The sequence below is a fragment of the Ambystoma mexicanum genome, chromosome 5p (assembly GCF_040938575.1).
Source record: "Ambystoma mexicanum isolate Mex_15411 chromosome 5p, UKY_AmexF1_1, whole genome shotgun sequence".
Classification (NCBI taxonomy): domain Eukaryota; kingdom Metazoa; phylum Chordata; class Amphibia; order Caudata; family Ambystomatidae; genus Ambystoma; species Ambystoma mexicanum.
The window spans coordinates 1,228,124,779-1,228,196,867 of NC_090930.1; positions in this window are offsets into that span (position 1 = coordinate 1,228,124,779).

The window sequence follows — 72,089 nt, forward strand, 5'->3', positions numbered from 1 at the left end:
CATAAGTGAAGTTAGATTGAGGAGAGGACATTGTGTGATACCTCCGCTAGCGATCCGGCAGACTCTTTTGGAGCTGGCCCATGAGGGCCACCCAGGGGAAAGTGCAATGAAGAGGAAACTCAGGCAGAATTTCTGGTGGCCACGTATAGATAAAATGGCAGAGGGGTGGGTGAAGGACTGCATGGAGTGCCAATTGAGTGACAAAACCAAGGTGACGAGAGAAACACTGTTGAGCTTTAACACGGTGCCAGAGCAACCGTGGTCTAAGGTTGCGGTGGACATTGTGGGACCCATAATGGGATTAGGTGATGGATTGGAATTTTTATTTGTGTTGGTGGATTTCCACATGAAATGTATTGAATGGGAAGCAGTAAGAGAGGTCACGGCTAGAGAGCTAATTGTGTTCCTAGAGAAAATTTTCCTAAGAGAGGGTGTGCCCACTGAACTGGTTTCAGATAACGGAGTTCAGTTTGTCTCGGTGGCAATGAAAAAATACCTCAGCAGCTATGGCATTAGACATGTTAGAACTGCGTTATACCACCCAAGGGCCAATGGCCTGGTGGAGAGAGTAAACCGTCTTTTGAAAGAAGGTTTGCAGTTAGCCATGAAGGCAAGGCAGCCATGGAAGCAGATGTTAGAGATAATGACATGGAATTATCTCACTACCCCACATTCATTGACAAAGGTATCGCCATTTGTTTCTCTTAAAGGAAGGGAACCTGGAACTAAACTGTGTCCAGGTTGGTTGGGAGTAGCGGGAGTAGTTCATGTAGATACAAAACAGATAATGAAATGTATCAGGGAGAGCCAAGAAAGAAACAAAATGCGTTTTGATGCACGGAAGAAAGTGAAAGCGTGAGTGGAAAGTAGGGGATATAATATACTTAAAGAATCCCAGACTAGTGAACAAATGTTTGGACAGCAAGTTTATGGGTCCAAAAAGGATCTCTGCAGTAAAGAAGAGTGTGGTTATATTGGAAGGAGGAGAGGTCTGATCCAAAGGGAGAATTGCAAAAGCATATTGTGAGGATAAGAGAGTGGAAAATAATTAATCTAATAATGACAGCTCTGATGGAAGTGTTCAAGTTGAGAACGAGAATGTGGTTGATAGAAATATTGATGGCAGTTCTGGTAGTTATCAGAGTTCCAGGTCAAAACCTGTGTGGATGAAAGACTATGCATCATATTGAGATAGGGTGCGTCATTCGTGTTTGAATTGTAATTTGTAGTGTTGACAGATTTTATTTAAATTAACATTATAAAAGCTTAAGAGTCATATTTGCTCAAATGTTTCTATGCAAAATTTTATATATATCACTTTTAAATGGAAATGTTACATTTAGTCTTTCAAATTTTAATTTGTTTGTTCTGTAAGGAGGGATGTGTGTAGAGACGGTCCTGTTTGGAATACGGGGCACGCAAACCATTCTCCTTGTAATACTACGGAGCTTGGTTCGCGTGACACAAAGACCGTTGGAGGCGTAAAGGAGTGGACGGGCACGGCGGGCCCCTTTTTAGTAATAAACTTTACCTGTGTTCTCCATCTCCTCGCCTCCGCACCATTCTTTCACTCTGGATAATTCTGCCTTTGTACATTCTTGAATTTCATACCAAAATGGATGCAATAACTACCTATTAGAGGCACACGTGAAAAGCACAAAGGGATAATTTCCGATTGTTACATAGAGCAAGTTATTCCCTCCATGAGTATTGGTTGCTAAATAAGCTTGTCGTCATGGCACCTTTTGCTGTAGAAAATCCTTTTTTTGAAGTAATCAATCTCAGAAGTTTATTATCTTGCTCAGCCCATTCTGTATTTCTCATGCCCCAAACCATATCCTATTAACTTTATGTGTGAAGTATTGCTGAATATTGATAGATCTTTATGTCCTGCAGATTGAATCACTTCTTCCAGAGGATGAGTTTGGCCAATTAAATCATTGTCCTTTATTTATTGCCCTACAGAGCTGGGTTGGACTGGGACAAGAAATAGGCCCGGGCACCCAAAAAAAGTGGCCCGACCCTTGCTTCAAAAAAGTGACCCACCCCGCTCCCCAAAATTAGTGGCCCACCCCGCATCTCAAAAAAAGTGGCTCTCAAACCATCATTCGTGAATCTGGTCAATTCACAGCTTTACAGAAAATGCTACTTATGGAGGGTTCACGTGTCTGTTACATTACAACACAACTCATAAAATAACATAACTTTGCATACAGTTCTGTGACAGGGCCCACAGCTCCCTGAGCCTCCATCCAGGGCCATAATGAAAAGAAGACCTGGGGCTACAGCCTCCCCATCCCCGTCAGCAACGCCCCAGCTCATGGGAACTCCCCGAGCTCACCCCAACCAGGCCCCATATACAAACCTTGCACCCGAAGTGCCCCCGCCAGCTTGATCCTCAAAGCCGCCCTGTGAGAGCCAATAGCTCAATCGAAGTTGCAAACTGCTACTGGTGCAATAAAAAATGTCTTGACCAGGTCATCCGAAAGCCACTCGACCCATAGGCATTCTGTGTGACCTGCTCTGAAGTCCTGTCAAAAACAAACACTGGCAAAGCTAACAGCTCTGACCTGTGCACAAAGGGCATTTCTCAGGCACTGCTATTATATTCCCAGGTACTTGCTTGTACCATTTTGCACCTGCTATCATGAATGGGCCGTTAATGCCACTATGACCGCGCCTGGCAAGTGCCTTGGTCATGCCTACACAAAAGCCCAAACTGCTGGCATTGGCAATGTCTAACACTTGCATACAGAATGCGGGCCAGGACTACTCCCATCCTTCAAAAGGCCTTTGACCATTTCACTCAAATTCAAGACTTGTTACTTTACTGACTGAAACTCTTATGAATGAGATTGGCAACGGCATAAAACAACGTTAAAAATGTAAAGAAGCATCACCCCATGAGCTACAACCTAATTACTTGTGAAATACCCATTGTTCAAAAGATGACAAGAAAAGTGAATTTTTTTCCACTCAATCATCTTAATTTGCAGAGATTGGAGAGATTCCGCATGAATCATATTTTTAGTCTGAGTCGTTGTTTAGTGTGGGTTCAAGGCTGCATACAAGGTTTAAGCTGTGCCCATAGTTTTCAATCTAAATTCACAAAAGTTTCCATTATGTTTTATTTTGATGAAATGATGTTTAAGGATGTTCGTTCCCTTGCAAGGTTATTTCAGAAACCACCTATGTGTGGCTCTGAAACATGCCTGCAGGATGCAGATATACCGATAGCACTCAACACGGCCTGCAGAATGCACACCACCTCGGAAAGCTGTCACACTGATGCAGTTCTCTAGACTAGAATCGGAAAAGGTTGTTTTGTTTTAAATGTGTCTCTAACAAATATTTGGGCAAAGTAAGCCTGTCAAATCTGTTTCAAAATCCTCACTACAGACAGGATAGAAATGTGGTCCTTTCCTGATTTGTGGAATTCCATTTTAAATATATTTTTTTGTCACATCTGCTCTATTGTATTACTCACATTTTGCCATAACACACACAACAAGATCTCTCACCAAAGGCAAGGAGGTAATCGTGCATTGAGGGTACGAGCCAGTTAAAGTAGATAGTTCAAAATTAAATAAGACAAATGTCTTTTTTAAACGCTGATACGAGTGAAAGCCAGGTAGTGGGTAGGCATGCAGTGGAGCCCAGTGTCGTTTTGGTGAATTCGAGGTGCCACATGGCCAGAACCTCCCCTAGCAGGGGTTCTGCAACTTGTGTGGCACGCTCGGGAAATTCCCCTGCCCTGTCCCCCAGCGGTGCAAAAGGAAGTGATGCAATTTGCAACTTAAATTGTAAATGCGCACCTCCACGGCCACTTGAATTCCTTGGGAGTGCGGGCTGAGGCAGCTGCCCTGCCCAGTCCGGCCGCTCCCAGTATTTTGTCAAATTAAATAAACACTGCTGGCGCAGCTGCTCCGTGGTGTCCGTCAGTTGGCTCAGGGGCTGATCACTGCCAGGCCAGCACGCCCACATGATGCATTCATCAAAGAAAGGTAACACAAACTTTAATGAATGTATCCGCTGTGCGTCGTGAGGCACGAGCTGGCTGGTGAGCAGGCAAGCCAGCCAGCCCTCAGCACACTGGCGCACTTATAGTAGACCGGCCCTCCGGTCATTGGTTTGAGCTGTTCTATCTTACATTTGATTCTTATATTTCAACAAATGTATCAGCAAGGTGCTTCATTGCATCAATACATATAAGTGACGACAGCGAGAAGCCCATTTTATATCTGTCTCCACTTTGAACAGTGCCATACTGTCCACAGTTACACATGCCCCACCGTATGTATATGGAGGCTAGACCTATTTTATGAACCCTTTCCTGAAATGATAAGCTGTTCGTGCTTCAAACATGAATTAAGAGTTTGCACCTTCCCAGGATCAAGTAAAATAGCAGCAGTAGGATCAAGTAAAAGGTCAGTTTTTGAAGATTAAAAAGAAGCCAAATGTTAAATCCCTTCTCTCCCTTTTACAAAGGCCACTTTGACAACATTTTCCCAGTATATTGGCAACGATGTTGATGTATATCGTAGTGTCCAAAATCATCAGGTCAGTAGCTCCTCTAGTCACCCTCTTGTTTTATTTGCTGTTCCTACTGTATTAACAGGAATTGTCATAGGTCTGGGAAGGGAGCTAATTTGTAACATGCATCACATATGTTCAAGGTTGTATCTCTGGCTGGTTCAAAAATGTCTTGTACAACAACACAGGAAAGTCAGCTTGTCCTCGACTTGGTGCACTTTGAGTGCAAGCGAGTCATCCAGGTAACAAAATAGAATGAAAAATAGTAATTATATTGAAAATAACTTTGCATTTAATGTATTATATCCATATATCTGGCTTTCCACTGAAAAGGCCAAATCTGAAAGTTCTAGTGAAGGTTGGAGGAATGCTGCACAAAGGCGGCCAAAGAGACAAGCACAGTTAATTCCAAATCCATCTGTTATCATCCAGTTCACCATATGCCCTGACAAAGTATCCAGCATATGTATGGGACTTGTGGTTGGTTGACTCATATGATCCTCTTTTCACCCTACCTTATCCCCCTTCACATGACAGTGGTCATTCAAAGAAAGAAACTGTAAGCTCTCCAACTGCATACTAGAGAGAGAAACTCGCCCTAGGCAGATCCAAAGCCCCCGAGAACAAACACAATTACTTAGCCTGCGACATAGAAACCCATCAGATCACAATTGTGTCTGTTGCTGAGGACCCAGAAGTATAGGAAACCTTACTTCAAAAGCCCAGAAAAGTTCCCTCTGAAGCTCATGTACCACAAGTGATACAAGATTGGCAGTTCACTGTTTACCAGTGTCTTCTGTACCAGTGAAAATTACAATCTTTTATATCCTTTGTCTACTGGCAAACTTTCCACTATTGAGTAAAATAAAGTAGCAATTTTACTGAGGACAAGCTTTCCTTTCACATAAATAGGGATTATAAATACATTTGAAGTATGTAGCAGCATCAGCTTCACTTGTCAGAAAGTAGAGGAGCTGTCTCCTTCCGATGCAATGCTATGCAGTAACAGGAGCGGGGGAGTGTTTTCCACCATGCAAGACAGAGCAAACAAAGACTTAGTCCAGTCCAGGCCCTAAACCTCTGAGAAATCACAGGTGAGCCCATTTGGAGTAGACAATCCCAGTCACTTCAATTCAAGATGTCACCAGTGATGTAATCTGTGATGTCATCATTGTAGTCATAGGCTGTGCAACAGGTGGCATGAAGTTAAGGTGGCTTTAGCTGAATTTCCAGGGTTTTGTTGCATTAAGTGCTTACTTTGACGTCCCTGCGTCTAAGTTTTTTCCTTGATTTTCAAGGCTTTTTTAACAATGTATTGCTTACCTTAAAGCAATGGTCGAAATGGGTGGGAGCGGTTGGGAGCGGTGCTCCTCTACTTCTTTTAATTAGGTTTTACCATTCCTATACTTTTATTTTAAAAAGAAACCGTTCCAGAACGGTTTCTTTTTAAAATAAAGGTGTAGGAAGAAGTTGAAAGTTGCACTTTCAGTGCACTGCTCTGGACTTTCCCTTAAACATCATCTACATGTGTTTTGGGGTTTGTATTGTGCATGGGAGGGGGTGCGTCAATGGGGTTTGTGGGAAGCGGTGCAGGCCAGTAGGGAACATAGTTCCACTACTTCTTTTTGTACACTTCAACCACTGCCTTAAAGTCCCTGCAACAAAAGATTTTTCCTTGAATTTCAATGGTATGTTTTTCCATAAATTGTTTCTGCACATGGCCAGTGGCCAGGGCCTACGGCCATGCCCACTGTTTATTTTAGAACACTACCAGACCGCTAGCCATGGCCTTCAGCCGTGGCCAGTAAGCACGGCCTTCGGTCATGCCCACTGTCCATTTTAAAACACTACCAGACCCCTAATGCCACTCGTCTTTGGCCATGGCCATTGGACACGGCCACTATATATTTCAATACACTTGCAACCTATCACTTGAAGACGTTCATCAATCCCAAACTGATTTTGACCTGTTTTGACAGTGGTATTGTTATGTATAAAAGATTTCAGGCTTTCAGAACTGACTGTGTTTTTAGTCAGTGCCCAGAGAGATTACATTATTTGCAGAGGATCACAAACTTTGGTTAAGCAGTGTGCTACAAACCCCTTGTTTCGTGGCTGGTCACTTAGTGACTTTTGTGATACATCGCACTACCCCAACTAACTGCATTGAAGCGGCATGGAAAATAGAAGAAATTAACCCGCTGCAACAATAACATATGCCCAGGTAATTTTGCCCCATAGCGAAAATCAAACGCTGGCACCCATGAATATACGCACAATAAATGAACATTTATTTTTAAGTGAAATATACAAAACAGGGTCATCCCTGTTCCTCTAAAACCATCAAGCACCACATTGACACCCTTGGTCCGGCCCTTGCTGATTTTTGCAACCACTCCTTTGCCTCGGGATCCTTCCGCTCACCTCTGAAACACTCCTTTGTGCATCCTCTTCTCAAGAAACCCACATCTGATCCTTCTTGTCCAGCGAATTATCGCCCAATTTCCATTACTCCCTTTCTTGGCAAACTCCTGGAAATGTTGGCCATCTCTCAGCTTAACCTTCATTCCAATTCTGTTGGCTGTCTCCATGACCACCCTTCAGAGCTGCCAGAAGTACAAGAACTTCTCTCCTGAACATCCGTGAAGATCTGCTCTCCAACTTTGACTCTAACATTCCCTCTGTCCTCATCGTCCTTGATCTCTCTTCTGCCTTCGACATGGTCAACCATAACATGCTGCTCAACCGTCTCTGTAAAACCCTGGGTAGCACTGATCAGGCTCTGGCCTGGCTGACCTCTTTCCTCTCAGATCGACCCTCCCAGGTCCAATTTGGATCCTTCCTTTCATCTATCTTCCTCTCTACCTGTGGTGTTCTCCAGCGGTCTAACCTCTCGCCCTGGATTTTCAACCAATACCTGGCAGCTCTCGCCCACTGCATTGTCACTTCTGCTCACATTTCCAGTGCTACGCTGACGACACTCAACTCATTTTCAGGCTGCCCTCTGTCACCTCCTCTCCCTCTATCATCTCTGATTGCCTAACTGCCATTCAAGATTGGTGTTCCGCCAATGATCTTTGTCTGAATGCCAGCAATATGGAGATCCTCCTCATTGGCACACCTTCACCATCCTTTCCCCTCACTCTCAGGCTGGCCTCCCTTGGCCCTCCTCCTACCCCCACCTGCGAGGCTAAGAACCTCGGGGTCATCTTTGACTCCACCCTTTCCTTCTCCGCCCACATCTCTGAGGTCTCTAAAAAGTCAAATTTCCCACTGCACCTCCTCAGAGGTACTCTGCCTTTCCTCTCCTTCCCCCAGAAGCTCATGGTATCCCAAGCTCTGGTTCTCTCTAGTTTGGACTATTGTAACAGCCTCCTTCTAAATCTACCTGCTTCTACTCTCTACCCTCTGTAACTAATCCAGAACAGGACTGCGAGACTTGTCATTATCCTCAAGCCCTGGGATTGTATCTCTCCAGCTCTGAAATCTCTCTACTGGCTCCCAGCGGATGCAAGGATTAAATTCAAAACCCTCTGTAATGTCCACAAGGCTTTCTGGGGCCTGGATTCAAAATACCTTCAGCTATCCCTCCGCAAATACCTCCCCTCTCGAGCTCTTCGCTCCTCTACCTCCAACTCCTTCAGGGTAAGTCATTTTTCAAAGAAACGAGCTGGGGGTAGATCTCTGTCTTTGACTGGGGACTCCCTCTGGAACAGCCTCCTTGCCACTCTTAAACTTGAGGAGAACCTTCTCCGGAAGCACCTCAAGATCTTCCTCTTTTCTTCTTGCCTTTGCTCCCCTTCTCTCCTGCTGATCTGTTCTCTCTTGGCACTGTGCACCTGGCCACCCTCTGTCCTTCGGGCCCAGGTACCTGCTCACCCTGCCACCCTCCCACACTGCCTCCGGGCCACCCCTTGCACTGGGGTCTGTATCTGTACCCATACAGCCACCCCTTTTTCTTCCTGCACTTATCAGACCTACCCTGTCTGCTGCCTTAAACCTAGCACTTGCAAATTGCTGGCTGCATTACCACTGTTTGTTGCCTTTATTATTTATTTATTGCTATTTATCTGTTTCTCCTCTGCTTCGCACTTTCCACTTCTCCTTCCTTCCATGCACTTTTCCCCTCCCGCTCTCCCATGCACTTGCACGTTCTCAATGTCACTGGGCCTAGTAAGATCGCTGTTTTGTTCTCCCCTGTTCCCCTCCCTTTGCTTGTCGCGCTCTGAAACACTTGTGTATGAGCGCAATAGAAATAAAATATCAATCAATCAAATGTAGTTCAATTTAACTTCTACTTGGAAGAAAGTATGCAAGACAATATAGCATTGGACTTTAAAAAAAAGTTAAACACCAGAAAAATAACCAGAGAGAGGAAATCTTCAAATAAATACGCTGGCAATGTATAACAGGTGCTCACCTTTTAAACCCAGCAATCTGTCATGAAATAGTCCCTAGAAAACAAAGTCCCAATACAAAATAAGTGCTTGTGGTCTTGCAGTTAAGGGTCTGCAATGGAAACATGACAACCTTTGAAAAATCTGGGTAGCCAAACACTTAAGCAAGCTTGTCAACCTCAAAAAAACTCAAGCAGTTGCATCCGCCCGTTGAAAAAAAGGTTACACTCTTCACCCACATGTGTCCTTTACTTGTGCCCTGAAAAGCATCCACAATCGGGATAACTGCACCAGTGACCAGGATTGCAAACTCTCTTGCCACGCCATGGGCAAATACTCATGACTTACTTGCCCTCTCATTAGTTCCCCTCCTTGCCCTCATGTCTGGCTTTCAACAATACTCTGCTTTATAAGGATAACTTGAAATGTATGCATGCCATAGTGTCACTCAAATATACGAATCCTTCAGAACTATGTTACGCAAAAAGTGTCCAATTGTGGCATTATTCCCCTCATCTTGACGGTGAGATTACAAAAACCAGATTGCAATTCAGCAAAAGGCAAAACAAAAGGTCTTTTTGTGAAAAATACTCAAGGACTGACAGTAGCACGGTTTTTTAAAAAAAGAATGCCGATGCTGTGTGTTATGAGATATTTAAATGTAAGAAAACACACAGCATTCAGGACTGTGGACTGTCTCCCACCCATTTATCAGTTTGCTCGCAAGACTAACAGACAGCATGCAAGCCATTTACCCATTCCTAACCAACTACCCTGCCCACCCTCCATATCTGCAAGTTACATATTGTTCACTGCACGTGACCCTTGAAGTTTCTAGAAACACTTAACAGGGCTTCCAGCAAGCTATTCCTAACTTCCATCTAAACGATGCAACAATTTTTCCTAAAACATAGTCCAACGTCAATGTTTGTGCTGAGTGACAACACATGATGATCCACTTCTGGTTAAACATGGCTACTCAGGTCTTCTTCTGGCCTCGTCCTCCTAAGGCAAGGGACATAGGGCATCGATCCTCATTATGCCTTCTGCATCTGATAATGGGTTTATTGTGCCAGCCAATGCATATCCATGGACTCAGTTCTACATCCTTCTCCCAAAGGCCTTGGCAGGGTAAAAAGCTGATAGTCATTGGAAATTGTGCACATTCACGATTCAGTTCACAATGGACAAGTGTTAACTAGCGCCAACATGAACAAAGGGTTGATCTAACCAAAATCTGCTAGCAGGAAACAGAAAATAATAAACACTATGGTCATGAACATAGGATGATGTCATGATGTGAAGGTACATGTTTCACATAAAAAGAAAAGCCCTAAGCCACACCACTACTTTCATTGTGCTTCGTGACCCTGATCAGTATTTTCATGTATTTATTTTATTAACTCCGGTCTGCGTTCTTCCTCAAACTGTGCACAAACAAAATACTAAGAGTGTGTGGATGTAGTTTCAATGTCAAGGTTGGTAAAAGTCTTCCATCCTTAATGTTTGGATTCAGGCAAAGGGGCACCCTAAAGAAAACATCCAAAGAACAGGTATTTCCCTCTTATGTGAAAGGGTTTCTGCACTGCAGGTTTCAGTTTCAAAACATCCCACACAATTCTCAATAGCCTTGGACATGTACAACTCCAAGGTTCACCAAATTGATCTACCTGTGTCCAAAGAAAAGTGTCTTACACCGGTTTTTAAGGAGGATTCATCTTCTGTATTGTATCCATAGGGTGAGTGGTGTGGGCCTTTTGCTGTCTCCTTGTGCAGGAATAGGTCTGTGCTGCGGCTCCATGACTCTGGCACAGAGAGATGTTTCTGCAGTCTGAAAAAGCCTTTGACCGTTAGCTGTCTTTCACTGCCTTTGCTTAGGTACTGCTTTAGCTCTTTTTACGCTTCCCACTCTTTCCCACCTGTCTGCCAGTGGGGTGTAACCATTTTAAACCTCTTCCCACTATCACATTCTCCTCTGGACCAACATGATCCCCAGAAACCTCCCTATTCATCCCTGTATTTGCCTTTCCTCTTCACTTAGGGGGTGGTATTAAACCCCTCTTAAAGTTGTCCACCTTACTTTGTGTTCTTCCAACAACATACAGTGCCTTGATGCCCCTGTGTTTAGTGTGCTTTAGAAATGAAAAAAATAAATACATACATAAATAACTTTGCTAATTCTGAGTTTATTCTCCTTCCAGATAATCTATCACAGTCTTTTCATATCTCCAAAAATCTCCTGCTGAATGGGCTCTCTCTAGTAGCCTATTTTTTATATGTGGCATCCTTAGACTTTTCTCTGCCTTCTTTTGCTGTTTCTCAGGTGTGATTTTAGTCTCTTCCATGTTTCCTTTTCCTCCTTTTCAGCTCGTACCCCACAATTCCTTCTCCAAGGTCAAACCCCTTGCATGTTATTTCTTCTTTCTCTGTGAACAAAAACACTGTTGTTGCTCCTCGTGCACTCTTTATTGAATGTGACTTTACATGTTTCCTTATGCTATACTTAAGTACCCAAGTCTGATACAATTAGCCAAACCCTATATAGGTCCAAGTGCAAACTTGTACTTTGCGTATTACAGCATTGTCACCAAAAGGCAGCAGTTTTTATTGTGTCTGGGTTATGAACATGTTCTCCCAGATATTTCGGGGCCGATTCATGGAACAAACGTGCGCCGAAAATCTTTGCGCAAGCAGGCGCAAGCAGGCGCAAACGGGAAAAAACAGGCACACGCACACGCGTGCGATTCATGGAAGTCCCTGCGCGTGTACACCCCGGGATGTGCGCCAAACCCGTGCATGGCGCACAAGTCACTGCAACATCCCGAAAGGCGTGCGCGACGCGCACAGTGAAAGCGCACAACCTCGGCGCATACACCAGAAAGTGGGCGGGACACGGGGCGTAACGCGCGGAATGGGGAACAAAGCGCGAAAATAAGGGGCGTAACTGGGGATGTACTGCAGGGAAGCAGACGGAACGCCCACACGCACTCGAACCACACGTATTCATGGAATCAAATAGGGCAAAGCCACGCACAGCCAAAGACACGCAAAAGCCGAAACACGTCCGCCACACGAAGGCAGGCGATAGCGTCCCTGCGCATTACAAAAGTGGCAACATACAGCAATTGGGCCTGTGCGAGCGGGCTACGTGTATTTCAGGGGTTCACGTGAAGTTTCTCACGCGAACGGGCCTGGGGGAGCGGGCTACGTGTATTTCAGGGGTGCGCGTGAAGTTTCTCACGCGATCGGGCCTGGGGGAGCGGGCTACGTGTATTTCAGGGGTGCGCATGAACTTTTTCACGCGATCGGGCCTGGGGGAGCGGGCTACGTGTATTTCAGGGGTGCGCGTGAACTTTTTCACGCGATCGGGCCTCGGGGAGCGGGCTACGTGTATTTCAGGGGTTCGCGTGAAGTTTTTAACGCGATCGGGCCTGGGGGAGCGGGCTACGTGTATTGCGGGGGTGCGCGGGGAGCAGCACACGTGAATTGCACGTGTGGGTCCTCCCAGGTGTTCCCTCTACACCCTCCCCGGCCCCTGCAGGTGGCTCACACCACAGGGGCCTACCCAGCACATGTTATGCAGGCACCCCATCCACCATGGCCATGCCCACCAGCCAACCCACATGTCAACTTGCACTACTGCCCACCAACGCATGTCCCCCTGCACCCCCAGCCACCAGGGGCAGCCTCCACCAGGCCCCCACCCATGTCTCACACCACCCCCACCCCCCAGCACTGTGGGGCACCTGCCAGCAGGCCCCCACCCATGTCCAACTCATGTTCCCCACCACCCCCACACCCCAGAAGTGCAGGAGCAGCCTCTACCAGGCCCCCACCCATGTCTCCCACTCCCCCACCCCCCAGCCACCAGGGGCACCCACAACCAGGCCCCCACCCATGTCTCCCACCACCCCCACCCCCCAGCAGTGCAGGGGCAGTCTCCACCAGGCCCCCACCCATGTCTCCCATCACCCCCACCCCCCAGTCACAAGGGGCAGCCTCCACCAGGCCCCCACCCATGTCTCCCACCACCCCCACCCCCCAGCAGTGCAGGGGCAGCCTCCACCAGGCCCCCGCCCATGTCTCCCACCACCCCCACCCCCCAGCACTGTGGGGCACCTGCCAGCAGGCCCCCACCCATGTCCAACTCATGTTCCCCACCACCCCCACCCCCCAGCACCGTGGGGCACCTGCCAGCAGGCCCCCACCCATGTCCAACTCATGTTCCCCACCACCCCCAACCCCCAGCCACCAGGGGCAGCCTCCACCAGGCCCCCACCCATGTCTCCCACCACCCCCACCCCCCAGCAGTGCAGGAGCAGCCTCTACCAGGCCCCCACCCATGTCTCCCACCCCCCCGCCCCTCAGCCACCAGGGGCACCCACCACCAGGACCCCACCCATGTCTCCCACCACCCCCACCCCCCACTCACCAGGGGCAGCCTCCACCAGGCCCCCACCCATGTCTCCCACCACCCCCACCCCCCAGCAGTGCAGGGGCAGCCTCCACCAGGCGCCCACCCATGTCTCCCACCACCCCCACCCCCCAGTCACCAGGGGCAGCCTCCACCAGGCCCACACCCATGTCTCCCACCACCCCCACCCCCCAGCACTGTGGGGCACCTGCCAGCAGGCCCCCACCCATGTCCAACTCATGTTCCCCACCACCCCCACCCCCCAGCAGTGCAGGGGCACCCTCCACCAGGCCCCCGCCCATGTCTCCCACCACCCCCACCCCCCAGCACTGTGGGGCACCTGCCAGCAGGCCCCCACCCATGTCCAACTCATGTTCCCCACCACCCCCACCCCCAGCACCGTGGGGCACCTGCCAGCAGGCCCCCACCCATGTCCAACTCATATTCCCCACCACCCCCACCCCCCAGCCACCAGGGGCAGCCTCCACCAGGCCCCCACCCATGTCTCCCACCACCCCCACCCCCCAGCAGTGCAGGAGCAGCCTCTACCAGGCCCCCACCCATGTCTCCCACCCCCCCACCCCCCAGCCAACAGGGGCACCCACCACCAGGAACCCACCCATGTCTCCCACCACCCCACCCCCCAGTCACCAGGGGCAGCCTCCACTAGGCCCCCACCCATGTCTCCCACCACCCCCACCCCCCAGCAGTGCAGGGGCAGCCTCCACCAGGCCCCCACCCATGTCTCCCACCACCCCCACCCCCCAGTCACCAGGGGCAGCCTCTACCAGGCCCCACCCAAGTTTCCCACCACCCCCACCCCCCAGTCACCAGGGGCAGCCTCCACCAGGCCCCCACCCATGTCTCCCACCAACCCCACCCCCAGTCACCAGGGGCAGCCTCCACCAGGCCCCCACCCATGTCTCCCACCACCCCCACCTCCCAGCAGTGCAGGGCCAGCCTCCACCAGGCCCCCACCCATGTCTCCCACCACCCCCACCCCCCAGCAGTGCAGGGCAGCCTCCACCAGGCCCCCACCCATGTCTCCCACCACCCCCACCCCCCGGTCACCAGGGGCAGCCTCCACCAGGCCCCCACCCATGTCTCCCACCACCCCCACCCCCCAGTCACCAGGGGCAGCCTCCAGCAGGCCCCCACCCATGTCTCCCACCACCCCCACACCCCAGCACTGTGGGGCACCTGCCAGCAGGCCCCCACCCATGTCCAACTCATGTTCCCCACCACCCTCACCCCCCAGCAGTGCAGGGGCAGCCTCCACCAGGCCCCCACCCATGTCTCCCACCCCCCCACCCCCCAGCACTGTGGGGCACCTGACTGCAGGCCCCCACCCATGTGCAACTCATGTTCCCCAGCCAACATGTCATCACAATCTAGATCCCTGGTCCCTATGGTCAGACTCCAAATGCAAAACACCCACCCGAGTATTGCATCCACCCACTCATAATTTGCAATTACATCACAGAACACCAATTGCAAGTTCCGAAACAAACACATTTCCCTCACATACACCCAATGGGTGTCAGTGAATCTCAAAACACATATCATGAAATGCATGAAACCAATGAGATACCACACATTGAAGTTCACCAAAAATAATATGTATTAAAGGAAACATCAATAGAATAAAAAATGAAGAAACAGAAACGTGAATGTACAAAAATGAAAAGAAGCATGTCCGTCAAAAAAAGCAAAACCAAAAATAAAAATCCAAAGTAATGTCCAAAGTCAATGTCCACAAAACAAAATCCAATGGGAAATAAAAAAGAAAGCCATTGCACCATGGTCAAAAATAGAAAAAAAAAATACAATCCAACTGTCAACTATGTACATGGGAACAATCCAGGGTCCATTATCCCAACAAAATAAAGGAAACCTATCTAACTACACTAACTAATAAAATAAACTATATACAAAAATGTGGCCAATGTCCGAAAGGTCCAAATAAAATAAAAACAAAAATGAAACCTAACACTACCTAGAAACTATGTACAAGGGCAGCGGGCTAGTTTCACGGCTCACTTGTGGATGTTCCGGGCCAGGACATCATCGAACTCCTCCTCAATGTCCCGGAGGCGGTCCTCCTCCATGGCCCCGGGGGTCCGCAGGGCCGTCGATGTCTCCACCTCCAAACCCCTGCGGATTGCCTCGAGGCACTCGGCCCGCCTCAGGGCCCTCCGCATGGAGTTCTCCGCCCTGACCATTGTGAGCCGTGCCTCTTCCGCCCGCTGCCGCTCCGCATCTATGGCGTGGCCCAACCACTGCCACACGGAAGACACTCTCTGTCCTGGGTCCTCCTGCCCTCCGGCCGATGCCTGCCACTCAGATGTCGAAGGCCCCGAGCCTTCATGGCTCCCACCACGTTGCTGCTGCTGCTGTGCCTCTGCCCGTGCACTGCCTCCTGCTGCCTGCACATCCTCCGCCGGCTGGGGTGCAGTCGTAGATGTGGCCACCCCTGCTGGACGTCCGACTCCCGACTGTGGCAGGGATGCCTCCTCCACCAGCCTGGCCGCACCGTCAGAGGCAGCTCCACAGGGCACCCAGGTGACTGATGGGTGGGAAGATGGCACAGAGGACGACTGGCGCGTAGGGGGTCCAGTTGAGGAGGGGGTCGGAGCAAGGCCCATCAGACAGAGGAATCCGGCCTGGGTGACCTGTCCCAGCAGGCTGACGTGGTCAACGAGCCATTCGAGATGACGTGCAGTCTCTCCATGAAAAGACTGCAGGTCACCTCGCATGGCCCGTTGACGCAACACCACACCAGCCAGGACAGGCTCAACCCGGACCTGGATAGCCACGTCTGCAGGCAGAGGAAGGCCAGTTGACGTGAGCTCATCCCCTGCCTGAAAACGGGTCTGGACGTAGGCATCCATGCTGGTGCAAGATGATGCAGGGACAGGATCGGGGACAGGATTGCACACAGGCACCTCCGCGGCGGCCTGTGCTGCCTCCTGTCCCTGGTCCTGCACTGCACCACTAGCAACAGTGGGATCCCCACCTCCAGACCCTGTCTCTGGTGCTTGCACGGCCTCCTCCTCCACCAAACCCCCCACCAACCTGGATGACTCTGTGCCATCTTCCCCTGTTGGGCCCTGTGGGGTCCCAGCTGCCCCTTCTGCTGCCGAGGAGTCCAACTCCAACCTCCGCCTCTTGGACCTCCCCCCGGCAGCTGCGGCCTGGGACGCGGCACCAGAGTCCTCACTCCCCAACGAGATGACAACCTGGGAGGGGTGCCGGTCCTTGCATCTCCGGCTGGCGGTCGGATACCCGCCGCTGTGCTCCACAGCACCTTCTCCGCCCTCTTCATCAGTTGACGCTGCAGACAGGGAGAAACAAAACACAGGCATCAGGGCACTGTACAATGGACACATACACACATGACAGTTGTACATGAGTGGCATTGGCAAACCTCAGACATGTCATCACAATCCCCAACACACATGTCATTACAACTCGCACACATGAGCCATACCACAGCCATAGCGCAACTGCCACCACCATCCATACACATACAACAGCATGAGCAGCCAAAGGTGAGCCAGACATCACATGCAACACAGGAAGTGCACCACACATGTACACACACCACCACACTTGCATGCATGTGTACACCTCTGCCAAGTGTCGCACTGTTCAGAAAGGCATCCATGTCACATCTGCCAATCAGGCTTCCACATACCGCTGTCACATGCATCCATGTTGCATCACTGTTGCACCCTTGTCAAATACACACACATGCACATGTACACAGTGCTGATATGTGCAGCCAAAAACAACATACATGCGTGACATCATGGACATGTCTACTTACATACACATTCATCCAAACATGTGTGCCCACACAACTGCATTTGGCATGCAAGCCTACACACACAAGCACCATCCATGTCTCACACATTACAGCCCTCGCATGTGTCAGCCCCACGGCCCTGTACACCCCCACCCATACTCAACCCCATACAAACAGATGTGCAACCTGCACACTACTGAATAATCACCACACGCACTGCTCACAATCAGGATGCATGTACACTCACCGCTCGACTCCAGACGGGTCTGCTTCTCAAGGACCTGGACGTGGAGCGCTGGGGATATGCGTTCCAGGACCCTCATCTGTTCTTCCGACAAGTGGCCCTGGCGCCCCTTGGCATCCGCTGCCTTCAAGAGGCGCCGGGTCTTGTTCAGGGTCCTGGACCTGAAGTCCTCCCAGCGCTTCCTGACATGTTGTAAGTCGCAGACTGCCACCCCCTCCGCGTTGATGGCAGTCACGATTTCAGTCCAGATCTGAGTCCGTCCTTCCTTGTCGGCGCGGGAACTTCTGAAGAGGGCATCATACTGCCCCAGGACTTGCTCCACCAGGACACCAACTTCGGTGGCACTGAAGCTGGTGCCCCTCTGCCTCTCTGGCCGGGGGTTGTCAGTGGTCACAGATGGTGTTTGCCCGGACATGACAACCCCAGAGGCAGGAGTGGGTGGGCAACTGGGTCCTGGGGCTGGGCTGTGGAGCGATGGAATCCCAGTCGGGAGTCTTCGGTTCCAGCAGGGGTGGTCACAGCAACAGCACCCCTGGCTGATGTGCAGGCAGCAAATGGCACTGCACGTGGGCAGCAGGCAGTCAGGCAGCAGCAGATGGCAGGTGGGAGCGTGCTCGGGGCTCTGGGGGGCAGTAGTTCGGCCTTCTGGGCAGGAGCGTGGTCTTCCGTGTGCTTACGCGTGGCCAGCTTGATACGGAGTGATTTGGCATGTGAAAAATCTGCACGTCAGCGTTTAATTCGAGGAAAGGCCCTTAGCGCGTATGCACGGCAGCACGCATATGCGATTTCATTGGACCAAAGGCCTTTAGCGCGTGAGCGCGTCTGTGACGTGACGCACGCAGGTGTTTCCCTCATTGCACGTGATGACAGAACACATGTGGTTTTCCACCAATCGCGTGTGAAAGTTCCCGGCACCCCGGAACACACGTACCCAGGCTAATCGCGTGTGGAACTTCCCGCGCACCCCGAAACACATGTACCCAGGCCAGTTGCGTGTACGCTCACTCCCCTCCGATCACACGCGATGACACTCGGACCGTATCCGAATACGGGAAACCCGCACACGGCAAAAGACGTGCACAGGCATCAACGCGTCTGCCACACGAAGGCAGGCGGAAGCATCCCCGCGCACAGCATAAAAGTGCGCGCAAACAACAAACGCGTATATACAGCTACGATGAATGCCCCATTTGTCGCTGCACTGATCGTGGGACACCGTAGGAGGAGAAGAATCGCCAGGGCACGCATTTTCGCACCACGGACAAGCCTTTTTGGGATGCCTGACGACCAGGTCTATGGCAGGTATAGGTTTCCATCCCATATCATCCTAGACCTGGTCAGGGAGTGGGAAGATGACCTCACATCCCCCACCCTTTGCTCCCAAGCATTGAGCCCCTTGGAGAAGCTGCTCAATGTCCTGCATTTTTTGGCCACTGGGTCATTTCAGCGGACCACTGCCATAGTGGGGGGGGGTCTCACAGGCCACACAGTCACGCTGCCTACACCAGGTACTGGCAATCATGACAGCGCGCCCCTCAGTCCGCAGGCACATATACATGCCCAGAACACCCGCAGAAAGGCAGGCCGTTGTCCTGGATTTTTTCAGGGTGGCACACTTCCCCAAAGTGCTCGGTGCCATAGATCCACCTACGTCCACCTAGGGCCATTGAGCACATCTACCGAAACCGCAAGCACTGGCATTCCATCAATGTACAGGTGGTATGTGATGCAAAGGGAATCATCACCTCTGTCTATGCAAACTACCCTGGCTCCACCCATGACAGTTTCATATACAGAATGTCCGCCCTGAGCCGGGCCCTGGAAGCTGGGCAGCATGGCGACACATGGCTCCTAGGTCAGTACAAATGCCCTTGCACATGCATGCAAGTCACACACAGACAAATATCCAAACCCTAATAATCTCAACTATTATCACCTACCCAGGGGACAGTGCCTACGCTCTGAGCAACCACATGATGACGCCAATCCGGAACCCCACCACACCACCCCAGGTAAGATACAACGCCGCCCATATTGCAACCAGGGGCATAGTGGAGAGCACATTCGGAGTGCTCAAGTCACGTTTCCGCTCCCTTGACCGCTCTGGTGGGCAACTACTCTATGCACCACCAGTAGTGTGCAGGATCATTGTAGCAGCATGTGTCCTGCACAATGTTGCAACACGGCAGGGCGTCCCGGTGGACATGGTGTTGCCCCCACATCCCCAACCACAGGCACTGCCCATGGGAGGGGACAGGGCACGTGGCGAGGAAGCCCGGACCCAGCTTGTGGCCACATTTTTCACCTAAACTCCCACCCCTGCGGAGTGCACAGAGGCCTGGCACATACCAGGTGACAATCGATGATGACAAAGAGACAGTTAACTGTCACAACCCTACCACCCTGAGAAAGTTGCCATGGAAGTGCCACATCGTCTGCATCCCTAGCTACTTAAACACAAGCTATCCTGTGTGACCAAAAGGCACACATATGACATTTGACATGATATGGGCCATACACAAGTATTCCAAGGCGCAATGAGGCAGGGAGGGGGGAACAAGGGAACACAGAGAACGGTACTACTAGGCCAGGTGTCATTGGGATCGTGCAAGTGCAGGGGGAGGGGGAATGGGAAAAGTGCAAGGGGAAGGGTGGGGGGGAGTCCAGTACAGGGGAAGTAACCCAAAAAAATAATACATAGGTCGCCTGGTGGCAACTACAAAGGTAAGTGCAGACAAGTGCTGGGAAGGGAGGGCTGTAGGGATAGAGAGACAGTGCTGCAGTGCAGGGGTTGCCAGGGAGGCAGTGCAAGTGGAGAGTGGCTGGGCCAGGGACCGAGGTCGGTGAGAGTGGCCCAGTTGCAGCTCCTGTGCAGTTCCAGTGGAGAATTCTGCAAGTGAGAGGCAGACAGTAAGGAGAAGCAAAGAGGAAGGTCTTGAGGTGCTTCCAGAACTGGAGATGATTCCCCTCAAGTTCAAGTCAGACCGGAAGTCTGTTCCAGGGGGAGGGCCCTGCTGCGGAGAGAAATCTACCCCCAGCTAGTTGCTCTGAGAAGCGGATGACACGGACATGCAAGGTGTGCATCACACACACCTGCAAACCAAGCCATGGCCATCACTGTCATGTCACTCAAACCCTCCCAAACATCAACATGACATGGCACGCAATACCCATACACCAATGCAGTAACGATAAGGTACACATTGCCATGTCCTAAATGCACAGTGGCATCGGACACTGCTGCCTGACCCGGAATCAGATGAAATGACAGACCAACAACCTCCCACCCAAAATAAGTCATTTCCAAATGCATTACAACAGTCGTAGACGTAACATCACAATGAATGCCTGTCTACATGCACATTATGCACTGCAAAATCAACACTGCAGCTCATGTGTGCAGTGTCCTACTCCTGCATCACACTGCTCAGCGGACAGCACAGTGAACAGCCATTGTGTGTGATGCACACCCTGAGCATCACATCTAAGTGACAGACCACGTCAAACATCAAATTAGGCATGTACTGGATCCATGATCGGTCACAGAACATGTGCTGCCGGGACACAGTGGGCACCAGAAGGCAAACAGTGTACACGTGGATATGCAAGGGTGGGAGTACATGTAGTGCATCAGAGTGCAAGTGTGTGGTTCTGCAAGGACATGCACTCCACATATGCATGTGCACTCAAGTGACCATCAGTGTTCCCTACACATCACATGTGAACATCCACCATGTGTAAACCCCAGCACGTCAAACCACAACTATCCCCTCGCACCTGAAAGGAAAACACAACACACGAACAGGCATTGATCAGCAGAACACAACATGTACATAGGATACCACCATTACTATGTCAGAGTTCCCATCACACTGCAGGGCAAGGCAACTATCAACAACAACCCCCCCTCACAAATGAGCATGACCCACTGAACAACTGCACCTGGGTCATGGAGCCTCCAAACCTCAATTCCACCTGGCCACAGGATCACCTTTACCCATCGTCACCATCTCCCACCTTGTGTGTAAAAAGATGCCTGAACCCTCAGAATCCACACTCATTTCCAAAATCACAAAATTGAAGGCATAAAAACGAACCAGAACACCCTCCAGTAGATGACTTGATGTAGCAGTACCTCACAAAGGCCAAGTACTACCACAATGATGCAACAACCAAGGTAGCACAGCAAAACAATGTCACGACAGGATGTGAGACATGTGTGGTACATGACATAGGATGATGCACCATGAATGGATGTGTACTGTCACAGGTCCCCTGTACAGGCGCGGGAGTGTCACGAAACAACCACCCCCACCATGTCCCGGGTGCCTGCAAGGTCAAACTCACACAGGCCCCTGAGACCCTGGTGGGGAAGGAGGTTCAGGGATATGCAGACGGGACAGGTGTTGACACACTGGATGACTGGAATGAGCGGCAGGAGAGTGGAGGAGGAATGACACATGAAACTAGGGAATGCACGAAAATGTACAACCTGCATGAACACATACACAATCAAAACAAACTTGGACATCATTGTCATGGCCTTCTGTAGTCTAGGCTCAGGAGTGGTACGAACCAACCACCCCTCTAGGGTGTTGGCGCCTGCAAGTTCGGGGCTTACACAGGCATCCGCAACCCCAGTGGGGAAAGAGGGTCAGGGAACGTTGCTTGGATAGGCACGGGAAGCAGGAACACCGGGTAGAGGGTACAGGTTTCAAAATTGCATAGGATCACGGGTGATTAGGGAGAAAAAAACATACCAAATTGAACCACACATACATCCATGCATCAGTACACTCCCCATCAAGCCTATGCAGAGCAGTTCGTAAGAAAAACAACAAGACACTTAGCTCTGGTTTTGAGTGCTGGCCTCCTGCCTGCGCACTCTCAGGTCCGGTTACAGGAGCACTGCAATGCTGCAAAGAGAGACACAGTCAACAACCTGTACGTGCCAATTGCACAAAAACACAACACCAAACATGCCCAATAGCAACAGACTACTCTACAAACAGACAATCTGTGGTTGATGCTTCGTACCCATATATAACATCACCCCTGTGACGGGTCATACACAGTCAATGCAGTAAGGCAGCCGCTGCTGGGTGCGTGGCAAATGGAACACCAATGTGTCACAATTCACACAACATGCAATGTTCCCTGGGTAAGCAGACAGACCCATATAGCAAGCCATGACTACAGAGCAAGTTGCGTACCACCATGACCGAAACAAAGTTGGCAGTGCATTTATCATGAAGTACGTGGAAAAGACATGCACTGCACCCGAGTATGTCCCTTGCTGTATGTCCCTGTGAGCTGCCCCTTTCAATGTCTCGGAAGGCTACATGGTTGATACAAGTGGCTCAATGGACCTTGGTGTACCGGAGGGTATGTGCCACTGCCCCTGCATGTGTCCCAGACAACCCTACTATCAGCAGCCATCAGTCCACAAACACATCTGAGCTGCATTGTGTGCTTCAACACCAATATTCGTCTAAGCTCACCCTCAGTGCTGTGACTAAGCCTGTATGTGCAACTCGCCTGGTGCAAGCTTTGCTGTGTCGTGGCCCCCCTGTGATGCTCACCTTGCCTGGAGTTCCTTGGAACATGTCAGCAGTTCTAGGATGTGGGTCTGCAATCACTGTACCTCTGCATCTGCACACATGTGCATGTGGGCACCAACAAACGGGTCCAGAATTCCGTCGTCCAATGGGCCATGTCTGCTGGCAAAGGTGCTCGGGAAGCTCATCCCCCTGCAGAAAGGGCATGAAACACATGATTAATGCTTCAAAGTCATCTGTGTGTGTCTCATCAGGCATCTCATTACTTGACCATGTCAGAGAGTCACATCACAAATCACACCATCAGTCCGTCTTTCACCTCCAAAGTGTGGAACACTATCTACAGCATGAATTGCAACAAGCACATGTACAGGAAAGATATGAAACATACTACACAATGCATAGCAATCAATGTCCACATTAATCATGACACACCCCATCTAGCAAAAGATGAACAGTGGACAATGACACCTAAATCATCCCCACTAGGGGTGTCAACACAAGTCACACAGCACCAGACATGCCACAGATATGACAGTCCAAAGCCCTTGTGTAAAATGCTGTAACACCGAACCATCCTTGCGAGCCCATGCAGGAGTGGCATATGTGAGTCAAGGAACCCAAGCAGCAAACACATACACAAGACACCTATGAAGGGCCCAGCGGGAACAGACAGTGGATGCCTTCAAAAGCCACAAAGCACCGAACCGTCACATGAAAGCACAATAGACTAGCAATTTTAAACTAAATCAACTATTAACTAATTACACTAACTATGGAAAACCTACATTACCTATTTAAACTAACTATCAAACAGAAACTTAACTAACTAAACTAAAAGAAAAATCAAAAATGGCCACATACGACCCGGGGGGGAGGGGAGGCACCCAGGAGGGGGGAGGTACAGGGTGCTGCTCAACATCCACATGCGATGATGCTGAGCCAAAAAAAAATCCTCCATGGGCTCAACGCCTGCACAGCACGACCTATGTGGGAGATAGATGGTCGTCCGAGTCTGGCTCATCCTGGAAAGGAGGACGTGGCACAGTAGCCTGGCCATGCCTAGCCGCAGCTTGCCCCTCGTCGGCAGCAAGTCTGCCGGACAGGTGAGCCTGGTTCTGTGTGGCGTTGTGACGTAGGTCTGTATGCAGAACCTCCTGTGATACACGTGCTTCCTCTTGCAAGGTAGCACGTGTAACACGGAGTTCCTCCTGCAAGGCCTGGCTGGACAACCGCTGCACCTCCCGGCAAGCCTGTAGCTCAGCCGAGATGGTACGCTCAAGCTGTGCAAACCTCTCCTCTGCCTGCTGCCTCTGGGACATCATAAGGACACCCAGAGTGGATCTGAGGGAAGCATACTCCTCCCTCAGGGCATCCATGTGCGCCTCTGCGTGAGTAGCAATTGCTTGACGCAGAGACGACATTTCAGCCTGGCGTGCCCTGTCTGAGGCCGCCATGCCCAGTCTGAGCGAGCGGGCCATGGACCGTGCCGCCTGCTGCTGGAGAAGCACAGATCGGGCCACACGCTTCATGCTCTCAGCGATGTTCTCCATTGCTGCCCCCTACCGTTCGGAATTGGCAGTTATGTCTTGCTCCCACTCAGTATACAGCGGTTGCGTGTGGCGACCGCGTTGCCGGGCTTGACCCCTGCGGGACCCAAGGACCGGGGGTCCTCGCTGTGTTGGCACCACCTGCGGCTGCACGACTACATGCCCCCGTCGACGTGATGTCCCAGGCACATCAGTGACTGGTGTGGAGGGTGACCCTGCGTCCCGATCCACCACGGGCGGAGGAACCAAGACTGTCTGATCCCTCAGTGCAGGTGTCGCAGACAGAGGAGTGTCCACATCAGAATCACTCACCCCTGACACATGGACTTGATGCTCATCCAACTCAACATGGACGTCAGAGTCGTCATCAAGGCTGGACTCATAGGCAGCCAGAGACAAGATGGACTGCAGCACTTGGGGGTTTTCGTGGCCTACCACCCCACAACCCCCACTAGTGCCGGGTTGATGTGGCGTTACCAACCCTGTGTCTGGCATGACAACACCATCCTCTGCCTCCATTGCATCATCACCTGAAAAATAGAGAGAAAAAGGTCAATACACATGTCAGAAGCACACGACACACACACACACCGACAGCAAAGGCATCCGGCAGACATGTGACACACAACATATGACCTGGCATGCATGCTGGGTCTACTTTGAATAGCATCTGTGATCAGACCTGTTGAAAGGTGGCAGTTTCCATGGAAGTGGGTCTATGCAGTGCAGAAAATGTGTACGCCACTCACTACCTACATGTACAAGCACTACATGGTGTGTGCCAGGAAATGTGAAGGCAGTGCAATGTCAAATTCAGACATCACGTGCATTGTGCATTCAATGTGCACCATGTCTAGAAGCCAAGCACCCCTCTACCCCAGTACCAAAGCAGGGATGCCTAGCATGGTATCAAAAGGCTGACCTTTTGTGTATTGACTGCCTGTCAATACACAAAAGGCTGTGTATTGACAGGCAGTGTTGACTGGCATCAACAGCTTAATGTGATTCAAATTACAACAAAGCAAATGATGCTGGGACAGTGGGCAGGACACATGATGGAAACTCCGGAGGCCGCCCACGTGTGAAGAAGACACAACAAGAGTTCGACAGAGTCATTGGCCATTGAACAGGCTGAGGCCTGTGAGCCACACAGATTGTCAGAGCCTAAACATGTGTGCAACGCAGGACTGAGCCACAGTTGACATGGGAAGGCTGATGAGATGGCAGGCAATGTATGTAACCAAGGACTTATATTACAGTGATCATCCAGTCAAGGACACATAGGGGCATGCGTGCAATGCACATGGAGCATGAATGGGCACTCATGTCCCTGCGGGACATCTGACCCATGCACAGTACAAGTGAGATACCCTGCATCGAGTACTAAGGCTGTACCACACGGCATATGTCTGGCAGATTCTACGCTGGAAGTTAGCATCTACACAGGACACATGAACAAGAAAGTACACATTGGCAAGATTGAAGCAGACCAGTGCAAAGGTGGAACTGGGGTGCAGAGTGGCGGAGGAGGGGCAAGGGAGCATGCCTACATGGAGTCCCGCATGCAGGCAGAGGAGACATGCATGACGGTAGCATTGCATTACTTACACATCAGAACCATGTACACGTCACATGTAGCAGCAATCATGCACAACACATCCCACAAGTGAAACACACACGTCCTCGACAAACACGCATCAACACTCACTGGACTGGGCATCAAAGTCCAGCTTCTCTCCCACTCTTTCGACCAATTCAGGTGGTATGAACTCTGCAACGAGAGCCTCATGCGGAGTGAGTTCTTCCTCCTCTGGTGCAGGCCCACCGCCAGTCACCAGAGTCAAGTTGTAATTTGAGGCACGCTTGGCCTTAGTGCTGCGCTTGATGTCATTCCAACGCTTTTTGCACTCCTGCGCCGTGCGCACCTCATGGCCGAATGAACTGACATGTTCCGCAACATGCTTCCAGTGGGTGTCACGTTGGGCAGCCGTGGTCTGACTATTGGCACCCACTAGCATGTCACGGCTGTGGCCCCGCACGTAGTCCACGAGGAAGTCCAGTTCCTGCTTACAGAAAGGCTTCTTCCTCGACGTGCAGGAGGTCGTGGCTGTGTGTGGGGTCCCAGCCTGTGCTGCAGGTGCAACCTTCCTCCTCTTGGACTGTGGCGCAGACCCTGGCTGGCTAATGCCGCCCTGACCAGTATGGCCAGTGGGTTCGGTGGATTGAGCCAAGGGAGTGGCAGGTGGAGGGATGACCAAAGGCCTGACTTGTGTCCGTGGCAGCTGGGTGCCCACTAATGGACCCTGCGCAGCAACATCAGCTGTGGCAGGGTCTTTGGCCGCAACGGTCCTGGTTGGCAGACTCACAACTGGGGTGCTGTTGGTAGCATCTGCCCCTGCACTTGCCAACACCCGACTGTTCGGGGCAGCAGATGACATGACTGCCCCAGGGACACGTGTCTTGGTCTGAGCAGCCCGGCCTGCCCCTATGGTTTCCCCCCTGGCCTGTTGGAGATCTACCAAGGGCTCTTGAAGTGCCAACGCAGCCTGCGCTGGCAGACCCTGAGCTTGGGTGGCGGTGTCCACAGCTGCACCTGCAGCTACCACTACCCTTGGGCCCGTGGCAGTCGATGGAACGGACTGCCGGGTCATATGGGTGCCAGTGCCAGATGCAGGAGCTGCATCCCCCGGAACCACAGGGGGTGGTGGCATGGCTGCACCGACACATGGCACAACATTGTGCTCAAGTGGCGCACCCCTGCCTCTTCCCCCTCTGTGGCTGCCCTGGACACCCTGGAGTCCCCCTACTCCCTGGTCACCGCGGCCACGTCCCCGACCACGCCCGCCACGAGGAGTACGCCCAGCTGAGGCGCCCCTCACCTTTGGTGGCCTCCCAACCATGGCACAGATGTAGTAGTGCTGGCACAGATGGAGTGGTGCCAATGGGAGGTGTACACCACAATTGACCTGGGCAATTGGGGTGAAGGGGGTGGGAAGCAAGATGTTAACAGCCCCCCTGCACCTGCAAGGCTGTATGTGACCCTGGTGATGTGGTGACGGGTCACGCAACGCTCAGGCACCCCAAAACTGCAGTAAAACCGTGCACGCAACCCTGCAGCCTACGTGCGTGGATTCAACCTCCCGCAGTACGCGGTGGCACCCAGTAACAGGAATAACGCGTATGCATGGGGCACGCAGGCTACTATGACATTGAAAATGGGTGAGATAAACAGGGGCACCCGCAGTGGGAAAAAGAGCGTGTGCGACTCACCGTCTGACTAGCGCGATGCAGAAAAACACGCGTAGCCAATACCCCCGCCAAAAGAAGAGATACGTCCTTGATAGCTGTGAAGTTGTGATGGCGCGCGAAACAACAGGAAGCAGCAACACACGTCGTTCTCCACGAAAGGCACGTACAGCGAACTGCTGGGCCCGCTCACCTATAACTCATGCTGAGGGAAACGCACGCGCGCGTCACGTCACTTACGCGCATGGGCCCTTTCCTCGTATTACATGCAGACGTGCAGTTTTTCACGCGCGCTTACGCGCATGGGCCCTTTCCTCGTATTACACGCGGACGTGCAGTTTCCACGCGCGCTTACGCGCATGGCCCTTTCCTCGTATTACACGCAGACGTGCAGTTTTTCCGCGCGCTGAAATGCCCATGCACGTCTGTACGCGTCACGTCACAGGGGCCCTTGCGCTTGAGGGGCAAACACCATCTGTGACCACTGACAACCCCCGGCCAGAGAGGCAGAGGGGCGCCAGCTTCAGTGCCACCGAAGTTGGTGTCCTGGTGGAGCAAGTCCTGGGGCAGTATGATGCCCTCTTCGGAAGTTCCCGCGCCGGCAAGGAAGGACGGACTCGGATCTGGACTGACATCGTGACTGCCATCAACGCGGAGGGGGTGGCAGTCCGCGACTTACAACATGTCAGGAAACGCTGGGAGGACTTCAGGTCCAGGACCCTGAACAAGGCCCGGCGCCTCTTGAAGGCAGCGGATGCCAAGGGGCGCCGGGGCCACTTGTCGGAAGAACAGATGAGGGTCCTGGAACGCATATCCCCAGCGCTCCACGTCCAGGTCCTTGAGAAGCAGACCCGTCTGGAGTCGAGCGGTGAGTGTACATGCATCCTGATTGTGAGCAGTGCATGTGGTGATTATTCAGTAGTGTGCAGGTTGCATATATGGGGTCGAGTATGGGTGGGGGTGTACAGGGCCGTGGGGCTGACACATGCGAGGGCTGTAATGTGTGAGACATGGATGGTGCTTGTGTGTGTAGGCTTGCATGCCAAATGCAGCTGTGTGGGCACACATGTTTGGATGAATGTGTATGTAAGTAGACATGCCCGTGATGTCACGCATGTATGTTGTTTTCGGCTGCATGTATCAGCACTGTGTACATGTGCATGTGTGTGTATTTGACAAGGGTGCAACAGTGATGCAACATGGATGCATGTGACAGTGGTATGTGGAAACCTGATTGGCAGATGTGACATGGATGCCCGTCTGAACAGTGCGACACTTGGCAGAGGTGTCCACATGCATGCAAGTGTGGTGGTGTGTGTACATGTGTGGTGCACTTCCTGTGTTGCATGTGATGTCTGGCTCACCTTTGGCTGCTCATGCTGTTGTATGTGTATGGATGGTGGTGGCAGTTGCGATATGGCTGTGGTATGGCTCATGTGTGCGAGTTGTAATGACATGTGTGTTGGGGATTGTGATGACATGTCTGAGGTTTGCCAATGACACTCATGTACAACTGTCATGTGTGTATGTGTCCATTGTACAGTGCCCTGATGCCTGTGTTTTGTTTCTCCCTGTCTGCAGCGTCAACTGATGAAGAGGGCGGAGAAGGTCCTGTGGAGCACAGCGGCCGGGATCCGACCGCCAGCCGGAGACGCAAGGCCCGCCTCCCCTCCCAGGTTGTCATCTCGTCGGGGAGTGAGGAGTCCGGTGCCGCATCCTAGGCCGCAGCTGCCAGGGGGAGGTCCAAGAGGCGGAGGTTGGAGTTGGACTCCTCGGCAGCAGAAGGGGCAGCTGGGACCCCACAGGGCCCAACAGGGGAAGATGGCACAGAGTCATCCAGGTTGGTGGGGGGTTTGGTGGAGGAGGAGGCCGTGCAAGCACCAGAGACGGGGTCTGGAGGTGGGGATCCCACTGGTGCTAGTGGTGCATTGCAGGACCAGGGACAGGAGGCAGCACAGGCCGCCACGGAGGTGCCTGTGTGCAATCCTGTCCCCGATCCTGCCCCTGCATCATCTTGCACCAGCAGGGATGCCTACGTCCAGACCCGTTTTCAGGCAGGGGATGAGCTCACGTCAACTGGCCTTCCTCTGCCTGCGGACGTGGCTATCCAGGTCCGGGTTGAGCCTGTCCTGGCTGGTGTGGCGTTGCGTCAACGGGCAATGCAAGGTGACCTGCAGTCTTTTCATGGAGAGACTGCACGTCATCTCGAATGGTTCGTTGACCACGTCAGCCTGCTGGGACAGGTCACCCAGGCCGGATTCCTCCGTCTGATGGGGCTTGCTCCGACCCCCTCCTCAACTGGACCCCCTACGTGCCAGTCGTCCTCTGTGCCATCTTCCCACCCATCAGTCACCTGGGTGCCCTGTGGAGCTGCCTCTGACGGTGCGGCCAGGCTGGTGGAGGAGGCATCCCTGCCACAGTCGGGAGTCGGACGTCCAGCAGGGGTGGCCACATCTACGACTGCACCCCAGCCGGCGGAGGATGTGCAGGCAGCAGGAGGCAGTGCAAGGGCAGAGGCACAGCAGCAACGTGGTGGGAGCCATGAAGGCTTGGGGCCTTCGACATCGGAGGGGCAGGCATCGGCCGGAGGGCAGGAGGACCCAGGACAGAGAGTGTCTTCTGTGTGGCAGCGGTTGGGCCACGCCATAGATGCGGAGCGGCAGCGGGCGGGAGAGGCACGGCTCACAATGGTCAGGGCGGAGAACTCCATGTGGAGGGCCCTGAGGCGGGCCGAGTGCCTCGAGACAATTCGCAGGGGTTTGGAGGTGGAGACGTCGACGGCCCTGCGGACCCTCAGGGCCATGGAGGAGGACCGCCTCCGGGACGTTGAGGAGGAGTTCGTTGATGCCCTGGCCCGGGACATCCACAAGTGAGCCGTGAAACTAGCCCGCTGCCCTTGTACGTAGTTTCTAGGTAGTGTTAGGTTTCATTTTTGTTTTTATTTTATTTGGACCTTTCGGACATTGGCCACATTTTTGTATATAGTTTATTTTATTAGTTAGTGTAGTTAGATAGGTTTCCTTTATTCTGTTGGGATAATGGACCCTGGATTGTTCCCATGTACATAGTTGACAGTTGGATTGTATTTTTTTTCTATTTTTAACCATGGAGCAATGGCTTCCTTTTTTATTTCCCATTGGATTTTGTTTTGTGGACATTGACTTTGGATATTACTTTGGATTTTTATTTTTGGTTTTGCTTTTTTTGACGGACATGCTTCTTTTCATTTTTGTACATTAACGTTTCTGTTTCTTCATTTTTTATTCTATTGATGTTTCCTTTAAAACATAATATTTTTGGTGAACTTCAATGTGTGGTATCTCATTAGTTTCATGCATTTCATGATATGTGTTTTGAGATTCACTGACACCCATTGGGTGTATGTGAGGGAAATGTGTTTGTTTCGGAACTTGCAATTGGTGTTCTGTGATGTAATTGCAAATTATGAGTGGGTGGATGCAATACTCGGGTGGGTGTTTTGCATTTGGAGGCTGACCATAGGGACCAGGGATCTAGATTGTGATGACATGTTGGCTGGGGAACATGAGTTGCACATGGGTGGGGGCCTGCTGGCAGGTGCCCCACAGTGCTGGGGGGTGGGGGTGGTGGGAGACATGGGTGGGGGCCTGGTGGAGGCTGCCCCTGCACTGCTGGGGGGTGGGGGTGGTGGGGAACATGAGTTGGACATGGTTGGGGGCCTGCTGGCAGGTGCCCCACAGTGCTGGGGGGTGGGGGTGGTGTGAGACATGGGTGGGGGCCTGGTGGAGGCTGCCCCTGCACTGCTGGGGGGTGGGGCGGTGTGAGACATGGGTGGGGGCCTGGTGGTGGGTGCCCCTGCACTGCTGGGGGTGGGGGTGGTGGGAGACATGGGTGGGGGCCTGGTGGAGGCTGCCCCTGGTGACTGAGGGGGTGGGTGTGGTGGGAGACATGGGTGGGGGCCTGGCGGAGGCTGCCCCTGGTGACTGGGGGGGTGGGGGTGGTGGGAGACATGGGTGGGGGCCTGGTGGAGGCTGCCCCTGGTGGCTGGGGAATGGGGTGGTGGGAGACATGGGTAGGGCCTGCTGGCAGGTGCCCCACAGTGCTGGGGGGTGGTGGTGGTGGGGAACATGAGTTGGACATGGGTGGGGGCCTGCTGGCAGGTGCCCCACAGTGCTGGGGGGTGGGGGTGGTGTGAGACATGGGTGGGGGCCTGGTGGAGGCTGCCCCTGGTGGCTGGTGGGTGGGGGTGGTGGGAGACATGGGTGGGGGCCTGGTGGTCGGTGCCCCTGCACTGCTGGGGGTGGGGGTGGTGGGAGACATGGGTGGGGCCTGGTGGAGGGTGCCCCTGGTGACTGGGGGTGAAGGGGGACATGCGTTGGTGGGCAGTAGTGCAAGTTGGCATGTGGGTTGGCTGGGGGTCATGGCCATGGTGGATGGTGTGCATGCAGGACATGTGCAGGGTAGGCCCCTGTGGTGTGAGCCACCTGCAGGGGCCGTGGAGGGTGTAGAGGGAACACCTGGGAGGACCCACACGTGCAATTCACGTGTGGTGCTCCCCGCGCACCCCTGTAATACACGTACCCTGATGGAATCGCGTGTGGAACTTCCCGCGCACCCCTGGAATACACGTACCCTGCTGAAATCGCGTGTGGCACTTCCCGCGCACCCCTGGAATACACGTACCCTGATGGAATCGCGTGTGGGACTTCCCGCGCACCCCTGGAATACACATACCCTGCTGATTTCGAGTGTGTAACTTCCCCTGCACCCTGAAATACACGTACCCTGCTGATATCGCGTGTGGAACTTCACGCGCACCCCTGAAATACACGTACCCTGCGGAAATCGCGTGTGTAACTTCCCCTGCACCCTGAAATACAAGTACCCTGCTGATATCGCGTGTGGAACTTCACGTGCACCCCGAAATACACGTACCCTGATGGAATCGCGTGTGGAACTTCCCGGGCACCCCTGAGATACACGTACCCTGCTCGCACGGGCCCAGTCGCGTGTGGAAATTCCCGCGCACCCCTGTAATACACGTACCCTGATGGAATCTCGTGTGCGACTTCCCGCGCACCCCTGGAATACACGTACCCAGCTGATTTCGCATGTGGAACTTCCCCCGCACCCCGAAATACACGTACCCTGATGGAATCGCGTGTGGAACTTCCCGCGCACCCCTGAGATACGCGTACCCTGCTCGCACGGGCCCAATCGCGTGTGGAAATTCCCACGCACCCCTGAAATACACATACCCTGCAGAAATCGCGTGTGTAACTTCCCCTGCACCCTGAAATACACGTGCCCTCCTGATATCGCATGTGGAACTTCACGCGCACCCCAGATATACACGTACCCTGCGGAATCGCGTGTGTAACTTCCCCTGCACCCTGAAATACACGTACCCTGCTGATATCGCGTGTGGAACTTCACGCGCACCCCGACATACACGTACCCTGATGGAATCGCGTGTGGAACTTCCCGCGCACCCCTGAGATACGTGTACCCTGCTTGCACGGGGCCAATCGCGTGAGGTACTTCCCGCGTACCCCAGTGATACATGTAGCCCACTTGCTGTGCTGGTACAGGGTTAGCGCAGCCCTTTGCGCTGGATTGGGTATATTGATGGCTTTTCCCTGCGCGAGAGGCGTTGTTGGGGGCGTAACTGGAGCTGCTGCAGGGTCGCTGCGCCACTGTGCGCCACGGCTGGTTTTGGTGGCTGGAATCCATGAATACGCTGTGCGCGGAAATGGATTTTAGCGCACGCGGCTGGCGCAGGGATTAGCACGCGCACACTGTGCGCCAGCCGCGTGCGCCACTTGTGCGCTAGATTCTATGAATTACCCCCTTCATGTAGACGCTGCCCATTGTCAGGCACTCAGTCAATACATGTTTTTGGGACTCCATAGTGGTGTAGAGGAGGAGACAAGTACCCCTACTCCAACCACCCCGGCCATATTACCTGTCTGTTGGAAACCAGAGTATGAGACATACATGGAGCAGTTGAACAGACAAAGAGCAGAGTATGGACACTGCGCAGTACCAGTGAAAGTGCCAATACCTAAGAAGATCTGGGAGGCAAGATACTCATTGAGAAAACTATACCTACATGCAAGAAAAAATGATGGCCATTTGAATTTTATTCCTGAAGAAGCAGAGCAAAAAAAGGGCAACGATGAATGGTGTAGTCACACAGAATCGAGCTGACGTCTGTAGAAGAGATGCAGAGACCAGAGAATGCAGATATTCTATAAGGCATCAAGAAAGTATCATGGATAAGTGACATCTTGGGATCAAGGTGAAGAAGCTTATGCCATAGAAACAGATGAAGATATTAAGCTAGTTTACACGTGTACAGATGCAAAAGAAATGCAAGCAGACAAAGTAATAATAAGGCTAGCTTTACACTAAATAGATTGGGGCAAGCCCCAAGATATAAATATATATATATATATGCATATGGACGAGTAAAGGGTGGATGATTCCACTACGCATTATAAGCAGTACTGGACAGTAGCAAGAAGGCCTCATTTCAGTTTGTCGCAGCTATAAAGCAAATTACAAAATGAATCTCAGCAGAAGGAGTTGGATGAACCAAATAAGGCAAGGTCTTATCAAACTGGAGTGAACTGACATTGGATTCAATTTGTGTGAAAGAACAGAAACTCCAGTCCAGAAGGCTTGATCAAAACAAAAAACGTCAGAGGACTATTAGAAAATAGTATTTTAATACACTAAAATGCTCGATTCCATGGTCTCCAGTCACGTGGAAGAATGAAGTTGGAAGAACGAGGTGGTCACACCCACGCACGAGGGCAGTACAAACTCAAGGCCAGGCTTCAAAGCCCTAATTTACACTGCACCATTGAAATGATGATGGATTTACAGCCTCCATAGAGCCATGAGAATCGTCTGGGCCCTAAGATTCTCAAAAATCTTTTAAATATCTTTTAGTATTCTGAATATTTTTAAGCCCACACAATACACAATTAGACCACAGAGGCACCCGCAAGGGCAACACACAGCCTCCCAGGTCTATGTACGAATAACGTATATATTTTTCTAGCATGCACTGTGATAGCACATAGCACTTTATTACTGAATAGTCCATCCAGGTTTACATAGCACACAACACTTTAGCATTGAACAGTTCATCTGTGTTTACATAGCACGCAGCACTTTAATATGTATTGAGGTATATCAATACACATGAATCGCCCGCAGTTTTACAACATGTATGTTGAAAAGTATCCATTATCTTGATGTATTATGCAGCACTCAGTTATAAAATTACCCACTTGGGCAGACAAACAATAATCAGAATCACAATATTAAATAATTAAATAATTTTAACAAACAGTTGAATAATTATTTAAACATCATCAAGCTCAAACCCACTTGGGATAATTATATTCTGGGTTGATTCTATGCACAGTCATAATAGTGAACTGCTATTATTCTACACAAACACAGACATTAACAAAGAACAGAAGCAATGTTCACTTTGTTTCAATATGGCTGCCTGTTTGTTTATTTATTTACTGAGTGCTTTTCAATCAACTCACTTAAGTGTAAAACACTGAAGATGGACTTACACATGATTGTCTATAACACTGCAGTCCTCTCTCCATGTCACATAACAGACGAAGCCCGAGCAGGGTGAAATGCGTCGTTCTCTTTTTTGTTTTAAACTGCTGCTGCTTTCTTTTGTCCATGTACTTTTATTAATAAAGGACGCTTTTGGCTGCACTGAAAAAACATTGATTGGTGTTGGATTTATGAAGAAGAGTGATGTTTTTCCTCATGAGCATAGCCTGAGTGCCGTTTCTCCCAGGATTGGATTCCAGTCCCTTTCTTTTTCCAAATATATATATATATAACAAAGTTTTTTTCACTGAATATATATATATATATATATATATATATATATATATATATATATATATATATATATTCAGTGAAAAAAACTTTGTTAAAGGGATGTTATGGTTAAGTTGCGCTACTAAAAACCTATGAAATTCAGTGAAAAAACGTTGTTAAAGGGACGTTATGGTTCAAAGTAAAACCGAAAAACCCTTGAAATTCGCCAGTTATGGTAAGCTAAGCAACCATAACTCGCGCCACCACCGTGCACTGCTAAGACTAACACCCAGGACATCAAAGATGACATCACAAATGTCATTGATGACATCACTAATGACATCACATGTGTATGTACTTCTCATGAAATATGTGTAGAAGGGATTCTTATTATGTTGCGAAAAAAGTGTCAAGAATCATTGCAAGAAATATACCCTAATAAGTGCATTGAACGATGCATTGATATAAATAGCATCCTATTATGGGGTTCTATCTAGTATACTAAGCTACTCATACAGAAACATAACATTGTGTGCAGCGTACAAGATGAAGGTATGATATTCGTAATGTTAATATGTTGAATAATTAAATGATAATTGTTTTCTTAATAGATTTTTGTGTACTGTGAAATATGTAATAAGTAGCTAATAAAAACCATGTATTACATAATTGCATTACTATAGACAAAATACAAAGACACAAGAACACATACCAATATGGGTATATACAGGGAAAGTGAAGTTAGCAAAAAAGCACAGGTAGTAGCAGAAACAATTCATAACTTAACTGATTAGTTTCATGCAAATAAATGATTGCTCTGTTTCAAAGCTGCTATTTACCCTATGTATATGTATCACTTGATGTGATTGGACCCTAAGGAAAGTAGTGTGAGTACAATGTATACAAATATGACCATATACAGGGAAAGTACAGCCATAAAAAAACAAAAACAGAACTATCAGAAAGTGCTCATAAGTCTAGTGATTATCTTTATGCACAAAAAGGATTGCTGTCTTTCAAGCTTGTGTTTTCCCATATGTATATGTTTCATATGATGTGACTGTACTCTAAGGGAATTACTGTAAGAACCTACTAGAAGGCTACGTCTACAAATTAGATAAAATTCTTAGTTTCTGACTGTTACTGAAGAAAACCATGTGGCCTAGATATGTCAGCAAAAGAAAAAATAGTGCGCCAGACATGTGATGTCATCAGTGATGTCATCAATGACATTTGTGATGTCATCTTTGATGTCCTCGGTGTTAGTCTTAGCAGTGCACGGTGGTGGCGCGAGTTATGGTTGCTTAGCTTACCATAACTGGTAAATTTCAAGGGTTTTTCGGTTTTACTTGGAACCATAACGTCCCTTTAACAAAGTGTTTTCACTGAATTTCATAGGTTTTTAGTAGCGCAACTTAACCATAATGTCCCTTTAACAAAGTGTTTTCACTGAATTTCATAGTTTTCTATTAGCACAACTTAACAATAATGACTTTGACTTTATATACATGTCATATGGAACTGACTGGATCTCTTCTTATGAACTTGATGTCCGCGAACTTATTTAATGTTCGCGGACATGATCGGAGAACAGTACCACTACCTAAAAACTGTGGGGGGGGGGTGTGGGGGGGTATGTTTGATTGTTATATCATAATATAGGAACATTTAACAAATTCAAAAAGCAGCACACAAACACATTATATATAGTAATACATAAGAAATGTAACCCATATATGTAACACACTAACCATTCATTTAAATACAATATGTTCTGAAATGGAATATACCACAAGAAGATAAATTGGCTTCCAACATAATTACCTCACAGACACAACAGTACTGAGAACAAGACCAGACCCACTGAATACATAGGACTTATTTTACCAGAAATAGTAAGTGTACTTCATTTTACTCATATATTTATAAACTTTCTGTATTAGATTAAAAAATATATTATCTTTTTTTTTTCTCACAGAAATGTCTAGTACTCTGGAATGGCTAGAGGACAATTTCCCACATGAAGAAATGTCACAAGATAGTGAAACTAATGGTAAACACTTTATAATATAAACCATTTATTTATTATTTTTTATATACATTTAACATATATATTATTTTTTTGTACAGAGCATACCAAAATAGAAAAAACTTCAGAAAACCCTGTTATGGATAACAGCCTTCACAATATAGAAGAAAAAATGGATGTATTGTTGGCTAATTTTAATAATTTAAAAACTTTTGTAGAAAATCATTTCAAACCAAAAACCTCGTACCATTGCCCCACATGTACTTGTCCCTCCTCACCATATCCCAGTCAATTATCCCCAAACCCTCTCCATAATCCAAAACTTTTGATGAGACTTCCATCCCTTCTTCACCTAATACCAATCATGTTGAAACCCCAAATTCTCCTGTTTTTGTTTCTGTTTCTGCCTCACCTTCTCTGTCATAAATTATTACTATATGTTAAATAAAGTTTAATTTTTATATTATATTGTGAATAGTTTCCGTTTTTTTTTTTAAAAACAATAAAAGTGTACGCTGACAGTGCGAGTGTTCTGAAATGTTCGTACATAAACGAAAATGGAGGTGTCCTGAAGAACACCACACCTGTTCGTACTGTTCGCTAGCAAGTTGAAACTGTTCTAAGAACACACGTGGTGTCCTGAAATGTTCGTAAAGAAACAAAAATGAAAGTGTTCTAAAGAACACTATATCTGTCCGTAATGTTCGCTATCAACTTGTCCTAAGAACACAATTGGTGTCCTGAAATGTTCGTAAATAAACGAAAATGATGTGTCCTGAACAACAGTACAACTGTTCGTAGTGTTCGCTAGCAACATGAAACTGTACTAAGAACACACGCGGTGTCCTGAATTGTTCGTAAACAAACAAAAATTAAAGTGTCCTAAAGAACACTATACCTGTCCGGTACTGTTCGCTAGCAAGTTCAAACTGTTCTAAGAACGCTATTGGTGTCCTGAAATGTTCGTACGTAAACGAAAATGGAGGTGTCCTGAAGAACACTATACCTGTTCGTAGTGTTCGCTACCCAATTGAAACTGTTCCAAGAACACAATTGGTGTCCTGAAATGTTCGTACATAAACGAAATTACACGTGTCCTGAAGAACACTATATCTGTCCTTATTGTTCGCTACCAAGTTTAAACTGTTCTAAGAACACATGCGGTGTCCTGAAATGTTCGTTTCACGTGTGACGCACTTTTAATTACTTCAGAACCCAAACAGTGTCCGTAGGACATCAATGCGCATGCGCTAACCAATCTCCGTGCACTTGGTGTCCTGCGGACAGGCGCTTCCTTCGCGGACTAGTTTGCAAACGGATCAATGACCGCGCCCACGCTCATCGTGTGTCCTGAAATGGGACACTGTTCATGTCCCCGAACAATTTAAAAGCACATTTTCAGTTAATCCATAATATTTTTCAATAAAATCTCACCATGGCACAAGTCCCACATAGCAATCTTGAGTTTCTATATACCTTTTGAAACTTTCCGATCTTTTTTTGTGTTCGATCTGTCCGCGGACAGTGCGCATGCCCGCGGACCGCGCACAGCATCCTTGGCTGCTGATCTGCCACTTGGTGCTGCACCTGATTCAGCACCACCCCCACACCCTCCACCACCACCACCTCCCCAAGGGCCTGAAGATGGGAACAGGAGTGAGGATGCGGAGGAGGAAGAAGAGGATGATGAGAATGAGGTAGAGGAAAACCCTACTACCCACAAAAGGCGTGAGTCTTGGGTGTGGCGGTTATTTACCATTCATGGTAATGTTCCTAAGGCTTGTGCGAACCGTGTTACCTGCAATGAGTGCAAAATGATACTCAGTCGCGGGAAGCACGGTAAGTACAGCTTTGGGACCACTACTATGAAGCGACACCTGAGGTCATTTCACTCTGGGGCTATTCGCAGGGTTGTACCTTGCGAAGAACGTAGCAGGTTGATTTCCTCTACTTCATCCTCTGTTTCTGATCCTGTCACCACAAGGACCACCTCTGTGGGACAGCGTCTTCCTCAAGCTGCCTCACAGGCCATACAGAATGCTGATGACCCTTACCTTTCGAGGGTCACAGTTGTATGTATGTACTGTGACACAGTACTGTGCAGGGGGGAGCGACTTCAGAGTTTTTTTTAGACTATCGTCTCAGAGCACGAGAAGACCTGCTCACTACCCAAATAAAACCCACTCTACATCTTCCACTCTCAGCTCGCCCTTTCTTATCCCTGTGGTTGGTGTCCCCCCTTTACCCTTCTTTACCCTCCTCTCCTAGTGTGTCGTGTCTGAAAAACCAAAAAAAATACAAAATTACAAAAATCAAAAAAAAATAAGGCTCTTTTCAGAGCCGCCTTTCCCAGTTAAAACATAGAAGTGAAAATAAATGAAGCAGGGCTCTTTGTATTTTTTAGAAGTCCGCGGACAGTTCGCGAACATTAAAAAAATTGGGTTGCTACTCCATCACAAACATTGTAATTTTCTCTGGAAAGCAGTGGTGGCTCTGAAAAGAGCCTTTGGGTGGTGTTTGTAAGTCAAAAATTGTAAATGCTTAACATCTACTTCAAAATCGTTGTTGTAATTCCAAAAAAGGTTGCAATGCATTTTGTACATTTCTCAGAAAAATCTGATTGCCAGCATAAGTAAGGTGGACTCCATCTCTGCGAAAAATGTATGTACTACAAAACATAATATTTTCATTGTGAAAAGAAGACATGCCAAAATCTCTTAGAAAGCCACAAACAGCCTTATTAACATTGCGCCTTGCTTTTTCCATTTGTGGACCAAATGAAGAAGAACGAAGCCACATTTGTCTCTGCGCAATCCGTGAAAATATCACTTGAGAATTAGGAAACATGTCCATAACCTTCCTAAGTCCTTCTTTCATAGCAAATTGCAAAAAAATTCCAGTCACATGTCCTAAACTGTTCCCTCCACAATGAATTACAATTATGTCTGGATGTTGCTCTGTCTCCAAAGTAGCACCGAGAGGTAGCAAGTCCAACCACTTCATTCCACGTACTCTATGCCAGTGTACTTCCACATGTGGGAATCCAAGATCTACAGCTACTCCACAGCTTTCTGCATGCACCTTCAACCAATGTATCCACGAATCTCCTAAAATCCAAACAATCTGTTTTCTGAAATAGACAGCCATAGCTATCTTTTGTTCTCTCAGCAAAAAGAGTATCTATGAAATTCTCTCCTGGCACAACACAGCCACCAAACTTTCCTGACCAATCCCTTTCAGTGCTTATTCTCATTTGCATGACTTCTGAACCCAAAAATCCCTGGATGTAACTCCCGATGTCCGCGAACTACCGCCATGTCCGCGGACATATCGTAACATGAACAGCCCTTCTACCATTTCCACTACACTCTCTCTGCCATTCCCTCATTGGATGTACCTCAAAAATCACATGACCATGCACCAATCACATTCAAGACCTCTACATCTAACTGCATCATCATAGATCAGCACTGCAAATGTACTCTGAATCTCTCTGAGTACAAGTGTCATATCATTGGCAAGCAGCATCGACCAGAAATACTGTACAAGTCTTCAAGATTTCTACTTGCAGCTCCATGCATATCCATATGCATGAACACAAACTTCAGGTATGCATATTTTCTGTATAGTAGATGAAATCATTTTCAAACAGACTTTTACCTTGTAAAATCTGTAAAATGAATGTACTGTACTTTTTTCAATTTCCTAAAATCAACTATCACTTATAAACCTTTATACTTTTTACTTTCTTTATACACACACACTCAAATCATGTTAAACTAACATTTTTTAAATGAAATATATAGACTACATATATTCAAACAAAATTCCATGCAAACACAATCTATGTTTAAACCTTTATAAAAATACTTATACAATTTCATATTTTTTGTTTTTATTTATTTATTTACTTAATTACTTTAAATTAGACATGACATTGAGGCGCTATTACCTAGAACAGTTTACTTACAGAAATAGTGGTATTCACTAATATATTATAAATTTCACAAGACATAGTTAAGGTTTTTTTTTGCTGCAGTTAGTGATTCAATACAATTTGTTCATTAAGAACATAACATATGTACTGAACTGATGCAATGTATCTTATGTAAATAAATTAGTTTAATGGTTTTACAGAAGGCACTGAGGATTTCAATTAAAATAATCAATATCTAAATTAAAAACAGTGCTATATACAAACAAAGTTACTAATTTGAAGCTTTTACAATTGCAGTGAAAACCAGTTTCCTGAAAAGAAGCAGCCGAATTCGAAGAAGAAAGAAAAACTAAGAAGTTACCTGTTAATTTAAAAAAAGTAAGTAAAATATCACCATAATATTTGTATTATTAATCAAATATACTACAACATTAATACGAGCTATTTCGGTTTCTAAAAATAGAGATTTTGTACCATTTTGTCCAAAAATGTCCATGTCTTAAACAGCGATTTACAGCCAGAATGGCCCACAAATTTCTATTTTTGGACACACAAATTACCCAACTGAACCAGTACAATTTTCATATTATAGAAATAACAACTGTTTTAATTGTATACATTAGATTTACTATTTGTACTTTTCCACACCACTAGCTTACCTTTTTTTTGTCATCTGAACCCCAGTTTAGTAACACATAAATTCAAGAATACCTATCCCTACTATTTTTAGTTCCCAATGCACAATCACACACCATTACATACATCTTTATCATCTTACTCAAACACTCATGCACACAGCACACATACATTCCAGAACACCCCAACCCATATCTTCTTTATTTTTTCAACAGACCCTAAAGAATGCCTACCAAAGTTCAAGTCCGTAGAAAGCAACGCAAAAGTAGAGCAAATGAAAATAAAGGTGTCCAACATAAGCATCCATCTCTAGCAGAATTTGTAAAAAAAAGTTGAAACAAAACAGCTAATACAATCATTTAGTGAAACACAAGAAGTTTCAAGTACAACAACTTCACTTCCTCTATCAAAATGTACAACAAACCAAAAAACAATTAACAGAAAATCAGCTATCAGTACAGATAAAACTACTTCTTCAAATTTTAATATAGTGCAAAGTAAGCATACCAAGAAAAGTATTTTAGCCAAAATATACCGTCACAAAGTCCTTCAAAATCTTTTAAAAACATGAGAGAAATCAGGTTCAAAGCTTAAAACCTATCGTAGGAAATTAATCTTAGAAGCATTGTTGGACAGTGCAATTCTTCTCAAAAGAAATGTATTTATTTTACTGTTAAACAAAATGAAACCACTAACAAAACTAATAACTAAATTACAAAAAAGACTTCTCAATAAGCGAAATATCAACAGAAAGTATCAGCGGAGGTGAATGGAATCACACTACAAGCACAGAACCATATTTTAATGAAGAAGCCTACAAACAAAAGCAAACAAATACAATTGCCATACATAGCAGTGGTCGAGGTTATGAAAAAGTGAATAATACCATAATGGAACAAGAAGTACTTCTTACAAAAATATGCCCTGAAAATTTAGAATTACCCCTCCATTCAACTGAATCAGAACGTCTAGTGTACAAATGGCCATGCACGTCAATGTGTAACATTCCCAAACAATGTTTCAAATCTTTACGCCAATTCTTCAATAAATATTTAAAAAGCAAAGACAAAATCAAAATTAAATTACTGCAAAATATAGATACCTGTCCAGTGCGCAAGTACACAGGACTACAAGGACATTAATTGGCCTGCATTACAGGACCTACTTGTAAAACCACTTTCCATAATATCAAAAGGATATCAACACATCATTCAACTATAAGAAATCTAGTCTATAAACTGTACTATGCTAAAAGTCCTGCTTTAGCACTAGCAAAGTTAAATAACATCCTTTTACATGGTACAGCAAAAGACCTACTTGAAGAAATTCACTATATCCAGAAAAAATATTTTGGAAGTGAAAGCCATTTACAGAATGAAATAGCTTTAAACCAATGAAGCAACAATTCTACACATGGCAACCTTTTGCTAAACACATACAAAAAAGAAATACTAAAATTTAAAAGTACATCAGCTGAAGTACCAAACCATGTATGTGTATGTTGCCGTATAATTTTTTATAAAAGTAACACAAAAACTATGGACCTATCATACAAAATAGAAGACAATGAAGATTCTAAATGGTTTGAATTAGCTCTCTACCTTGTAGCAGAAAGCAAATATGAAATAACTGAGCCCTTAATACTTTGCAGTTATTGCACTACAAAACTTGACAACAACCAAACTCCTTCACGTTCTATCACAAATAATTTGGAATTATACCCAGTACCAAAACCTCTACAACAACTTAATTTATATGAGAGCATCATAATTCGAACAGTACACCCATTTCAAGCAATAATACGCCTTCAACCAAAAACAGCAAAATTACCTCCCTCTGAATTGGTAAAAGGCATTTGTGGAAAAGTAGTTTATTTACCATTAAATCTAAAAGAAAATGTGCATACTCTAGGAGTGCAACGTCCAATGCAGCAATCTTTAATTATATTAGTAAATGGAGTACCTACAAAAGACAAAAAAATATGGCAACAGCTGGTAGATTTATATAAAGTTAGACAAGCCTTCCAATATCTTAAAGAGAATAATGAATATTACAAAGAAATTAATATTGAAGAAAACTTGAAAGATACAACTGAAATAATTCAAGAAACACAAGAAGCTGGTCAATTTGAGCTACTAGATCCTGCTACAGTATCAAATACTTTAGACCATTATACAATTCATCCTTTGCACTGTAATGACACCGTACAAGATGTACTGGAAACTTACCAAATGCGTCAAACAAAAGGATCGCCAATCAGTATATGGGAAAAAAGTATAGAAGCACGTGGTTTTCCTCTACTCTTTCCTACTGGCAAAGGAGGAAGGTATGATGATAGACCTATTCAAATATCAGCTTCAGAATACCGCTCATTACGGATGTATTCTGAAGATCCCAGATTTAGACAAAATGTGGAATACATATTCCACCTACTCTTTGAAAGTGAACTAGCAACTTTATGTTACGAAGTTGCACACATATTAAAATCAGGATCACACTTTCAAAATATGACAGCTAGACAATTATTAGAGAAAGTGCAACGAAAGGATGAGGTTTTACAATCAAATATTACAAATCTATTAGCAAATATGCTTGGTACTAAAGAGTACTGGTTTCGACGTCATGGAGATGTAAGTTGTATGATCAGAAACCTTGGCCCACCCACTTGGTTTGTTACATTAAGTTGTGCAGAATATGCATGGGAAGATTTACATGATTTCCTACGCATATCAAATAAAAACAAAACATAGATATTCTAACACCTGGAGAACTTTGTTCTTTGGATCCTGTTAATGTTTCAAGATATTTTCACCATCGCGTCATTGCTATGCTACATTTTATTTGTAATAAAACTGTTCCTCCCCTTGGAGAAGTGCAACACTTCTTTTGGAGAAAAGAATACCAAGCCAGAGGAGCACCACATATCCACATGCTTTTATGGATTAAAGATGCTCCTAAATTTGGTCAAGACAGTGATGCCACTGTTTTACAGTTTATTGAAAAATATGTCACTTGTGAAATTCCATCAGAAGCCACAAATAGTGATCTTCATGCACAAATTTTACAATTTCAAAGACACAAATGTGGAAAATATTGTCGTCGCAAATACAAAAACAAAGGCAAATACTCACCAAATGCCGATTTGGTTTCCCTAGACCAGTTACAAATACAGGTCAAGTAAACAACCTCATGTCTTCAGTTAGACATAGAGTTAAAGGTAAGTCACCTAAAAATACATATTACATAAAAAGAAAAGAAGAAGAAAAATATATCAATGATTATAATGCAATCATTGCCCACTTATGGAATGCAAACATAGATGTGCAGTACATTGCATACAATTCTACTGCAGTTGCACGATATGTCACAGCAGAAAGCAGAAAAGACAGAGCTCCAAGACCTCTGGAATGACCTGTCATCAGATAAAACAGTATCTCAGAAAGTATACAGCTTGGGCATAAAAATGCTCACCCATAGAGAATGTGGATCTTATGAAGCAGCTGATCGTTTAACTGGTACTTCATTGTATGGTAAATCTGAAAATATAGTATGGCTAAGTCTTGGTCCAGCTAAATCTAGAAAAAGAGTTCTAAAACCATATGAAGATATAGAAACAATAGCCAAACATGATCCAAACAGCCAAGACATTTTAAAAAACAATTTATTGGACACATACTACCCAAACAGAAGTAATACTTTGGAACACATGTGTCTATACCAAATAGCCCAAAACTACACATACAAAAATAATATGAAACCTGATGAAAAAAAAGGTAAATATAGAGTGACAGACTGTGAAGGCAGCTTAGTTAAACTCACTAAACCAAATTTAATTAATCATATCAAATTGTCATTGAAGACTCCTCAACATAAAGAAGTATATTACATGTCCCTGCTACAACTCTTCAAACCATGGAGAAAAGAAGAACAATTACTAGATAACTATGACTCATATGAGGATGCTTTCAAAGCAAATGAAAGCACTATAACTGATGTAAACTTTACACAGTACAAAACAATGTTGCACAATGAACAGCAACATGAAGAAGAACTCCAAGCCCAACTAGATAAGGATACTCCTGACAGTAGTCAACCTTCTGTAACAGGAAGCCAAGAACCACTGGGAGAACCACTAATAACAAATGAGGCAGAATTAGCTATGATAGAAGTAGAAAACACCATGTGTCAGTATGAAGATAAGGAAGACTTAACTATACTACAATCAAAACTAAACAATGAGCAAAGTAGCATTTTTCAAGAAGTAACAAAACAAATTGCACATGGTGTAAAACATGAAAATAAAGAATGTTCCTGCCATAATTATAACCCTATACTACTGGACGTCAGTGGTGAAGCTGGTTCTGGCAAAACATTCCTAATCAAAATCTTTAGTAAGTTCCTTCAACAATTGACAAACAACAAACTGTCAGCTGTTGTCACTGCCCCCACAGGTTTAGCTGCCTACAACATAGGTGGTGTTACATTACACCGATTACTACTATTACCAGTAGAACACCAGAACAAATTAGACTATTACAAACTTTCTGCAGAAGCTGCAATGGAATTACGCAGAGTATTGAAACAAATGAAAATGCTACTAATAGATGAAGTGAGCATGGTCTCCAACCTGATGTTAGCTTTGATTCACCTCAGATTACAAGAAGTACTAAAAACAGACTATGAAGAGCTCTTTGCAGGAAAATACATTATTGTTTTTGGAGATCTGCTTCAATTAACACCAGTAAAAGGTGAACCTATTTTTAAAACATTAGGGCACAAACTATGCCGTAAAACTGTTGGCAGCATTGGAAATGTCAACCTTTGGCAACATTTCTAATACAGAGAATTAACAGAAAACATGCGCCAATCTGCAGATCTAACTTATGCCAACATTTTCAAAAGTTTGAGAGTTGGTATACTTTCTAAAGAAGCAGAAGCAACATTGAAAACCCGGCACATTAATGCACTTTATGGCGATAATGCATGTGCTACAGATGTTATGGAACAATTAGCCCACAAAAATGTCAATTGTATGACCTTAATGCCAACTCTTGCAAGCTGTCTCAAATTCAATGAAACAATGTTAAGTAAAGAAATGCAACCAATAATGGAAATTAGCGCCACAGACAAACTAGATGTACATGGTATGAACCTACCCATGTGTGACCAAGCCACAACAAGACTAAATAATTTAGAAAAATCAATCTCAAACACAGCAGGCTTAGTAAAGATGTTAAAATTATCCTTAAATTGCAGAGTAATGCTTAAACGTAACCTTGACGTGGACCAAGGACTAGTTAATGGAGCACTGGGTACAGTTGTTGGCTTTCAAACATACCCACGTGACAACAAAATTCAGTTTGTCAATATACTCTTTGACAAACTTTCAGAAGTAAAACGGATAGGACGCTCAACAGCTAGATTCCTTCTCTTCAAAGATATGTATGTACGCAGAGAACAATTTTCTCTAACTCTTGCATACGCAGTTACGATTCATAAATCACAAGGTCTTACCCTAGACAAAGCAATGATAGATATTGGTAACACAGTCTTTAAAGAAGGCATGAGCTACGTAGCACTATCACGCTTATGTGCACTTGATGGTCTATTTCTAATCAACTTTGATGTAAGTAAAGTAAACGCTGATATTCCTTGCATTTTAGAATATTAAAGACTTCGCTCACTATACACTCCCCATCTAAACACATATTCTGTTCCACAAAAAATAAAAAGTTGCAAAAGAAAACTAAATCAAACAGAAATGCAACATGACGTCACTGCAAATCCTCCAAAGAGAGTAAAAGAAACTAATACTTCATCAAGTACCACAAACAAAAAAGAATCAATTAGAGAAAGTAAACCAGGTACTTCTTTAAAGAAGGAAGACAAACTCCAAAAAAAGCAGTTAGATACAGAACTACCTGGACCATTTAAATTCTCAAATATAGTTGGTGTAAGTTGCTATGCAAATGTAGCAATGAATATTCTATTTCAATTACCACCAATTGTTGACAACATTTACTTACACAGTACAGACCCATTGTGTTTGCAAATGTTAGTACTTCACAGAAATGCAGCAAACAATCCTGACAACACATATAGTGTTTTTGGAATAAGACGACAATTGGACTACTGTGCTGGAATGGTGAAATTCACTATAAACTCACAGGAAGATCCACAAGAATTTCTAATGTACTTACTACAAGTACTGGAAAACAAAAACATACCTATAAATGAAATCTTTCAGATTTCATACATGTGGAAACATACATGCAATCTCTGCAACAATGTGACACAAGAAGAAATCCCCAATGAACGCTTCATATATATATATATCAATACCAAATTGTGAATCCATTCCATTTCAGCAACTTGTACAAAATGCAAACCATGGTAGATTATGCTCTACCTGCAATTCAGATAATCGCTCCACGTTAGTAATACAAACACATAGTAAATACGTAATACTAATGCTTCTACGTTACAATGCAGATGGTACCAAAAACAACTGCAAGCTGACTGGATTCACACATGGTCAAATATCACTTGGTAAGAAAACCTTCACAACAATAGGTATAATCTACCACGCAGGAGCCACAACCAATTCAGGGCACTACACTGCATATATAAAAGAGAAATGTGGATGGTTTGAATGTAATGATAGTACCACTACTCTAAAGCAGAGATTACCAGCAAATCTTACAAACGCTTATTTGATGTTCTTAAAACCAAAATTTGATAAATAAACTGTATTTAAACCTTTAAGTAAATTTGTGTTAAAAAAATATAAACTGTAAGAATACTCCAAAAGCTATCTAACTGCTCAAAGATTCTACAATAACTAATCAGATAAATGAATACCACTAAATTAAACCAAAAAATACACAGTTAGAATACGCCAATTGGTATCTAACTGTCCCAAAATTATAAATTTGTGTTAAAATAATATAAACTGTTAGAATACTCCAAAAGCTATCTAACAGCTCAAAGATTCTACAACAACTAATCAGATAAATGGATACCACTAAAAGAGGCCAAAAAATACACAGTTAGAATACGCCAATTGGTATCTAACTGTCCCAAAATTTAACAATATCCAAATAGATAAATCAAAACCACTAAAATATATTAAAAAAATAGACAGTTAGAATACGCCAATTGGTATCTAACTGCTCCAAAATGTTATAATATCAAAACAAATGAAGAATCTGTTACTGCTCCAAAAAAATACAACAAAGCAAAGTATAAAGCATTAGCCAGAAACAACAAGTGAACACTGAAAACAAACAAACAAATACACTGTAGCATAACAGAAAAAGGTTTTTTTTTAATCCAACATGGATTTTTTTTTTCTCCCACAGACCCAATGATTTTAGCAACAAATACAGAAACTGAGCAAATTGCACAGTACTCTGATTTGTAATCTACTAAATATGAGGGTCCAAAAAAAAAAAGTATATTGATTATACAATGTAATAAGTCATTACAAAATACTAATACTAACATGCTATTTTCTTTTATCACAGAAATGAAGAGGAAAAACATGGACTCCCATTACTAGACCAAACAGTAAGTATACAATAATAAGGACAACCACAGCAGCATATTACATCCATAGTATCTAATACCTTTGTTCCTTATACATGTGTTTTTCACCCAAAAATATAAGCAAATATGAATGTGATATGCTGCGGTGGTTGTTGCCAGGGCATAGAGTCTTGGGTGCATGGCCAAATGGCCATGCACCCAAGACTCTATGCCCTGGCAACAACCACCGCAGCATATGACATCCATAGAGTCAAACATTTCAACTATGATCTATGGGAAACTTTTAATGTCCGGGAACAATGTGAGTGTTCTTAGAACACTTTGAACTTGCCAGCGAACAATACGGACACCGTTTTCAGGACACCCCCTACGAACATTTCAGAACAACGCGATAGTTCTTAGAAAACTTTCAACTTAACAACGAACAATACGGACAGCGTCCTAAGGACACCCCCTACGAACATTCCAGTACACCGGGAGTGTTCTCAAAAACATCTTCAGAACACCCCTATTTTGTTTATTTGCGAACATTTCAGGACACCGCGAGTGTTCTTAGCACACATTCAACTTGACAGAGAACAATACGGACAGCGTCCTCAGGACACCCCCTACGAACATTCCAGGACACCGGGAGTGTTCTTAGAAGCTTCTTCAGAACACCACCATCTTGTTTATTTGCGAACATTTCAGGACACCGCGAGTGTTCTTAGGACACATTCAACTTGACAGAGAACAATACGGACAGAGTCCACAGGACACCCCCTGCGAACACTCCCCGGACACCGCGAGTGTTCTTAGAAGCGTCTTCAGAACACCACCATCTTGTTCATTTGCAAACATTTCAGGACACCGCGAGTGTTCTTAGGACACATTCAACTTGACAGAGAACAATAAGGACAGCGTCCTCAGGACACCCCCTACGAACACTCCCCGGACACCGCAAGTGTTCTTAGAAGCGTCTTCAGAACACCCCCATTTTGTTTATTGGCGAACATTTCAGGACACCGCGGGTGTTCTAAGAACACATTCAACTTGACAGAGAACAATACGGACAGCGTCCTCAGGACCCCCCCTACGAACATTCCAGGACACCGGGAGTGTTCTTAGAAGCGTCTTCAGAACACCACCATCTTGTTTATTTGCGAACATTTCAGGACACCGCAAGTGTTCTTAGGACACATTCAACTTGACAGAGAACAATACGGACAGCGTCCTCCGGACACCCCCTACGAACACTCCCCGGACACAGTTAGTGTTCTTAGAGCCATAGTATCTAATACCTTTGTTCCTTATACATTTGTTTTTCACCCAAAGTTATAAACAAATATGAATGTGATATGCTGCGGTGGTTGTTGCAGGGCATACCTTTGTTCCTTATACATTTGTTTTTCACCCAAAGTTATAAGCAAATATGAATGTGATATGCTGCGGTGCTTGTTGCCAGGGCATAGAGTCTTGGGTGCATGGCCAAATGGCCATGCACCCAAGACTCTATGCCCTGGCAACAAGCACCGCAGGATATCACATCCATAGAGTCAAAGATTTCAACTATGATCTATGGGAAACTTTTAATGTCCGGGAACAATGTGAGTGTTCTTAGAACACTTTGAACTTGCCAGCGAACAATACGGACACCGTTTTCAGGACACCCCCTACGAACATTTCAGAACAACGCGATAGTTCTTAGAACACTTTCAACTTAACAACGAACAATACGCACAGCGTCCTAAGGACACCCCTACGAACATTCCAGGACACCGGGAGAGTTCTCAAAAATGTCTTCAGAACACCCCCATTTTGTTTATTTGCGAACATTTGAGGACACCGCGAGTGTTCTTAGGACACATTCAACTTGACAGAGAACAATACGGACAGCATCCTCAGGACACCCTCTACGAACATTCCAGGACACCGGGAGTGTTCTTAGAAGCTTCTTCAGAACACCACCATCTTGTTTATTTGCGAACATTTCAGGACACCGCGAGTGTTCTTAGGACACATTCAACTTGACAGAGAACAATATGGACAGCGTCCTCAGGACACCCCCTGCGAACACTCCCCGCACACCGGGAGTGTTCTTAGAAGCGTCTTCAGAACACCCCCATTTTGTTTATTTGCAAACATTTCAGGACACCGCGGGTGTTCTAAGAACACATTCAACTTGACAGAGAACAATACGGACAGCGTCCTCAGGACACCCCCTACGAACATTCCAGGACACCGGGAGTGTTCTTAGAAGCATCTTCAGAACACCACCATCTTGTTTATTTGCGAACATTTCAGGACACCGCGAGTGTCCTTAGGACACATTCAACTTGACAGAGAACAATACGGACAGCGTCCTCAGGACACCCCCTACGAACACTCCCCGGACACCGCGAGTGTTCTTAGAAGCGTCTTCAGAACACCCCCATTTTGTTTATTTGCGAACATTTCCGGACACCGCGAGTGTTCTTAGGACACATTCAACTTGACAGAGAACAATACGGACAGCGTCCTCAGGACACCCCCTATGAACACTCCGCGGACAACGCGAGTGTTCTTAGAAGCGTCTTCAGAACACCCCCATCTTGCTTATTTGTGAACATTTCAGGGCACCGCAGGTGTTCTAAGAACACATTCAACTTGACAGAGAACAATACGGACAGCGTCCTCAGGACACCCCCTACGAACATTTCAGGACACCGGGAGTGTTCTCAAAAATGTCTTCAGAACACCCCCATTTTGTTTATTTGCGAACATTTCAGGACATTTCTGCACTGCACACAGCGAACAATACGGACACCGTTTTCAGGACACCCCCTACGAACATTTCAGAACAACGCGATAGTTCTTAGAACACTTTCAACTTAACAACGAACAATACGCACAGCGTCCTAAGGACACCCCCTACGAACATTCCAGGACACCGGGATTGTTCTCAAAAATGTCTTCAGAACACCCCCATTTTGTTTATTTGCGAACATTTGAGGACACCGCGAGTGTTCTTAGGACACATTCAACTTGACAGAGAACAATACGGACAGCATCCTCAGGACACCCTCTACGAACATTCCAGGACACCGGGAGTGTTCTTAGAAGCTTCTTCAGAACACCACCATCTTGTTTATTTGCGAACATTTCAGGACACCGCGAGTGTTCTTAGGACACATTCAACTTGACAGAGAACAATATGGACAGCGTCCTCAGGACACCCCCTGCGAACACTCCCCGCACACCGGGAGTGTTCTTAGAAGCGTCTTCAGAACACCCCCATTTTGTTTATTTGCAAACATTTCAGGACACCGCGGGTGTTCTAAGAACACATTCAACTTGACAGAGAACAATACGGACAGCGTCCTCAGGACACCCCCTACGAACATTCCAGGACACCGGGAGTGTTCTTAGAAGCGTCTTCAGAACACCACCATCTTGTTTATTTGCGAACATTTCAGGACACCGCGAGTGTCCTTAGGACACATTCAACTTGACAGAGAACAATACGGACAGCGTCCTCAGGACACCCCCTACGAACACTCCCCGGACACCGCGAGTGTTCTTAGAAGCGTCTTCAGAACACCCCCATTTTGTTTATTTGCGAACATTTCCGGACACCGCGAGTGTTCTTAGGACACATTCAACTTGACAGAGAACAATACGGACAGCGTCCTCAGGACACCCCCTATGAACACTCCGCGGACAACGCGAGTGTTCTTAGAAGCGTCTTCAGAACACCCCCATCTTGCTTATTTGTGAACATTTCAGGACACCGCGGGTGTTCTAAGAACACATTCAACTTGACAGAGAACAATACGGACAGCGTCCTCAGGACACCCCCTACGAACATTTCAGGACACCGGGAGTGTTCTCAAAAATGTCTTCAGAACACCCCCATTTTGTTTATTTGCGAACATTTCAGGACACCGCGGGTGTTCTTAGAACACATTCAACTTGACAGAATGTGTTCCAGGGTTCCAGCCACTCTCCACTTGCACTGATGCCCTGGAACCCCTCTGCACTGCGGGACTGTCTCTGTATCCCTACAGCCCCCCCCTTCCCCAGCACTTGTTCTGCACTTACCTTGCACTTGCCACCAGCTGGCCCTATTTACTTATTACTTTACGCCACTTACCTTGTACTGCACTTCCCCCCTCCCCTTCCCCTTGCACTTTTCCCCCTCCCCCACCCCTGCACTTGCGCGATCTGAATGACACCTGGCCTAGTAGGATCGTTGTCTGTCTCCCCTTGTTCCTCCCCTCCCTGCCTCGTCGCGCCTTGAAACACCTGTGTATAGGCGCGTTACAAATACCATATCATATCATCATATCATATCATATCATATCATATCATATCAGAGAACAATACGGACAGCGTCCTCAGGACACCCCCTACGAACACTCCCCGGACACCGCGAGTGTTCTTAGAACAGTTTCACTTTGCTTGCAAACAAAACGGACACATATTGAGTCCTTAGAACACCCCCCAGTCAGTTTATTTAGAACATTTCAGAACAAAGATGATGTGATGTGATGTCATCTTTGATGTCCTGGGTGTTAGTCTTAGCAGTGCACGGTGGTGGCGCGAGTTATGGTTGCTTAGCTTACCATAACTGGCGAATTTCAAGGGTTTTTTGGTTTTACTTGGAACCATAACGTTCCTTTGACAAAGTTTTTTCACTGAATTTCATAGGTTTTTAGTAGCGCAACTTTACCATAACGTCCCTTTAAAAAAGCTCTTTCACTGAATTTCATAGGTTTTTAATAGCGCAACTTAACCATAACGTCCCTTTAACAAAGTTTTTTCATTGAATTTCATAGGTTTTTATTAGTGCAACTTAACCATAACGTCCCTGTAACATTTTTTTTTTACTAAATTTTAAAGGTTTTTATTAGTACAACGTGACCATAACATCCTTTTCAATAGATGAAGACCCCTAACATCTTATGTCCTCAAAGTGGGAATGCCGGGTGGTAAAAAAAACAAAAAGATTTTCCTTCCTACGCCCGGACGCCTGCGGCGTCGCGGTGTAGGAAGGAAAATCTTTTACCAAGATGGCCACCATGGAAAGTGAAGGCGGGGTGTATAAAGAACACAACGGCACATGAGCGGGGTTGGGGGGGCACAGGGGAGACACATGGGCATGAGCGGGGGGTGAGAGGGAACAGGGTACAAACGGGGCATGAGAAGGGGGTGTGGGGGAAAGGAAGGAAACACAGGGCATGAGCAGTGGTGGGGGGAACACGAGAGAGACACGGGGCATGAGCAGGGGGTGGGGAGGAACATGAGGGAGACACGGGGTATGAGCAGGGGGTGGGGAGGAACACGAGGGAGACACAGGGCATGAGCGGGGGGGTACAGGGCACATACGGGACATGATCGGGGGTGGGGAGGAAAGGAGAGAGACAAGGGGCATGAGCGGGGGCTGGGGGGAACACGAGAGAGACACGGAGCATGTGTGGGGGGCAGGGGGTAACACGAGGGAAACACGGGGCATGAGCGGGGGGTGAGGGGAACACGAGGGAGACACGGGGCATGAGCGGAGGGTGGGGGGCAACACAACAGGAGACAGACACGGGGCATGAGCAGGGGGTGGGGCCAACAGGAGAGAGACACGGGGCATGAGCGGGGGGTGGGGAGAACAGGAGACAGACACGGGGCATGAGCGGGGAGGTGGGGGGAACAGGAGACAGATACGGGGCATGAGCGGGGGTGGGGAGAACAGGAGACAGACACGGGGAATGAGCCGGGGGTGGGGGGAAACAGGAGACAGACACAGGCATGAGCGCAGAGTGGGGGGGTACAGGAGACAGACACGGGGCATGGCTGGGAGCAAGAGTAGACAGACATGGGGCATGAGCGGGGGTGGGGGGAACAGGAGACAGACACAGGGCATGAGCGGGGGATGGGGGGCTACAGGAGACAGACACGGGGCATGAGCGGGGGTGGGGGGCAACAGGAGACAGACACGGGGCATGAGCGGGGGGTGGGGGCAACAGGAGACAGACACGGGGCATGAGTGGGGGGGCAACAGGAGACAGACACGGGGCATGAGCAGGGGTTTGGGGGGCTACAGGAGACAGACACGGGGCATGAGCGGGGGTGGGGGGTACAGGAGACAGACACGGGGCATGAGCAGGGGGTGGGGGGCAACAGGAGACAGACACGGGGCATGAGCGGGGGTTGGGGGGCAACAGGAGACAGACACGGGGCATGAGCGGGGGGTGGGGGGAACAGGAGACAGACACGGAGCATGTGCGGGGGTTGGGGGGAAGAGGAGACAGACACGAGGCATGAGCAGGGGGTGGGGGGAACAACAGACACGGGCATGAGCGGGGAGTGGGGAGAACAGACACGGGGCATGAGCGGGGCGGTGGGGGGCAACAGGAGACAAACACGGGGCATGAGCAGGGGGGTGGGGGGCAACAAGAGAGAGACACAGGGCATGAGTGGGGGTGGGGGGAACAGGAGACAGACACGAGGCATGAGCAGGGGGTGGGGGGAACAACAGACACGGGCATGAGCGGGGAGTGGGGAGAACAGACACGGGGCATGAGCGGGGCGGTGGGGGGCAACAGGAGACAAACACGGGGCATGAGCAGGGGGGTGGGGGGCAACAAGAGAGAGACACAGGGCATGAGTGGGGGTGGGGGGAACAGGAGACCGATACGGGGCATGAGCGGGGGTGGGGGAACAACAGAGACAGACATGGGGCATGAGCAGGGGGTGGGAGGCAACAGGAGACAGACACAGGGCATGAGCGGGGGGGTGGTGGGCAACAGGAGACAGACACGGGGCATGAGCGGGGGGTGGGGGCAACAGGAGACAGACACGGGGCATGAGCGGGGGTCAGGGGAACAGGAGACAGACACGGAGCATGAGCGGGGGGTGGGGAGAACAGGAGACAGACACGGGGCATGAGCGGGAGGTGGGGGGCAACAGGAGATAGACACAGGGCATGAGCGGGGGTGGGGAGAACAGGATACAGACACGAGGCATGAGCGGGGGAGTGGGGGGCAACAGGAGAGAGACACAGGCATGAGCGCGGAGTGGGGGGGTACAGGAGACAGACACGGGGCATGGGTGGGAGCAAGAAGAGACAGACATGGGCCATGAGCGGGGGTGGGGGGAACAGGAGACAGACACGGGGCATGAGCAGGGGGTGGGGGGTACAGAAGACAGACACGGGGCATGAGCGGGGTAGTGGGGGGCAACAGGAGAGAGACATGGGGCATGAGCGGGGAGTGGGGGGGTACAGGAGACAGACACGGGGCATGAGCAAGGGGTGGGGGGCAACAGGAGAGAGACACAGGGCATGAGCGGGGGGGTGGGGGGGTACAGGAGACAGACTCGGGGCATGAGTGGGGGGTGGGGGGCAACAGGAGAGAGACATGGGACATGAGCGGGTGGGGGAACAGGAGACAGACACGGGGCATGAGCAGGGGGGGCAACAGGAGACAGACATGGGGCAAGAGCGGGGGAGTGGGGGGGTACAGGAGACAGACACGAGCATGAGCGGGGGGTGGGGGGTACAGGAGACAGACACAGGGCATGAGCGGGGGGTGGGGGGAACAAAAGAGACAGACACGGGGCATGAGCAGGGGGTGGGGGGCAACAGGAGAGAGACACAGGGCAGGAGCGGGGCGTGGGGGGCAACAGGAGACAGACACGGGGCATGAGCGGGGGGTGAGGGCAACAGGAGACAGACACGGGGCATGAGCAGGGGGTGGGGGGGAACAGGAGACAGACACAGAGCATGAGCGGGGGTGGGGAGAACAGGAGACAGACACGGGGCATGAGAGGGGGGTGGGGGGCAACAGGAGAGAGACACGGGACATGAGCTGGTGGGGGGAACCGGAGACAGACACGAGGCATGAGCTGGTGGGGAGAACCGGAGACAGAAACGAGGCATGAGCGGGGGGGCAACAGGAGACAGACACGGGGCATGAGCGGGCGGTGGGGGTACAGGAGACAGACATGGGGCATGAGCAGCGGGGGTGGGGGGCAACAGGAGAGAGACACGGGGCATGAGCGGGGGTGGGGGGAACAGGAGACAGACACGGGGCATGAGCGGGGGGTGGGGGGAACAACAGAGACAGACACGGGGAATGAACAGGGGGTGGAGGGCAACAGAAGACAGACACGGGGTATGATCGGGGTAGTGGGGGGCAACAGGAGAGAGACATGGGGCATGAGCGGGGGGTGGGGGGGTACAGGAGACAGACACGGGGCATGATCAGGGGGTGGGGGGCAACAGGAGACAGACTCGGGGCATGAGCGGGGGGTGGGGGCCAACAGGAGAGAGACACGGGGCATGAGCAGGGGGTGGGGGCAACAGGAGACAGACACAGGGCATGAGCGGGGGTGAGGGGCAACAAGAGACAGACACGGTGCATGTGCGGGGGGTGGGGGGCAACAGGAGACAGACACGGGGCATGAGCGGGGAGTGGGGGGCAACAGGAGAGACAGGGGGCATGAGCGGGGGTGGGGGGCAACAGGAGAGACACGGGACATGAGCGGGGGTTATGGGAACAGGAGACAGACACGGGGCATGAGCGAGGGGTGGGGGAACAGGAGACAGACACGAGGCATGAGCGGGGGGTGGGGGGAACAACAGACATGGGCATGAGCGGGGACTGGGGAGAACAGACACGGGGCATGAGCGGGGCAGTGGGGGGCAACAGGAGACAGACATGGGGCATGAGCGGGGGGTGGGAGGAACAGGAAAAAGACACGGGGCATGAGCAGGGGGTGGGGAGAACAGGAGACAAACACGGGCATGAGCGGGGGCTTGGGGGGCAACAAGAGAGAGACACGGGGCATGAGCGTGTTGGGGGAACAGGAGACAGACACGGGGCATGAGCGGGTGGGGGAACAGGAGACAGACACGGGGCATGACCGGGAGGGGTGGGGGCAACAGGAGATAGACACGGGGCATGAGCGGGGGGTGGGGGAACAGGACACATACATGGGGCATGAGCGGGGTGTGGAGAGAACAGGAGACAGACACGGGGCATGAGCGGGGGGAACAGAAGACAGACATGGGGCATGAGCGGGGGGTGGGGGAAGGGGAGAGAGACACACAGGGCATGAGCGGGGGTGGGGGGAGGGAGAGAGATACACGGGGCATGAGCGGGGGATGGGGGGAAGGAGAGAGACACACGGGGCAAGAGCGGGGGTGGGCGGGAGTGTGAAAGACACGGGGCAAGAGTGGGGGTGGGCGGGAGGGTGAAAGACATGGGGCAAGAGCGGGGGTGGGCGGGAGGGTGAAAGACACGGGGCAAGAGCGGGGGTGGGCGGGAGGGTGGATGACACGGGGCAAGAGCGGGGGGTGGGCGGGAGGGAGAAAGACACAGGGCAAGAGCGTGGGTGGGCGGCAGGGGGAAAGACACGGGGCAAGAGCGGGGGTGGGAGGGAGGGGGAAAGACACGGGGCAAGAGTGGGGGTGGGCGGGAGGGGGAAAGACACGGGGCAAGAGTGGGGTGGGCGGGAGGGGGAAAGACACGGGGCAAGAGCGGGGGTGGGCAGGAGGGGGAAAGAGACACAGGGAAAGAGCGGGGTGGGCGGGAGGGGGAAAGAGACACAGGGCAAGAGCGGGGGTGGGAAAGAGACACAGGGCAAGAGCGGGGGTTGGCGGGAGGGGGAAAGAGACATGGGGCAAGAGCGGGGGTGGGTGGGAGGGAGAAAGAGACATGGGGCAAGAGCGGGGGTGGGCGGGAGGGGGAAAGAGACACGGGGCAAGAGCGGGGGTGGGCAGGAGGGGGAAAGAGACACGGGCCAAGATCGGGGGTGGGCGGGAGGGGGAAAGAGACACGGGGCAAGAGCGGGGGTGGGCGGGAGGGGGAAAGACACACGGGGCAAGAGCGGGGGTGGGGGGAGGGAGACAGACACAAGGGGCAAGAGCGGGGGTGGGAGGTAGGGAGACAGACGCACGAGGCATGAGCGGGGGGTGGGGGAAGGGGAGAGACACGCGGGGCATGAGCGGGGGCTGGAAGGGAGGGGGAGAGACACACGGGGCATGAGCGGGGGCTGAGCGGGAGGGGGAGAGACACATGGGGCTTGGGTGGGGGAGGGAGAGAGACACACGGGGCATGAGTGAGGGGTGGGGGGAAGGAGAGAGAGACACGGGGCATGAGCGTGGGGGTGGGAAGAACAGGAGACAGACATGAGGCATGAGCAGGGGGTGGGGCCAACAGGAGAGAGACACGGGGCATGAGCGGGGGTGGGGAGAACAGGAGACAGACACAGGGCATGAGCGGGGGGTGGGCAGAACAGGAGACAGACCCGGGGCATGAGCAGGGGATGGGGGGGAACAAGAGACAGATACGGGGCATGAGCGGGGGTGAGGAGAACAGGAGACAGACACGGGGAATGAGCGGGGGGTGGGGGGCAACAGGAGACAGATACGGGGCATGAGCGGGGGATGTGGGGGGCAACAGGAGAGAGACACGGGGCATAAGCGTGGAGTGGGGGGATGCAGGAGACAGACACGGGGCATGGGTGGGGGCAACAGGAGACAGACACGGGGCATGAGCGGGGGGTGGGGGGAACAGGAGACAGACACGGGGCATGAGCGGGGGTGGGTGGAACAGAAGACAGACACGGGGCATGAGCGGGGGAGTCAGGGGCAACAGGAAAGAGACACGGGGCATGAGCATGGGGTGGGGGGTACAGGAGACAGACACGGGGCATGAGCGGGGGGTGGGGGGCAACAGGAGAGAGACACGGGACATGAGTGGGTGGGGGAACAGGAGACAGACACGGGGCATGAGTGGGGGGGCAACAGGAGACAGACACGGGGCATGAGCGGGGGTTGGGGGGGTACAGGAGACAGACACGGGGCATGAGCTGGGGTGGGGGGTACAGGAGACAGACACGGGGCATGAGCGGGGGATGGGGGGCAACAGGAGAGAGACACGGGGCATGACCAGTGGGTGGGGGGAACAGGAGACAGACACGGGGCATGAGCGGGGGTGTTGGAACAACAGAGACAGACACGGGGCATGAGCAGGGGTTGGGGGGCAACAGGAGACAGACACAGGGCATGAGCGGGGGGTGGGGGGCAACAGGAGACAGACACGGGGAAGAGCGGGGGGTGGGAGGCAACAGGAGACAGACACGGGGCATGAGTGGGGGGCAACGGGAGACAGACACGGGGCATGAGCAGGGGGTGGGGGGAACAGGAGACAGACACGGAGCATGAGCGGGGGTGGGGAGAACGGGAGACAGACACGGGGCATGAGCGGGGGGTGGGGGGCAACAAGAGACAGACAAGGGCCATGAGCGGGGGTGGTGGAACAACAGAGACAGACATGGGGCATGAGCAGGGGGTGGGGGGCAACAGGAGACAGTCACAGGGCATGAGCGGGGGGTAGGGGGCAACAGGAGACAGACACGGGGCATGAGCGGGGGGCGGGGGGCAACAGGACACAGACATGGGGCATGAGGGGGGGTGGGGGGGAACAGGAGACAGACACGGTGCATGAGCTGGGGGGTGGGGAGAACAGGAGACAGACACGGGGCATGAGCGGGGGGGTGGGGGGCAACAGAGACAGACACAGGGCATGAGCGGGGGTGGGAGGAACAGGAGACAGACACGGGGCATGAGCGGGGGGTGGGGGGAACAGGAGACAGACACAGGGCATGAGCGGGGGGTGGGGGGAACAAAAGAGACAGACACGGGCCATGAGCGGGGGGTGGGGGGTAACAGGAGAGAGACACAGGGCAGGAGCGGGGGGTGGGGGGCAACAGGAGACAGACACAGGGCATGAGCGGCGGGTGAGGGCAACAGGAGACAGACACGGGGCATGACCAGGGGGTGGGGGGAACAGGAGACAGACACGGAGCATGAGCGGGGGGGGTGGGGAGATCAGGAGACAGACATGGGGCATGAGAGGGGGTGGGGGGCAACAGGAGACAGACACGGGGCATGAGTGGGGGGTGGGGGGCAACAGGAGTGAGACACGGGACATGAGCGGGTAGGGGGAACCGGAGACAGACACAGGGCATGAGCGGGGGGCAACAGGAGACAGACACGGGGCATGAGCGGGGGGTGGGGGGCAACAGGAGAGAGACACGGGGTATGAGCGGGGGGTGGGGGGAACAGGAGACAGACACGGGGCATGAGCAGGGGTGGGGGGAACAACAGAGACAGACACGGGGCATGAGCGGGGGGTGGAGGGTAACAGGAGACAGACACGGGGCATGAGCGGGGGTGGGGGGCAACAGGAGACAGACACGGGCATGAGCGGGGGATGAGGGGCAACAGGAGACAGACACGGGGCAAGAGCGGGGGGTGGGGGCAACACGAGACAGACACAGGGCATGAGCGGGGGATGGGGGCAACAGGAGAGACACGGGGCATGAGCGGGGGTGGGGGGCAACAGGAGGGACACGGGACATGAGCGGGGTGGGGGGAACAGGAGACAGACAAGGGGCATGAGCGAGGGGTGGGGGGAACAGGCGACAGACACGGGGCATGAGCGGGGGGTGGGGGGAACAACAGACACAGACATGAGCGGGGGGTGGGGAGAACAGACACGGGGCATGAGCGGGGCGGTGGGGGGCAACGGCAACAGGAGACAAGGAGACAGGCATGGGGCATGAGCGGGGGGTGGGAGGAACAGGAAAAAGACACGGGGCATGAGCAGGGGGTGGGGAGAACAGGAGACAAACACGGGGCATGAGCGGGGGGGTGGGGGGCAACAAGAGAGAGACATGGGGCATGAGCGTGTGGGGGGAACAGGAGACAGACACGGGGCATGAGCGGGTGGGGGGAACAGGAGACAGACACAGGGCATGAGCGGGGGTGGGGGGAACAGGACACAGACATGGGGCATGAGCGGGGTGTGGAGAGAACAGGAGACAGACATGGGGCACGGGGGGGGTGGGGGAAGGGGAGAGAGACACAAGGGGCATGAGCGGGGGTGGGGGGAGGGAGAGAGATACACGGGGCATGAGCTGGGGTTGGGTGGGAGGGAGAGAGACACACGGGGCATGAGCGGGGGGGTGGGTGGGAGGGAGAGAGACACACGGGGCATGAGCGGGGGTGGTTGGGAGGGAGAGAGACACGGGGCATGTGCGGGGGTGGGCGGGCGGGAGACACACGGGGCATGAGCGGGGGGTGGGCGGGAGGGAGAGAGACACATGGGGCATGAGCGGGGGTGGGGGGAGGGAGAGAGACACACGGGGCATGAGCGGGGGGTGGGGGGAAGGGGAGGGAGACACACAGGGCATGAGCGGGGGGTGGGGGGGAGAGAGACGCACGCGGCATGAGCGGGGGGTGGGGGGGAGGGAGAGAGACACATGGGCCAAGAGCGGGGGTGGGTGGGAGGGTGAAAGACACAGGGCAAGAGCGGGGGTGCGTGGGAGGGTGAAAGACACGGAGCAAGAGCGGGGGTGGGCGGGAGGGTGAAAGACACGGGGCAAGAGCGTGGGTGGGCGGCAGGGGGAAAGACACAGGGCAAGAGCGGGGGTGGGAGGGAGGGGGAAAGACACGGGGCAAGAGTGGGGGTGGGCGGGAGGGGGAAAGACACGAGGCAAGAGCGGGGGTGGGCGGGAGGGTGGGAAAGACACGGGGCAAGAGCGGGGGTGGGCGGGAGGGGGAAAGAGACACAGGGCAAGAGCGTGGGTGGGCGGGAGGGGGAAAGAGACACGGGGCAAGAGCGGGGGTGGGTGGGAGGGGGAAAGAGACACGGGGCAAGAGCAGGGGTGGGCGGGAGGGGGAAAAAGACACGGGGTAAGAGCGGGGGTGGGCGGGAGGGGGAAAGAGACACGGGCCAAGATCGGGGGTGGGCGGGAGGGGGAAAGAGACACGGGGCAAGAGCGGGGGTTGGGGGGGAGGGAGACAGACACACGGGGCAAGAGCGGGGGTGGGGGGTAGGGAGACAGACACATGAGGCATGAGCGGGGGGTGGGGGAAGGGGAGAGACACGCGGGGCATGAGCGCGGGGTGGGCGGGAGGGGGAGAGACACACGGGGCATGAGCGGGGGCTGGGTGGGAGGTGGAGAGACACACGGGGCATGGGTGGGGGGAGGTAGAGAGACACACGGGGCATGAGTGGGGGGTGGGGGGAAGGAGAGAGAGACACATGGGGCATGAGCGGGGGGTGGGTGAGAGGGGGAGAGACACATGGGGCATGAGCGGGGGTCGGGGGGGAGAGAGACACACTGGACATGAGTGGGGGGTGGGCGGCGGGTGGGGAGAGACACACGGACATGAGCGGGGGGTGGGCGGCAGGTGGTGAGAGAGATACGGACATGAGCGGGGGGTGGGCGGCGGGTGGGGAGAGACACACGGACATGAGCGGGCGGCGGGTGGGGAGAAACACACAAACATGAGCAGCGGGTGGGAGAGACACACGGGGGTGGGCGAGACACACGGGGCAAGAGCGGGGGGTGGGCGGTTGGGAGAGACGAGCGGGGCACGAGCGGGGCATGAGCGGGGCATGAGCGGGGGGTGGGCGGGAGGGCGAAAGACACACGGACATGAGCGGGGGGTGGGCGGGAGGGAGAAAGACACACGGACATGAGCCGGTGGTGGGCAGGAGGGAGAAAGACACATGGACATGAGCGGGGGGTGGGAGGAACAGGAGACAGACACGGGCATGAGCGGGGGTGGGGGACTTACTGTGCAGGTGGGATACAAAGCCTCTCATGCGAGGAACAAAGATGGCGGGCGTCTCTGAAGCCAGACGCACTGGACGCTTTCACGCATCCAATGAGAGAGCACGTCAGATGTCTGCGGACATCACGCAAGCTGCTTGCCCAATCACCGTCCTGTCCGCGGAGCGAACAGGGCAGTGTGTCCGCGAAGCGAACACAGATATCACTAATTTTTTTCACTTACATTTTTGTCATTTTTTTAAAAAACTACTGGACGGATTTACACCAAATGAAGCAAAGCACGCTTTTGGGACCAAGCCGCCGCTCCTGCCGCTAATTTGGTGTAAATCCGTCCAGCGGTTTGGGCTGTAGGTGTGAGCAAAGTTTTTTTCCCATTATGTCTATGGGAAAAGAGAAAGTTTTGGGACCCCCCCTATAACTTTGCCCCCCCTGGACGAATCCTCACCTAACTTTGCAAAATAATTCGGAGTGCCCCAAATACATTTTTTTGCAAAGTTTGGTGAGGATTCGTCCAGGGAGAGGGAAGTTATAAGCCGCCCAAAAAGTGCTCTTCCTATGGAAACAGCAACTATTGTGGCCATGTAATATATATATGCATATGGACGAGTAAAGGGTGGATGATTCCACTACGCATTATAAGCAGTACTGGACAGTAGCAAGAAGGCCTCATTTCAGTGTGTCGCAGCTAAAAATCAAATTAAATTACAAAATGAATCTCAAAAGAAGGAGTTGGATGAACCAAATAAGGCAAGGTCTTATCAAACTGGAGTGAACTGACATTGGATTCAATTTGTGTGAAAGAACAGAAACTCCAGTCCAGAAGGCTTGATCAGAACAAAAGACGTCAGAGGATTATTAGAACATAGTATTTTAATACACTAAAATGCTCGATTCCATGGTCTCCAGTCACGTGGAAGAATGAAGTTGGAAGAACAAGGTGGTCACACCCACACACGAGGGCAGTACAAACTCAAGGCCAGGCTTCAAAGCCCTAATTTACACTGCACCATTGAAATGATGATGGATTTATTTGCTAATTGGTGGGAAGCTAGTGTTAAGACAAGCTCACCCGCACCTGGATGTTCAGTCTGCAAGCTGCTAGACGTAGGTGGAAAAGTACTGACGGGGGTTAGAAGCCAACCAATTGTAGAGGACCATGTAATTAAGAGTCTTATAGTTTTTGTAGCCAATGGGACGTTGTGCATTTAGTGATGTTCATAGTGGCCATTTTAAGGGGACAGCTTAGTTTCCCCACCCGATGTTAAGTACCCTATCACTTTCCTTCACTGTTCTATACTGATATGGAACTTATACTAGGTATTCACTTAGAGTCTATCACTTCCCTCAATAGGTTTTTGGAGTTTGCCACAGAGGAAGACGTTGGTAATGATGCAGGTCAACACGTCACTGATGATGATTTTGGTGGTTCATTGAGCAAGAGGATTGAGCGAGTGCTGATGTTCGTTGTACTCCCTGTTTAAGATAAATTATATTAAAACAGATATCCGTTTGCCAAACTTACTGAGTCGTTTCACTTATTGATGTATGAATAAAATCTGCGTCCCCATCCATCACAAGGGTAATTGCTACTCATCATAGGAGCTGGGATATCCAGTTCACTTGGTAGCAGAGAGAGGATGGTTTATTAAAAAATCCATGAACATAAGTAAACTTTAGAGTCCTGTAAATATCGCAAAACGTTTGCCATTTGGCTGACAAAACGTGGAGCTCCCTGTAGATAGTGGTTAGTTTAATTATCAATACCTTGCAAGGCGGGTGTGATGGGTCCCCTAGTTTTCATACAATCCCCTCCCACGTATACATGAAGCTGATAGGACTACAGTTTGAAGAGGCGGTAAGAGAGGCATGCAATTCCGAGAGTCAGAAGACGAACATGCGAATGGTGAGTAGAAACTGAGGAAAGTAGAAAATTGATGCATGCATAGTGTAGGGTATTTTGTGGAGATTTGGGGCCTGACGGTATTTTATTACCGCCGAAAATAACTTAGCAATAATCACTCTTTGTATTCAGATTTGGCCATGTGCAACAATAATACAATGGACATGCATTATTTCAGCACCCAGACCTGCATATTTGGTATACGTGGTTGGTGGTATTTTTGGTGAGCATAATTCCCTTGTTTTATTTGTGGCCCCAATGTCCAGAATCCCTTATCTTTGCTTAGATTTTTCGTGTGATCACTAGAGAGACCTCAGACCTGCATTCTAGGAATACCACATTTCCAGTGATAGTGTTGGTGTGCCACCATGGGCGAACTCACTGACTTATTTACGACAGAGAGCTATATGTGGTAGTCTTGTGGTAATTTCCACTACCTTATATACGGTAGGGAGCTATGTTCAGAGAGTCTCTCTTCCCGTTGGCTCATGTACCTCCAACAAGCTATGCTACAGTCACTCACAATTATTCATACTGATTTTGACATGCACACATCTGTCTTAAAATGACCATTGCACTGTTTAAAAATCTCCCCACATCATCAGCATTGTAATGGTAAACAATAAACATCACCCGTCTGTTTTCAAATATTTTTCTGTATTATAAAAGTTGTATTTAAAAACGATCTCATTCTTTACAGAAATAAAATGGTACAGTCAAAGCATTGTCTGTGACACTCTGCAAAGAGAGTGGCGGAGAACAGAACTCAAATTGCAACATTAGCACTTGATTAAGACACGCACAGGAATCCTACACTGACTGCATATTACCGTACACACTCAGCTCCCACACTTCTCATTACCTTATCTTTTTAGTTGTTCTCTTTGTGAATGTGGCTCTCTTGGATTAACTCCAGCAAAAAGGAACGCTTGCCTTCTCAAGCCGGGGTCATTGCCTGGAATTCTCAGCTTTTGCAGATAGGAATGCCTCAGCCAGTGGAAAGGTCCTTCTTTCAGCTCTCCCCAATCTCGACTGCAGCAGGACACAGGAATCTGCATTCAGTCAGGAGCCCCACAGCCAGGTCTTCTCCCCAATAGTGCAGAAAGATGTCTGCCTGTCTTTTTCCCTGATACTGCCCACTAAAACTTTCCTCTCAGCCCTCTGTATGACGTGTCCCAATGAAATCCATCATCTCTCATCCTCCTACTCTTCAACAATAGCTTCGCTTATACATTTGCAATTGTTGCAAATCTGACTTCCTTCTTCCTGCAGTTACTGTGCACAAAAACACGGAGAATCAGGCAGAGAAGAGAAGAAAAAATCTCTGCACACGCATTTAAATGGTTTTCAGAGTATGCCTAATTCTGCAGTGGAGAACACATTTTATTAGTGGGTTATGTTAAATAAGGTTTTATTAGTCAGGTTAATTGTTAATAGGTTAGCTGTTAATTTTCAAATGTGTCTCTAGCAATATAGGCATTTCAGGTGAAAAATAGTGTGCATTTTTAAATGAGCACGTGTGCTTTTAACTGTAAAAATAGATTTGCATCTTATATGTTAAAATCGTTTTTGACTGAATAGCCTGTCTTTCCTTGTTAATCTGGTAATCCATATAGCAATGCACCGCACCCTTGTGGTGGTGCTGCAAAAAAAAATGTGCTACTTGTGCAGTATTACTGTACTCTGTACTGTAACACGCCAAATATCCTTACATATACCCTCCTTTTGTTTTTAGAACTTGGCTATAATCCAAGCCAATTCCTAAAAACAACTTGTTCTATTTTTTTTTTACAATATAGCAATCCAACAAAATGAATATTCATGTGCATCAATGAAAATTTGCAATCAACATTTCATCTGAGTCCATCAGTTCATAAAATGTTCCACATTTGCCTTCTCAGTGGAAGTGGCATTACTTTAAGTTTAAATTTTCCAAGTCAATTAAAAACAATGAAATAAAACAACTAACTAAAACAAATAAGTAATATAACAAGTTAAAATAAATAATTAAAATAATAAATACGTGGAACTTCATATGCCGGAACTTTTGTTTTGTCTCTTTTGGTATGTCCCGACCAGCGATGTTATTCGGTTCATTCGAGTACTCTTTCATCTTGGCAATCTTGAATCCACAGTAGTCATCTCTTTTGGCATTCCGGTTATTTTGTCTTCACCTCCACCTGGAGGCAGGCATCTTTTGGTCTTCATCCAGGGGACTCCAGGACTCCATCGTCTCCCGTGGCCTCTGATCCCGGAACCTCCGACCAAATAATGTTAATTGTCTAAATCAAGATAGAAAATAAACAGATTAAGTACATAGCACAATACTAATTTCCACCTTTTGCCAAAAATAAAACATGCTTGGTAAAAATATTTCGTTTATATTTTTTTCTGTTTTTTTTTCTGAAATCAAATACAAGTTAAAAGAAAACAAGCATATATAAAACAGCATTCAATATTTAATACACTTTCTCTCTGCACACCAACCACGAGCTTCTGTTATATGTGCATTTATTTATTTATTTATTTATATATTTATATTATATATTTTTACATATATTACAGTGTTTATGTGCCATCATAACAATCAACTTTTTTTTAACTTCTTTGTCACTGCCTCCTGATTACACCCATTTATTTTCTCAAGGGACTCTATCTGTTTCTACATGCTCAAGCTGCCTGATCTCATGCCTGGGATGGCATGGTTTGATTTGATTTACATGGACAAACTGCTCTATTGCTGTTTCACCTTCATTTTTCAAAATTTTATACACTACAGGAGAAACCTTATCTATAATTCGAAATGGCCCCTGCCAGGCTGCTAGAAATTTAGAATTTTTCTGTTTACTTTTTCCAAAATGAAACTTGTACACCTGATCCCCTACATTGTATTCCTTTACTGATGTCTTTTTGTCATAATATGACTTAGCACTGTCAGCAGCCCTTTCCAGATTTCTCTGCACAAAAGCAAATGCATGTTGCAAATGCCTCCTCAGTTCATCAATATATTCATGAACCGTGGATGCACTCACTAGAGTTTGCTCATGTGTTCTGTATAGTAGGTGTTGTGGTAACACCATTTTCCTACCTGTCAAGACCTCATGGGGGCTAACACCTGTTGCTTTGGCAGGAGTCGACCTGATTGCCATCAGAACCAACGGTAAACGTAAATCCCAGCTGGAACCTGCTTCTGCCACAAATTTCTTTAAAATATCCACAACAGACCTATTGCTTCTTTCAACTGTACCTGAAGACGCCGCCCGATATGCGATATGTAGTTTCCTTTTCACACCTAGTATTTGCCATACCTTACTCATTAGAGTACTTGTGAAATGACTTCCTCTGTCTGACTCAATTCTTTGTGGCAACCCAAACCTTGAGAACACATGGTTCACCAGCAATGTGGCTGCTGTTTGCGCACTACAATCTGGTGCAGGAACGCATTCAATCCACTTTGACATCAAACATACCACACTCAAAATATAACGGTGTCCCCTGCTCGACCTTTTTAAAGGACCTACATAGTCTATTTGCAAATCTGACCATGGGAGAGTTAGGCCTCTTTTCATCAATGGTGCTCTATGCATTGGTGAAGCAGGTTTAAATTGGGCGCATACTAGACATCCTCTAGTATATAATTCCACATCTTGGGACATATGTGGCCAGTAAGCATAATCTTTTAGTATTTCTAATGTTTTTTGTGAACCTCTATGGCCTGCAGTTATGGCATCATGTGCATGGTGTAGCATTAGTCCTCTGAATGAAAGGGGTACTACCCACTGTATTTGCCCTGTTATGGACTCTCTAATCATGAGTCCATCCTGTAATCTAATTCGTGTTTTGTTCTTTAATAACACCCTCAACTCTTCTTTTCCCATACAATCATTTTCTGTTAAAGGATTTTGTTCAGGATCTATCAAATGATTATAATAGATTCCCAAAATTTGATCATTCTTTTGTGCCTCAATCAAATCTTGGTCTGGCGTGTCATGACTCCACTGCACCACCGGTTGATCTACCTCCTTTGGTGCTTTAGAACGTGTGACTGCATCAATTTGTATTTCACCCATTAAATAATCAATAGGTAGCAATTCTCCCATCACAGCCCCAATCTTAGCCAGATGGTCTGCCTTATCATTCCCCTCCTTATCCTCTCCTGGTGTTTTTAAATGCCCACAAATTTTTCTCCAGTATATTGTTAAATTATTTTCTGACACCAATTTGTCTATGGCTTGTATCATTTTTCCATGTTTAAGTGGTTTTTTGTTGTATGTAACCATGCCTCTTGCTTTCCAACCAGGCAAATACTCCACAAAGCTATTCCGTGCATAGTCAGAATCAGTCACCAGGACAATTTCACTGAACTTTTTATCAACTGCAGTAGCAATTGCTTTATAGATGGCTGCCAATTCCGCCACCTGACTGCTCCTATCTCCAATCCTCATCCCTATACTAGGAACGCCTTCACATTTCAACCAGACATTTCCTATTCCTGCCACTAATTGTTTATTACTGTCCTTTTCAATGTGAAAAGCACAACCATCCACATATACAGTTGGCAAATCCTTGCATGTTTTTTCATCAAAAGCTTTGTGTGGTGATTGTTCAAATTCCTGTAAACTAGCTTCCACTTCCATTTCATTTGGTATTTGTTCAGCTGCACAGTCATGTAAGTCAGCTAACCCTTGAGCAATTGGGCTCTTTTTATTTTGTCCATATCTTACTTCTACGGGAAAACCTTGTAATGCCAGCGTCCATGAAGTGATTCTGGATTGCGCTAGATTGCCTGATCTAATTCTTTTACTCTCTAAAAATTGCAAAGGTTGATGATTTGTTTCAATAATCACCTTTTCTCCCTGAACAATGGGGCGAAAATGTTGTAGCGCCCACACAGTGGTTAATAGGGCCTTCTCACATTCATTAAATTTCATTTCAACTTGGGAAAATGCCTTACTTGCATATGCAATGGTTTTGTGATTCAAATCGTGTTTTTGTGATAACACTGCTGACATACAATGTTCAGAAAAGCCTATTTCTATAAAGAAATCCCTGTCCTTTATGGGGTATGCTAAACATGGTGCCTTTACAAGACATTCCTTCAATCTAGCCACTGCATCAGACTGCTCTCTTTCCCATCTCCAGGGAGTATTTAGTTTAAGCAGTTTAGTCAATGGTTGAGTGATTTCTGCATAATTCTCAATGAACTTTCTGTTATAGCCTGTCATCCCTAATAAACCTTTTACTCCTTTCACATTTTTAGGATCTTTTAATCTTTGTATGGCCTCTATTTTCTTCCTTTGTGGATTTAGCCCATGTTCAGTCACTTCATGCCCTAGAAAGTTCACTTTTTTCTTGCACCATTGTGCTTTTTGCAAAGATACTTTGGCGCCTGCTTTCTGCAATTGGCCAAGCACATGTCTTATTTCATCAAAATGGCTTTTAAGGTTTTCATTTTTTACCAGGACATCATCCACATAAACTATTGTTCCTCTTTCCGCTGCATCCGGCATGGCCTTTCTCAAAAATATGCCAAATTCACTCCCACTATTGATGTACCCGAACGGAGCTCTAAGCCAGGCATATTGAGTCCTGTCAAATGTAAAGGAAAATAAGTGTTGTATCTCCTCTGCCAATGGCACACACCAATATCCAGAGGTGAGATCTAACGTGGTAAATACATTTGAACCATGTATCTGAGCTAGGCCCTGATCAATGAATGGTAGTGGCCATCTAGATACTGGTACTCTTTTATTTAACTCTCTTAAGTCTGCACACAGCCGCCATTGACCATTTGGCTTTAACACACCTAAAATAGGCGTATTGGATGTGCTATGAATGGGCCTAAT